Here is a 72089-nt window from a genome sequence, read left to right on the forward strand (position 1 = left end):
ATGAAAATGGAAGTGAAAATCATCAGGACATCAGGGACTATTTACTGCGGATACAGTAGAGAGAGAGGCGTACTCTGCGAAGATTGTGGTTAACGCTCTTTACCAGGAGTGCAGCAAAGGTGCAGCTCAGATTTGCAGTTTAACAATTGCTGTTAAGTAAGGTGGCACCCATTCGCCCAGGAACGTTCAGTCAATATCTGTGAACTTGCACCACTCCAAAGCTACAAATCATACCGAACCCCTGACTTTGTGATGTGACTGGGCTTTAACATCAGAAGCTGCTCCATTGACAGTGAATGGGGGCACTGGCTTTGTGGAGCCATAAGATGCTAAATTGGCTTTGAGTGATAGCACCAGAATAAAGTGCATATTACTGCTAACAGGCATTAACCAGAATTTAAACCTCATTTAGGTGCAAGAACTCAAAACAAGGGTAGGTCGGAACCTAGCATGGCCGGCACGATAAAGCGTTCACGAGCATCGGCACTCAAATCGGCACGCAAATTGGACTGGACAAAGCCAGATATACTGTAGGGCCCCGCTTGCGCTGGCCAAAAATCATATGGGTCAACAAAGTCACTGCCCTATTCACTGTCTATGGAGCAGAGCAGTGCCAGTAACATCACAAATTCAAAGGTTAGTTCTCCAGATTCTAGTCCTGGGGTAAAGGGAATGACATACAGTACGTGATTATTTATTTTTTGATGGGTGTCATTCCACTTTAACATGGCACACGATGCAGAAAGTGACTCAGTTTGATGCCAATCCATGTAACAAGCAGCAGCTCATCACATAGACCACAGCCTGTGGCGTGCAAAAACGTGCCTCGACGTGGTGTTATGGAACCTTGTCTGTGTGTGGGTTGAGTTACTGTGAAATGATGAGTCTCAAAGTCCAAATTTCAGTTGGGGAAATGAAATGCAAATAAGAGATCAGATAAGATGATAAGAGTCTCGGCAGGACTCGCTGTAAGAAGCAGTTTCCTTTGCAAAGGTGGTTGATGCTGGTTACAGATAAAGACATCCTGATTTGATGGTGGTTTACACACACACAAAAACAAAAAAAAATGCTGTAGAAAAGCAGTAACCTCGCTGCACAGCAGCGATGATGTTTCTGAAGTATTAATTAATGCATTTTTCAGTTTTCAAAGATATAAATAATTAGATTTAGACACAGTACTGTAATTGAGTAGCTTTGTGCCAGTAATTTTACTTTTACTCAAGTACGTTTTTACTGAAACATTGTACTGAACTATATTTAAAATCACAGCCATTATAAAGCACTTTTTTTTTTTAAAGCTCTGCATATATATAAGCATCGGAAACTGGACCATCGTAACGTCATAAATTGAGCCACTCGAGTAAAACAGTGCATTTTATTTTGGTCATTTCCAAATTTCCAAATTAAAAGAATCTAGTTTGAACTCTGTCCTCTGGTCCTTTACGAATTGAAAAGATCAGGTGTAACAATGTAATTTTTTCCTAAAAAGTAACTCGGTAACTTTTTTCAATTAGCTACTTTTTACTTTTACATGTACTAGTAGATTTTTACACCAGTATCTTTACTTCTACCTTAACCCATTGATAGCTGATGCAGCATTTGTGTGTGTATCCCTTTAAGACCGTGAACCGCGGTTCGCGGTCTTAAAGGGATACACACACAAATGAGGGATATACACGCAAATGCTGCATCAGGTATCAATGGGTTAAGTAAAATATCAGCAACGTAACAGTATTTTACTTGACTTGTGGGTGGTGGGCGTGGGCGTGGTCAGGTATGGGGCGGGGGCTAGGGGCCGTAGCTAGGGATAGACTGGTCGTAGAGAATCAGGATTCGAGGGGTGGTAGGGGGGATGGGCTGGGGGCTGTGTGGGTGTGTTAGGGGTGTTGAGGTACCCCCAAAACATTGTCCAAAGTGGCCAGACATCAGAATATACTCAAAATGACAGCTTGTGTCATTATTACATTTTTCTGTGCAGACCATGGTCCAGACCAGGTGGATATCTTCTACATCCCAGTCGGTGGCAGCGTGTTTCTGCCGTGCCCAAACCCGGAGAGGGCGGAAGACGTGACCTTTAAACTTTTCCTGGGCCAAGAAATGATCGCCGAACACAAGCTCAACACGACCACGACCAAGTTTGCAGAAAAGATCGAGCTGCACATTGACACCGAGGACAAATCGGTGAAGTTCGTCGTCACCGGAGTGAACGTCAGCAGCCTCCGAAACTACACCTGCAGGGCTGAAGTCAGCTACCCTCCGCCTGCCCGCTATGAAGTCAACACATCGCTGATCCTGGTGGTTTTACAAGGTACATGACAGCAGACATGCTGAGATTACATCGGTTTACATTTTTGGGGTAACACTATGCAGGACTGCTGTTTCTTGACTTAATCCAAGTCTGGTGGTGTAGAAAAGCGGTATTTCTTTTTATTCTGACCCCCCCCCTTTTTATTCTGACCCCCCAGAACCAGGGTCCCCCCGCCCGCCATGTCCAGTTCCCACGTTAACCCCTGCACATACGCCTCATCTCTGGATTTGGATCGGGGTGTCCGGCGCAGTCCTCAGCCTCTACGGAGTGACCGTCACCGTCATTTGCTGTCTCAACTGGGTAAGACAGACAGTGTGTGAGTATAGTTGGACACATAGAGAATACATGTGTGGGACTTGGCAGTAGGCCTAGTCTCAAGTATTAGTAGGAGAAACACACCACTGGATACTCGCATTGCCCCTGCTAGAAGGATTTCAATCCAAATAATCGTATTTAAATGCACACTCAGCACCTTTCAGACTGGTAGCAATTCACCGTTTTCTAAACCTATAGCCACTCTGACACACTGCCATTGATCCCCCGTGTGTCTTGCAGCTCACGCTGAGGAGGGCGGAGTCCCAGAATGAGTACATGAACACCAAACCCAGGAAGAAGAGAGGGGACCTTAACCCTGGGCCACGACACTGCTGACTCCCATTCCTTATCTTTTTGGAGCTCCGGCACACACCCCCCCCCCCCCCCCCCACGGGGCGTTTGGACTTGCCCTCCTAGATTCAAAGAATGGATATAAATAATAAAAAAAAGGGGGGGGGGGGGGATCCCTCTGAACGGAAAGAACAGTCGACTTTGAAAAGCAGCACATGTTCGGTTTGTGTATCAAAGGAGGGTTTGATTAGTTTTGTTCCCCCTTCAGCAGAATTAGCAGAGTTCCTCTTACAAGAATCATGGTTGTAAATAAATAATGGTAATAAAAAAAAAAAAGTCTTTGTTGACTCAACATCCTCTCTCTCTCGCTGTCTTCCTGTCTCACTCTCCCACCCACACGCTCACACTATAGAGAGCTGTAGATGGCACCCCTAGCTTTGTGGTCTCATCAGAAACACCCACAAGCGGTGTCTGCTTTCGGGGGGACTTAACCACACTCACAGCTGTGATTCATTCACCCTGTGTGAGTAAGTCTGACGTAATATGGCTCAAAGTGACCGGCCCGTTTTCAAAATGCTAAAACGTCACGTTGCCGTGACAGAATAGTGTCGTTTTATCCGCATTTTATTCTCCACATCACTTCGGCGACTCATCACAGCAGCGACGACGGCGTGGCATCTACTTTTCCAGTTTGCCCACGTATTTCGGAGGGGGAAAAAAAAAGCGACTTCGGCGCCACTTCTCAGGTTTATCGCCGAGACGCAGCGAGATGACGGCAAGCGCTTCAAACAATAACAAGCTGCACCGTTTCCTGTCGTGCTCCTTGAACTTGTTTTGTCCCCGTGCTTTTTTGCAGACGTGATCTGGATCCACCTTTACCTTTGCATAGAAAATGCTCACCTTGCAGTTTCTCTGCGGATATTGCGAGTGCACAGACAGAGGCTGGTTTTTATTGGTTTCACTCGGTAGCATGGTCTGACTCATCAACTACAGTATGGAGATTTATCTACCTTTTCTGTTTGTAGGTCAGGTATTATCAAACCGATCAAATAAATTGTCACTGACGAGAAATTCAAATTTAAAGGATGGGTTTTCCGTGGGGAATATGAATATATATTAAATCTCACGCCCCTAAGGTTTTCGAATCCGTTGAAATTTTTGAAATTGGATATTCACTGCCAGAGATATCAAGCATCTCTCACATATTTTTTGGGCCAGCCGACGCGTTTCGCGTCATCTGGCCTAAGTCCGCCTTGCGGAAGTCGTGCACCTATGAACTACAACTGTTGTTGGCCATGGTCCCGCCTCTAGAGGTCCTCCACGCCCCTTCAGAGGCCTTGACCAAAACAAAAACGCAGCCATCTTGTCAACCGCCTAGCCTGCTGTAGCTAATATTAGCTTCCCATAGTTCCTTGCAAAGAGACCATTATCTCGGGAACGGAAGCACTAATCGACACGGGACTGGCGGCATTGGAAAGCTCGTCAAATTTTACATCTAGTAGTAGGTGGGTTGAAGTAACGAAATCAACGCTGAGCAATGTACCCGTTTTTACACATTTTTACAGAAAATAGTTACAACATCAGATGCGCGTAACTCCTACGAAAATGCCTTAAAATGCATGAAATTTTTTTTATGAAGACATCTCCCGACATATATACTACCGTTTACATTTGGTGCAATTTGGAGGCAATTTTATTTTCGATTTATTTCTTGTTCTTTGTATATTTCATTGTCGAAGCCTTCTTCTTCTTCTTCTTTGAGTTTTATGGCGGTTGGCAAACATATATGTGCATTACCGCCACCTACTGGAGTTTGATATCAGCCAAATGCCTGAGGGGTGGGCATAAAAACGAAGGCCACGCGAGCCCAGTGCATTGTGGGAAATGTAGTATTTCGAGTCCCCGCACCCGCACCTCCCCCCCACCACCCCCCCCCACACACAGAGTGGATTTCGGTTGATATCTCTGTGAGTAAACCTCCAATTTCAAAAATTTCAACGGATTCGAAAACCTTAGGGGCGTGAGATTTAATATATATTCATATTCCCCACGGAAAACCCATCCTTTAAAGACCTTTTATTGTGACTAACTCACCACAGTTAAAAGGCCCACATCAAACATCTCCACTGCTCAATTCTCCACAAATAAACCACAGATTCAATTTAACATATTCTTACATTCAAGATATGAATGTACAAGCAGTGCATCTGTGTTCATCTGAACTTTTCTGTTGTATACAGATGAATGACATAGTTTTTAAGGACATAAGAATACGTCCCTATTTCAGGAGTACAACCTGGATTTTAAAAAGATTTCCAGAGGATCGTTCCAACTTCAGAAGTCTTAAAGTGGAAATCCTTAAAGCCCCCGTCCAGTCAGCGTTTCTACCGCTTTAACGGTTGCTGTTCTATTTCAAACGTTCTCAACGTTCTATGAGCGCCTGCTGTACAGACGCACGTCATCTGACTCTGTGCGAGACACCGAAGAGATACGGCCGGAAAAACAGCGCAAGTTACGCCAGAAACAGTATTCCTCCGTAGCTTCGCTGCAAGGAATAACCGAATCGTGCGTTCATGCGCTCCTCGGATATATCGTATTGACGAGTTGTGAGCACATGAACGGCCCTTCAATGTCGTATTTACCAGTGGGAATTTAGGAAATTTCAATGATATACGAGTTTCCGACGTTGTGACGTTGTGCATGAGGATTCGTGACTACAACAATGGCGGAAAGTATGGAGTCCGTGGCACCAATTAACTGTAAAAAGTGATATTTTTTTTTATTCTGTTCATAGTAGCTATCATTTATTTTTAGTAGTTGCACATTATTGCTTTTAGTAAGAAAACACCAAACGAGAAAACAAGCGTCCATGTTTCTTTCCAACCAAGAGCACTTGAATGGTGTCCTGTCGTAATTACGACTCTCTAACGGGTAAGTAGGAGCTTCCGAGGAGCACGTGAACGCAGCATAAGATATCAAACACCGGACAACGGATTTCAGCGCTGATGCCGATGGAAAGAGCGTGACTAGAGATGGTTTAACAAGTGACCAAATGTTTTGGTCACTCAGTGGTGTCAGCTCATCCTCAGTCAGAATCGAATTGTCATACAAACGAGTCCGACTATAGCGTTCCATTGAATCGTACGTCGTCTTCCCATTTTAGCAACAAAATTAAGTTATTTGTCCAAAAATATTTGGCAAACAGTGTGGCTAATCAACACTGTCAGTACATGACTCAGAAACACATGAAATATCTTAAAAACGACCAAATACACTGGAGAGAGGGGGGGGGGGGGGGGGGGCGCTAAGCAAAATGCCAGCACTGTGTGGTTCTGATCTCTGCACAGGCTGAGTGTGCTGGTCAGGTGTTAGTTCCTGACGTTCATTGAACACTCTGACCCCGTCCTCCAGATCGCGCTCAGTCCGTTTTAGGCTCTGCGTGCGCTCCCTGGTCGTCCGCTCCCTGGTCGTCCGCTCCCTGCTGTTCGGGAAAGATCCGCCTCCTGAGGGCCGCCGCCCTCTCCTCCTCGGACACGGACTGCAGCTCCTGCTCCGTTACCTGGGGAACAGAGTGAAGGATATGGAAGGCATAATCAATCAGTAGGTGTGCGTTACACGGTTTTTAAATGCACGACGTGGAAGCGAAGAACCACCCAACGCAAAGTGTATTATGCAGGGGTGCCAACTCACACGTGTCTGGCGGGTGACCCCCTCTTTCATCCTTCAATCTCACGCGCTCACTCTGTCTGCCCAGACAATTCTCATGCCAATTAACACACTGCAGTCGCCACATGTCCCGAGCTGCTCTCTCTCTCTCCCTCTTCATCTCGCATGCGCGCATATAAAGAACTAGCGAGTGCAGCGGAAAATGCCCCCACAATTTTGATGGCAGAAAAATCTTTTCAGGATACAGATCCATGTTTTACGTGCCCCCGTCCACGTCTTCCTGCACGCTGCGCATGGAGAGGAGAAACTGTTTGTCCTGTCCGCTGAGAGGTGGAACTGTCTGTCCTGTCCGCTGTTCATCAGTCTAACCCAGTGGTCCCCGAAACGGGGGGTACTTGGAGGTACTAAAGGGGGCACTTGAGCGAAAGGGGAAAATGGAAAAATGTAAGAATAAACCGTGAAAATTAATGAAATGTTCAAATAAATCTGCTCAGGAGCAGGGTTGGGAAGTAACAGAATACATGTTAGAGCTGTCACTTTTTATTCGAAATTCGAATTTAACTTCTAATGTGGAGGGGGGGGGGCATGTTCGAATGTAATTGACTTTTGTAAATTGATTATTATTTTTTCATATATATATATATATTTTTATTTAATTAACCAAAATTAACCAACTGCCATGTCAGAAAAAGTCTCCAGATTTGTCGCGTTAGTCTCTTCTGAGAAAGATTGTCTCCAGGAGGGTCTGAAAAGTTGTCTCGAGTTGGATGCAGCCAAGTTTGTGAGGCAGTGTTGTGACTGTGAGCATCCAAGCTAACACAGCAGCGGAGAGGAGCTGACTGACTGGACCATGAGGACAGCTGAGGATTTTTTTTTTATATTCTTTTAATATTTTATATTATATTATGTATATTTATACGATGTAACCCGGCAGGCGCGGACTGCATAATCAGGCACGTCGGGCCGATGCCCGGTGGCCTGGCCTGGCCTGCAAAAAAATTAAATAATTAATTAACCAAAAAACTTTGAATATATTCGAACATTTTGCAGGCAATTAAAGTTCGTTCAAACTTTATTTGGGGAAAAAGTGACAGCTCTAATACATGTATTCAGGATACAGTATTTAAAATGCTAAAGGTGGTATTCTGAATACAGTAACTTTCTTTAAAAATAGAATAATTGAAGGGAATACTTTTATTTGTTTGTTTTGTTTTATTTGCTCTAAAATTCACATGAAGCAAGTTGTGCGCACGCAGTGTACGTGCCTCCCGACAACCCTGCTGCTGGATTAAATTTTGTCTTTAAACAGTATCAGTTCCAGGACAAAACAGAACACATTTATTTTATATTTACATTTTAATATTTACATATTTGCATTAATTATTGGATATAGAATTACCCAGCTCAGAACTGCCTTTCAGAGAGATAAGATGTAGCCCATTTTAGTGCCTGTAATTCACATGAAAGCTCTACAACAATTAATTACATAATCAATTTCCAGAGAGATAGGACACAAGTTTTGGCAATCTTACTGTGAGATTTGGTGAGGCGGCTGCATCATAACTGTAGTTTTTTTTTAAGAGCTATGTCAGCTAGTCACGATCTGCTAGTGAATATAAAACTCCATACTACTAACTGTGAATGTTGGTGAGGAATATTATAGACAAATTAAGAGATGGTTTGACGTGAATCCCATTGAAAAGGCTGAGAAATGGTGGTTTATTTTGCTCATATTGCACTTTTATGACCTGGTGACCGCACTGCACTAACTAACAGGTGGTGGTTTTGACGTAGTCAAGATTGTGACACATTGGCTCCGACTTCCTCTCGCGCTTAAAAAAAAAAAGGCTATCTGATGAATATTTCCGAGCTAAATTCACACTTGTTATCACACTGGCTTCAGGGAAATGAGAAAGATAAAGTAGCTATTAAAAAATAAATAAGAAAAAAGGAGGGGAGGCATAATGGTACCAATAGTATCAGTTGCAGGACAAAACATATCGCATTTGTGTTTTACAAACTTGCATAACATTTCCTTTGAAGACAGTGACAAGATCATTCCTAACTAAGCAAGTGAGTGACCCACACAAAAATGGACTCAGCGAGACTATTTTGAAGGATTCCAAAAGTAATCCAAAGTATTTCGCAATAGGTTACTTAACTTGAGTATTGTAATGGAATACGTTACAAATGACATTTCAGGGCATGTATTCAGTATTCTGTAGTGGAATATACATTTTAAAAGTAACACTCCCAACACTGCTCAGGAGGCACTAATTGCAACTCTTTCACGTCAAATGTCTTATTTTGTAATGCTATTTTCCTCAAAAGGTGAGTTATTCATTCATTGCATCATATGCTATATTTTTCTATTGCAGTTTTCCAAGCAAAATGTTGTAGTCGGGTAAAGGGGGTACTTGGATTCAGAAATCAGGGAAAGGGGGTACTGAAGCCAAAAGAAGTTTGAGAACCACTGGTCTAACCAAACAAACCTGCCTGCCTGCCGCATCCCGATCTCTCTGCTCATCAAACTCCACTCCAACCATAAAAGCAGACACATGCATGCAGGAGGCGGAGGGGGCTCAAGCACCTGATAGGGGTGGGAATCGTGGAGTAACTCACGATACGGTCACGATACTTGGCCCTCGATAACGATATTATCACGATACAGCGATTCTGCGATAATCGATATATTGGAAGAAATTTAACCTACGATACATCACGATATCTGTGTAACTGAAGAGAAAAAAATACCCCTAAAAGGCAAGAAGCAGGTATTATTTATTAGCAGAATTGACATGAACTCTCTCAGAGTTCACTCACTCACTCATACCATTTTCGATACCATGGAGGAAAAGTTACACATTAAGTCTTTTTATTATTATTATTAAAACAAGAAAACCTATAGAACCTACCTACCTATATAATTTCTAAAAGTAGATATTAATGATCAAACATTTCCATTCATGTAGCCTACAGTATTTATGTTTTTGTTTCAACTACAAACATAAATAAACGTCAACTTGAAACTATATTTCAACTACCACACACAGCATAATATTTTAGCCTGTTTATTAACACGTTCACTGCCAATGACGAGTTGACTCGTCAAAAAAAATCCAACGGTTGACTGCCAATGACGAGTTGACTCGTCAAAAAAAAAAAAAAAAAAAATTGACGGTGGGACGTGGATCAACGCCCCCCACGTCTCCTATAAAAATATTGGAGCCACCGAACGTGTACAACCCATTCCACTGACCCACTAAGTGGCGACAGTGCTCTCCAGACTAGAAAAAGCAGAGCCAAAACTGCAGGGGAACGCGCGAGGAAACCATTCTCATACTGTAAAATGGATTGGCGAAAACGCTTTCGCTTTCGCGCATTATCGCGCTGGGAGCTGGCGGTGGGGGATTGCAAATTTGCATAATAGATTATGCGTGCAACACACTTTGAAACACGGCAGAAAGCCCACAATCGCACGCAGCTTCATTGCAGCTGAGCTCACAACCAAAACGACTCATGCAGACTCGCCCAAAGAGCAGCCGCCAGCAGCCAGGCAGCACAGACAGGCAGAGCCTCGCTTGTGACAGTGGGACGTGGATCAACGCCCCCCACGTCTCCTATAACAATATTGGAGCCACCGAACGTGTACAACCCATTCCACCGACCCACTAAGTGGCGACAGTGCTCTCGAGACTAGAAAAAGCCGAGCCAAAACTGCAGGGGAACGCGCGAGGAAACCATTCTCATGCTGTAAAATGGATTGGCGAAAACGCTTTCGCGCATTATCGCGCTGGGAGCTGGCGGTGGGGGATTGCAAATTTGCATAATAGATTATGCGTGCAACACACTTTGAAACACGGCAGAAAGCCCACAATCGCACGCAGCTTCATTGCAGCTGAGCTCACAACCGAAACGACTCATGCAGACTCGCCCAAAGAGCAGCCGCCAGCAGCCAGGCAGCACAGACAGGCAGAGCCTCGCTTGTGACAAACGCTGCAAAGCCACCAGAGACACACCCACGGAGGGAGGAGTTTGAAGGAGAGGGGGGTTTCCTGCTGCTATGGAGGAAATTACTGTTCAAAACTATTGTTTAGATGTCTGACGTCTTACGCCAAAAATAAATGGTTAAAGTGACTGTTCTATCGAATTTCACAAAAAGCCATTTATCTCAGAATAAATTTTCAGATGCTGAAACCATGCTGTATTCTACTGCTAATGCCTACATAACTACTAACTCTACAAACTAACTCTTTTAGACAGAGAAAGCACACATTCTATTAGTTCTTTTGAGATCATTTGTGTTCACAAAATCTTAGCAGAAAATAATCCTCGGCTCTTGAAAGATGAGCCAGAATCCTCAAAAAAAAACCTTGGCAGAACCTACCTACAGTATTGAAAAAACGGCTGGCAGTGAATGTGTTAAAAAAAAAAAAAAAAAAAAAAACACATATCGATACTTGGTGCCAGTGTATCGATAACGTATCGCAAGTGGAAATATCGCGATACCGTGAGTATCGATATTTTGTCCCACCCCTAGCACCTGACCCTTTGCCCCTTGATGTCCAAGTGGCCTTTTTGTCTGCAGCTAATTTGACTGTCTTTCAGAGGCTGTAGCAGGCTCATTTGACTGTCTTTCAGAGGCTGTAGCGGGCTCATTTGACTGTCTTTCAGAGGCTGTAGCAGGCTCATTTCTAAAGCTAGAGCAAAGCTACTGATATCATATGAAACTAGAAGACCCAAGGAATTCAGTGCTACCAGGCATTACATGCTAGCTTGTCGGAAAGGGGGGTAAATACCGCTCCAAAGTTAGACTACATTTTGGCAAGGGAAAAACGGGCATGGCCATATTCAAAGGGGTCCCTTGACCTCTCACCTCAATATATCTGAATGATAATGGGTCTCCCTTTACAGACATGCCCACTTTATGCTAATCAAAAAATGTTCCTTCCAAAAAAACATGCAGTTTTTTGCATGCATTATAAATGTGTTATTTTCGCCTATTTCTATCTGAATATTTCCGCATACTAGGGCCCATAAACAACATTGGAATTGCAGATATATGGCTATGACTGGAAAGCTGAGACTCTTGTGAATTAAATTAGTCCAATTGAATTCATGTGTGATGTATGACATGGGGATGGCCATCATATTTCCATCATCATGTTGTAAGCCCTTATTGTATATATATATATATATATATAGACGGTTTTCACGGAATGGTCAGTCCTGCACTTGAATGTTTTTTTTTCTTTTATGTCCATAGCAAACACTGCAACAGGAAGTGAGCGGGGGTTCAATTTAGAATGTTTTTGTTGTCAAGTTAAAACCGTCTATATATATATATATATATATATATATATATATATATATATATATACATTACATATATATATGTAATGTATACATATATATATATATACATTACAGATTTGCAACCTTGACACGCAGGTTTTTTTTGCTTTGAAAATGCTTTTCATTCCCGCTGACATTTTTGAGGGAAAATATATTGCTATTTACATAATGCTAAATTATTTATATTATGTAACAGCAAAAATAAAAAATATAAAAAAGGAGCTTGTTGGATATTAGGATCACGATTTAATGTAGAAGTAATGTACAAGTGTACTGAACAAGTTCACTAACAATGTACATCTTCAAACAAAATAGCACGGGCTATGAAGATGTACATTGTTAGTAAACTTGTTCAGTACACTTGTACATTACTATATGGTACACAGTATATATATATATATATATATATATATATATATATATATATATATATATATATATATAAATAAAATGGTATTCATTATTCTGTCAGATTTGAGAATTTCTCAAAATGACTCTGCATGCAGATTTGATCTTATTTTTCTAAGATAACAGACTGTTGCTTTACGGATGACTGTGCCCTTTAGGATCCGAGAATGAGAATGACATTTAAAGACATTGAAGAGCAACAGAAAAGAAGTGATTACTTTTTAGAAGACTAGTAGCTGCATGATCTTGACAAAAGAAAAGCCTACAGTAATGTGTGATGCTGGAGCGGCCCGAGTCTCACCAGGACAGGAGCGTATCCCAGGATCTTCAGATGCCGAATCTTGACAGCCAGCGGACCACGGGGATGGGACGTCCCGTAACAGAAAGCGGATTGAGGTACCCAGATTACTGCAATTCTAGGACATCAGAAAAAAGACAAAATGTTTTTCAGCATTAAAAGGTCAGCATTTGAATTTAGGCAAGACAGGATGAATCTAGAGATTTGCTGATCTGAAGCTTAAGCCTTAGTTGATATTGACTGGAAGAACAACAAAACTCAAATAGGTTGGCTTTGTTTTCACTGTGACTTGACTTGAAACTTGACTTATTCAAAACAACTCTACAATGAAACTATGCAGGGCGCTCTGTGTGTCTGTCTGTCTGTCTGTCTGTCTGTCTGTCTGTGTGTCTGTCTGCACACTCACTCACACTGAGTAAACTGTATTGTTGAATGTAAAAAAAGCACTTCATGTATATATATATATATATATATATATATATATATATATATTTTTTTTTTTTTGTCATTTGTGTCATAACGAATAATATTTACATGTCTGATGTCAATACAGTTCAAAATAAAAGAATTGAGAGCGAGTTCTGCCTGAGATTGTGTCTTTTACAAAAATGGCCTTTTCTCCTGTTTGTCTTCTCAGAGAGACCTTTTTGGTGAAAACAGGGTGTATATAAATGGCTATAAGTAGAGTACAGAACATGCTAAAAGCTCACTTTTTTTTCCTGGTGAACCCAGAGACGTACATCTTCATTTTGAGGTATTGCAAATCACTTTGGTGCTAATAGATAATTTACTGTGGGTCTTGAAAGATGACCAACAATTATGAAAATCTTTGGCCTGTGCTAAATATTGGCAGTCCTAAACTGGCCATGAATGAGTTAGTTTTGGCTTTCAATTTATACTTCAAGTTCAGTTTATTTATTTCTATACAAATGCTGAGTCTTAGTTCAGTTTTTTAGTTTCAGTTCTTGTTATTTTACTGGTCAGAAATGTTGTAATAACTTCCTGAAAAAAAGCTGATATATAATAGCCTGGCTCCAGACCTTCGAAGCCACACCCACTCCACAGTTGTGGATATCAGGCTAGATATATAACTGTTAATGTTTTTTTGTAATTGTAAATTATGTAATAATTTAATTATAATATAAAAAGTAATCATAAAATAATAATGAAAATAAAGAAAGAGTTCCTGATAATTTGTTTAGGACTTTTATAGAAAGAGCCATTAAATTATTTAGTAATTATAAAGGTGCATTTGATTACTTACTGTTAAGCTTTCGTGGAAAGATCTGCAAAATTATAAACTACTTATTGAAACAAAGAGAGAATAAGATAATTGAAACCATGAGAGAATAAGAGAGATGAATGTGTATATTTAGTATACTAGGGCCCCTCGGGCCCGAAACCCTAGGCTCGCCTGCTGCGCAGCCTCGACCGCAGCTCGGCTCCTGCGTGGCCTCGCCGGCCCTATTGGCATGCGCAGCGCACAATCCCATGCTTTATTGGGATGCGCAGCGCACAATTGCATCACTGATGACATCACTGTCACCGATGATGTCACAACGCCTATGACATGACTGATGCTGTCACAATGCCTATGACATCATCAGTACCATCATCAGACACCTATGATGTCCATCAGTGATGTCATAAGATGATTTTGGTCAATAATGATGTCACCGACGACATCGCTGATGATGTCATAGACATTGTGACATCATCAGTGGGACAAAAATGCAAACAGACAGCAGACAGACAGACACTGCCCACTTGCTCATTTTACATAAAGGAGGATGATATTATCATCCTGTAAACACAGTTGCCCTGAAATCTTCAAAGCCATTGATTTCGAACAGATTGAGGAAAAAGTGTGCATGTAAACAGAGCTAGAGTCTGCCAAAGACCTACATTGTTTTAAACAGAAAGAGTGACCCAACATCCACTGCACCAGCTTAGACAGCATCAAACTTCCCACTCCTGACTATAGAAAGAAATATGTGAAAAACATTGTGGTTAGTAGCTCTCTCCAATACGGATGTGTTGATGTTTTACCTTTGACTGCCCTCTGCTGGAGAACACGCTCCTCCTGCTGTGCTGCCTTTAGTCACTGGTTTGGTTATCACACCATCTGAGAGCACACACACACACACACACACACACACACACACACACACACACACAGACACACACAGACACACACACACACACACACACACACACACACACACACACACACACACACACACACACACACACACACACACACACACATCCGCTACATGTACCATCATATTCCCAAAACTAGCAGAAATTGTGACAAACAAAATCACTAAATAGTGTAGGATAAATGGTTTAGAGGAAAGGCAGAAAATGCAGACATAATTAGTCAATTGTAGTGTCCAAAATAAACCCTAAAAGCCTGTTTTCCTCTTCATTTTTGGCTTTTCTATATGATTAATCAACAGAATGAAGGCTTTTAACTTAAGTTAAATGAAGTTATCCTTTCTTATCCCTGTGGGGAAATTCATCGTCTGCATTTGACCCTTCCTCTACTACTAGGAACCTTCCTAGAACTATGAGCAGAGTTCTTCCTAGAACTTTCCCTGCTTTCGTCAGGGACACTGACAGGAGTGAGGAAACCCACACGAACACAGGGAGAACATGCAAACTCTACACAGAAAGGCCCTGGGATGGCCTGGGGTTCGAACCTGGGACCTTCTTGCTGTGTGAGGCAACAGCGCTAACCACTGAGCCACCATAAAGACTCTTAAAGCATATCTGCCTTATTCCACCGCACAGTTAAGACAGGTACAAATGGAGAAAGAGGGGAACAGAAGATGATCAAAGACTGATCACGTCCTCTCACAGATCGCCAGAATGTTGTGCCTTGGATTCCCTGCCTCCATGACCCGGTCTTTACCTGCGAGGTAGAAGTTCTCCACCATCACCGCTTCCTGCAGCGTCCCGTCTGCCCCGTCTCCCAGTGCGTCCCGCAGAGCCCGCGAGAGCCCGGGGTTGACGGTCAGGCTGTCGGGATCTCCCAGGACAGACGGGGGGACGGTCAGGGGCCGAGGGAGTGGAGGCCGGTCCAGACGGAGACACAGGTCCACTGTCTGAATCATTCTCTCCTTTGTTCCTGGAGAGAGATGGAAAAATATATATTAATTCAATGGGGAGTCTGCCAGCTGGGCAGTGTAGAGGTAATAGCACTCACTGACCACCGCGGAGACCCAGGTTCAATTCCCGGCATCGGTGCTTCCAGCTCGGTCAGACGTTCCCACAGACACAATTGGCCATGCCTGTGTGTGTTGAAGCCGGTGGGGTGTGAGTCTTGGTCGCTGCTCTGTGGGGAGGGGAACTGGAGGGAATAGCGTGATCCTGCCATGTTTTTTGGCAGAGCCAAACTGTACATCAGGTTAGGTCATGAGAAAGATGACGAAGATCCACTTCAGGATCAAAACGTTGTCTGTCTAAATAAATGCAATGTTTTGGGGGAGCAGAAAATTTAGTTGCAAGGGGGCAGAGCAACGATCAGGACAGCAGGGGGAATTGGCCAAGTACAGTTAGTGAGAGAAATCCGGGGGGGGGGGGGGGGGCTAAGGCGGAGTGATAAAATAAATAAATAAATAATAAATAATACAATATGAATTAGGTGTGTTTCCCTCAGCTGGGCTAAACATGTGTGTAGTGTGTGTGTATAGTGTCTGACTTGTAGGGCTGAGCTGCTCCAGTGCTCCACTCTGCAGGAGCTGCTCCAGTGGCGCAGCGGGGAAGTGGTCCAGCAGACACAGACAGTAAACCGCCTTCAGCAGCCCAGCAGTAGACATCTTGGACAGGTAGGAGTCCAGAGCCTTGCTGAGACCGTCCAGGAACCTGGACAAACGCAACAAATAATCACCCTTCATCTACATTTAATGGATTTATATGGTTGTTGTCTGCAAAGATATGCATATCTCTTTTTCATCTTCTTTGGGTGTCCATCCATATTTGAGCAGATTCTGATGATTCCCACTATTTGCCAAAGTCCAAAGCAGCAAGTACTGTCACACTGTAATACTGTGTCACACTGGCTAAGTTCAGCTCAGCTTAGATGCAGCTTTCCTTTTATTGTACAAATAATTAATGAAAGGATTATCTCAGTTGATTAATTAAAGGGACAGCTCACCCTAAAATCCAAAATACATATATTCCCTCTCACCTGCAGCGCTATTTATCCATCTATATCGTTTTGTGTTATTTGTCTGAGTTTTGGAGATATCGACTGCAGAGTTTGGGCTTCTCTCCAATACAATGGAACTGGATGGCACTCGGCTTGTGGTGCTCAAAATGCCAAAGAAATACTGTACATTTGATAAACTCAACAGCAATGTCTCTTTCCAGAAATCATGACCCGGTTACTCAAGATAATCCACAGACCTTGTTATCTCATTCATGGCCAGTTTAGGACTGCCAATATTTAGCACAGGCCAAAGATTTTCATAATTGTTGGTCATCTTTCAAGACCCACAGTAAATTATCTATTAGCACCAAAGTGATTTGCAATACCTCAAAATGAAGATGTACGTCTCTGGGTTCACCAGGAAAAAAAAAGTGAGCTTTTAGCATGTTCTGTACTCTACTTATAGCCATTTATATACACCCTGTTTTCACCAAAAAGGTCTCTCTGAGAAGACAAACAGGAGAACAGGCCATTTTTGTAAAATACACAATCTCAGGCAGAACTCGCTCTCAATTCTTTTATTTTGAACTGTATTGACATCAGACATGTAAATATTATTCGTTATGACACAAATGACAAAATATATATATATATATATATATATATATATATGAAGTGCTTTTTTTACATTCAACAATACAGTTTACTCAGTGTGAGTGAGTGTGCAGACAGACACACAGACAGACAGACAGACAGACAGACAGACACACACACACACACACACAGAGAGAGTTCTGTCCACAGCTGCTGCTGGATCGCACCTCTTCCCAGGGAACACTACTGATCGCCCCGCAAATTAGCATAGGAGGGACACCAAACTGGTCTGAGATCAGCGTCTAGCCTCCTCTGCCTCTGCATCGTTTTCCTCCTCTCGTTCGGGCTGGGACGAATGCTGCGACACAGGAACGGGGTCGGCTTGGCTTTGGGACCAGGCGCTGGAACCGGATCGATCATGTTGGTTTGACTTCCGCGAACAACTCAATCCAGGTTCGCCCTGCAGCAGAGGCGACCAGTGCAGCGCGCCGAGGGGTGTTTCAATGGCGTTTCTCCTCTATGCAACAGGCAGCGTTTCTCCGTTTTCTCCTCCTCTTCCATTTCAAAACAACAGCTGCGGTATGTGTTTGATAACGTGTTGTCGGCTTGTCTTTGAGGCTAGGGACCTGATAACATGTCACAGGCTGGGGAAGTCTTTGAACTACGCGCTGTACTAATAAAAACAAAAACACGTCAAACACGTCATTGGCCCTCTGGGCTATTCCTGATAACACGTCAAAGACGTCTTTGGCCATGAATGAGTTATGAGCAATTTCATGTAGGAACTATTTTCTTTTGACCGAACTACACCCACCAGCTGCTAGCTAGTTCCTACAAAAGAAAATAGTTCCTACATGAAACTGCTCACAACAAAGTCTGTGCATTATCTTGAGTTTCAGATCATTATCATGATTTCTGGAAAGAGACAATGCTGTTGAGTTTTTCAAATGTATTTTTGGGGTGCTTTGAGCACTACAAGCCGAGTGCCATCCAGTTCCATTGAATTGGAGAGAAGGCAGCCAACTCTACCTCTACGGCCGATATCTCCAAAACTCAGGCAACTATAACTACACAAAAAATAATATTCCCATTCAAACCGATTATTTTCAGACCATTACCAAAGTAAATCTGATTATTTATATTTGTCCTGTAATTTGTTATATATTTGATCTGTCATGTGAGCAATGTTGACTTTGACATATTTGGAAAGATATTTGTAAGATGGAAGCAGGCGTAAAGAGAGACTGGTAGCATCTCGAGTGAGTTAGCTGTACCCAACATGTATCTGCATTAGGGGTGTTACAAAGAATCGATTCTGAATCGATCCTCAACTTCCAAATATAGTACCGTAAATTCCGGACTATAAGCCGCGGCTTTTTTCCCGTTTTTTGGCCTTTTTTGGCCCCTGCGGCTTATATAACGGTGCGGCTTATCTATGGATTTTTTCCAAAAAAAAAAAAAAATCTCTCTTTTTTAGCACTCTTTCTAACTATAAATCCACTTCTGTTTTAATTTCCTCTCTTGCCCTCTTTTAACAACATAACATAACATAACATAACACAACACAGGTAAGCAGAAAGAAAAAGACGAAGAAATCACCGCCATGAATGAGGAAATGACTCACCTGCTGGAGGCTGGAGATACACGGCTTGGGCTAAACTTTTACTCCGTGAAACACTATCGATTAAGTCCGACATCGCTCAGAGGTTTGAGCAGCTTGAAAACAAGTTTGAAAACGTGCAGAAGTCCATCCACTCACTCACTAAAGAAAATAATGCAACCGTGAAGAGTTTCTAATGCGGAAAAGCGCATCAGCGCACTGGAGGACAAAAACAACACAGTGAGTCCGAAAGTGGATAAAATGCAAAAACATCGAAACGCTGCACACGCAGGTTGATGACTTAATCAGCAGGAGTAAAAGAAATAACATTCGCCTGATCAATGTAAAAGAGGGAGCTGAGATTGGTGACATGGACGCTTTCGTGGCAAAATCCTGTGTTACATCCTGGACCTGAAGGAAGGCGAGAAACCACCAGAGGTGGACAGGGCACACCGGGCGCCTCGGCCACGTCCAGACCCCGGCCTGCCACCGAGGGCCATCTTCATCTGCCTACTCCGCTGGCCCGACCGTCAACTCATCCTCCAGGCTGCGGGGAAGAAGCCCCTCACCTGGGAGGGTACGCGCTTTTTCGTCCGGCAGGACCTCTCCGCGTTGGTGCAACAGAAACGCGCAACATACAACAGCATCATCGAAAAGGTTAAAGTCAATTGATATCGCTTTGGCGTACTGTACCCAGCGAGACTCGTCATAACCATTGATGGACAGCGGCGGAACAAGAGCTCAAAGTGAAACTGCCGAATATCTTTTGAGTTGGACTGGTCAATAGTACTGTGAGTAACTAAAATAAAAAAATAAAAAACGGAATTCTCTCTTCTTTAGCACTCTTTCTAACTATAAATCCACTTCTGTTTTAATTTCCTCTCTTGCCCTCTTTTCACCACACCGCGGACACTGTGTGCACTGTAAAAAAAACAAAAAATACCATTAAAACACCCGCGGCTTATAGTCCGGTGCGGCTTATATAAGAAAAAAATAGTCACCTTTGAAGGTGCGGCTTATAGACCGGTGCGCCTTATAGTCCGGAATTTACGGTATATTTTTTCCTATCTAAGAGCCCTTTTTTAGGCTATTACTTTCACTTATTTTTCTTGAAGTCACTTCGAATCAAGAGTAGATTTTGAATCGAATCGTGACCCCAGGAATCGAATCGTGAGATACGCCAAGATTCACGTACTGCTCCCTGTTGGTTTGCAGGTCATAGTTGAGAAAGGAGTAGGCCTTGAGGACACACAGCACGTCCTGGAGCTTCAGAGCGTCTGGGTTGGCAATCACCCTCTCAGCAAAGGCCCCCATGAAGGGCGTGGGACAGAAGGCCAGCTGCTCAAACACAGAGAGGAAGAGGACCGCCTGAAACACACAGAAGAAAGAGTTAGCGGCGACGGTCCGGGTAGTGCAGCGATAGACTGTCGAAGGTTCGAGCGCCGGGCGTCCATACAGGCACAATTGGCCGTGTCTGCGGGTGGGAAGACAGATTAAAGGTATGTGTCCTGGTCGCTGCACTAGTGCAGGTCGGTGTTCGGGGCAGGAGGGGAACTGGATCGCGTGATCCTCCCACCTGCTGCGTCCTGCCGGCGAAACCCCTTGCCGTCAGGTGAAAAGAAGTGGCTGTATCGGAGGAGGCATGTGCTAGTCTATAACTCTCCCCAGATCGGCAGAGGGGGCGGAGCAACGGCCGGGACAGCAGAGGGAATTGGACAAGTACAATTTGGAGAAAACGGGGAATGGGGGACTCGATCAAAAGAAGAAGAAGAGCAAAGATATGAGCCGGGTTAAGGTCGAGGCTTTCAAACAGGACAGGTTATTATGAAGTGTGAGCATGCATGTGTTTATTGTTATTATTATGATGTATTTGTTATTTGCTTAAGCAGGTGTAGTTACAGTCAATTATATCGTATTATATTATATTGTATGTGTGTGCAGACAGCACCTGCTTGGTGCTCCATATGTCCATGGTGGAGGCAATGTTGTCTGAGATGGTTGTGAGTAGATCCACGTTTCTGTATTGCAGCTCCTTACATGCCTTCAGGACCATAAATATTTTGTTAAAGGGGATTCCATGGATATTCTCTACCAGGGAGGACAACATGTGGAGAATGGAAGAAAAGAGAGATGGGTTGATGAGAATTTTTAATTAAATGTATTTTTCTGACATTGGAGGTTTGTTGGAGACTAAATGCTGCCTTATACATTATGTATCAGGGTACATGTATATGCAGGAATCCTGAAGTTACATTTAATACCCTTTTTAAGAGCTTTTTTAAGACTTTTTCAACACCTCAATGCAACTTTCGTCACATCGGTGATAGGGGTGTAAATCACAAGTTTCATCACAATACGATATATAGATTCTGTGGACAACGATACGTATTTGCTGATATCACAGTCTGCCACAATACGATATCGATTCAATTCAGGGGTCTGCGATGGATATGGGACGATATCATATCATATCAGTCTTGTCTATACATTTCTTGTCTTGATTTATTCCTACACAGTACCTTAGATTCCGATGAGTGCCTGAACGTTAACTTTTGAGACGTATTACTGATGTATTTAAAATGCTAGGATTGTCTGTTGTATGTCTCTCTGTATGTTATTACTGTATGTTTGTGTTGTATGTCTCTCTGTATGTTATTACTGTATGTTTGTGTTGTATGTCTCTCTGTATGTTATGACTGTATGTTTGTGAGTAATTGGGCCCCCTCCTAAAAGCTTTAAATAGCTTCCTTGGGGCGACCCTATCGCACACACCCTGCCTCAGTACTGAAATGCCATGAATACTGTAATGTACTAAATGATGACGATGTGTGTGAATAAAATCAATCAATCAATCAATCAATCAATATGCCCATTTAACACAATCAGCACAATAGCTACATTTAATACCTCATCAAATGGAGAATCCGTATATTTAGAGAGAAAGGCAAAGTGACCGCCTACTTCCTGCTTCAGCTACGAACCAGACGCGATTTTTTTGTTTTTGTGGTGAACGGCGAAAGACGTTACTTTTTTTTTATCCCGTTTGAATTGTGCCATGAAGTCCACATGTAAACTTTGTCAATTTAAAAGATAACTTTGCATATGAAGAAAGTAGCAGTTTGTTGGAATTGGGGGGTTAGATCACCATATGATTCCCACTGCTGCTGCTCCCCGCTCCCCCAGGGGATGGGTCAGAACAAATTTCGCACACTCAGGTGTGTGACAATCAGTGGGACTTTACCTTTACCTTGTCGTAAAACTGAAACATAACGTTTAGTTTTGTACGAAACCGCTCCATCAACTACATCTCTCGTCTCGAACAATACGTCACACCAACAGCCAACATGGCCTGGCGGGAGAGACTTATGCAACTGATTGTGTGTAGTCTTTCTGATTCATAACTTATTATAGTGCAACAGTTTTCCGACAAACTGCGACTTTCTTGACTTGCAAATTGACAAACTTCCTATGTGTACCTCATGGCACAATTCAAACGGGATCAAATAAATTATTATCTCTCGCATTCACCACCATTCATATTTTTTCCGCTGCTGGTTCGCATAGGGCCCAATAACCATGTTCCCAGTGAGAAGGTTTTACCTATGATCTTCTTACTGCAGATGTCCAGCAGTGGCTTGGAGCGGAGGTCCATGGTGGCCATGGTGGAGATCATGTACTGGGAGTTGGGACGGCTGAACTGGTCCGTCATGGATAAAGCCTTTCTCTGAAGGTGGTGCACAAGTAGGATGTCAGTATGCAGTGAATGCAGCTACTGGCAAAAATGCAGGTCATTTTTGGGGAACAAACACGCAAACAATATTACTATTGGTCAGATTATATCAAGCAAAATAGACCTACGGCCAAGCGAGCACCACTGACTATTCTTTATTTTATTTTTTAGCAAAGGGGTTTTTAGTGTTTAATGGTAATAAACAATAGGAGAGCTGAGAGAGAAATACAGGGGAACTGCAACAGAAGCAAATAATGTATCATGTATGTATGTATGTATGTATGTATGTATGTATGTACAGTATGTGTATGTATGTATGTATTGGCACAGACAGGCACCAACCTCTAGTTTCTTTTTGAGGTCCAGTGGGGCGCCTTTGCCCACTAGACGCATCATGGTCTGCAAAGCCACGACATTCTTGATACTGGGAAGACGGGCTTCCACTATCAGCCTAGGATATAAGAACAATAAATGTCACGTTTGGGCTGGACTACACGACATGTGGATTGCTCTGAAATGTTTTTTTTTTGTTTTTTTTAGATAAATATTGTAACGTATCGGTGATACGCCAAAGAACGGAGAGTTGTAGTTGGTACAGGTTCTTTATTCACAGGCTTCTTTAGCTCCTAGCAGCTAGCTTCACACCGCTAGCTCTACACACAACAACCGGTCTCAGCTCGCTCCATAGCTAGACTCACCCCCGGCACCCCGGCCGTTGGTCCTATATACCCCGTTTCCCCTAGGAACACACCCACACACATTAGTTCCTAGCTACAATCCAGACACTTAGGTTGCACATCACATTACAGGTAATACTTGGATTACCTGAACACGTTACATACTCCTCACCCAACATTAGCTCAATGCCCACATTGACACCCACAACCCACACATATCCCCCTGTACCAAAACACACCACCCCACAACATTTTGTATTCCCCCAATTTGTCTCTTATTATTTCACTACTTCTTAATTTTCGTTCCACCACCACCATTTGCATTTCTTTTCATTCCTTCCTCTTTTCCCATTCCTCTAAATTCAACCCACATTTCAATTCTCTTTTTTTACACACATTTCAATTTACCAATAACCCCCACATTTACCTTATTTCGTTTTCCCTCTTTTCTTTACACTCATCTTCAATTCAACCCACATATAATTTCAGTTCGACAATAACCCCCAACATTTACATAATTCTTTTTCATTACCTTCATTTAAACCTTTTTTCTTACTCACATTATCCCACTTCAACCACTATTTCCATCCCCCCTTTTACAGCTTCTGTCCCCCCTGAAGTACATTACAGTCGACACAACTAAGGCAGTAGTCCTCTACGTCTCCCTTCATCTGTACCCAGTAGAAAACCCGACAAAGGCGGCTGAGTGTTTCTTCAGCCCCTCGATGCCCCTGACCCCTGCGGCCCCTGTGCGCCCCCCGTAGCGCCAGTCCCCGCAGGCAGCTGGGCACCACCACGACGCTGCCACTCTTCCCGCGCCCATCTAACCCCAGAATCCCCGACTCTCTCACCCTCAAGTCCGGAAACAACTCCCACAGTTCCTTCGTGGTACTTGAATACATGCATATCTCCTCCAGGCGAGGCCGGTATCCGGCCGCCACCCACCTGCGCACCGGTCCAACGCTAGCGTCCTCCGCCTGTCTGCGTATCCACTCCTCCAGATCGACATCCTCCATAGTCACATTCTCATCCTCCCGGTCTTGCACTCGCTCGTCCTCCCGTCCCGCTCCCCCAGGGGGCGGCGTGTTGAGGACAGCAGGGCGGACACCATCGGCGTCGATCTCCACCTCGACTTTCTGCAGTGCAGCCGTGGGGGTTGTGTAGCGGCATGGTTGGGCCGGCTCCTCCAGCGTTGACCCCTCTCGCTCCCCCGGGGACACGAGCGCCGCTCCCCCGACTGTAACAGCATTGCAGGTGATGTCGCTCACTTCCCTCTGGCTGTTCAAAACGATCCCCGCTCCAGAGCAGCTAGCCTGGGCCGGCTCAACAGTCACTCTCCTGCCCAGAACAATCGGCTCTGCACTGCTCCGCTGCTCCGCCGCTTGTTGCTCAGGCTGCTCCACCGGCTGTGTGTCTCTTCCAGCGTTCGCACTCTTAGTGCAGTCTCTAGCTAAATGTTCAGGCGACTGGCAAGCCCAACAAAGCCTCACCTGTCCGGCGCCTGCCCGTCTCTCCTCTCCCGCTGTTCTCCAATCTCCGACAGCTTCTTGACATTCTCTGGCTAAATGTCCGATCGCGCCGCATGCCCAGCAGGCTCCCTGCTGTCCATGTCGTTGTCCCGCATACCCGGTCCGTCTCCCGGGAGCGCCTCGGCACCACCTCGCCTCGTGGCCCGGTTCTCCACAGCTCCAACACAGTCTTTGCGGCTCCTCCGTCCGCTTCTCTCCGTGCTGCGCGACCTCTCGTAGCAGCTCCATAAGCCCCTCTGCCCAGGCCGGCGTCGCCTCCAATAGCCGTCTAATCTCCTGCATCAAGCGGGCTTCCATGCCCGCCAGCACCGAGCTGATCTCTGTCGTCAGCTCTTCTTTTCTCCCGTTCGCCGACAGGCATTCTTCTAATCGCACCATCACACGTGGCGCTCGTAGCAGCTAGCTCACACAGCTAGCTCGCTACTGCTAGGTCGCTCGAGCCTTTTGATCTCCAACTTTTTCTCCGCCGTTCCTCCTCACTCTCCCCCCTCTCGACCGAAATCAGGCGTTACCGCTTCACTTCTGACACCAATGTAACGTATCGGTGATACGCCAAAGAACGGAGAGTTGTAGTTGGTACAGGTTCTTTATTCACAGGCTTCTTTAGCTCCTAGCAGCTAGCTTCACACCGCTAGCTCTACACACAACAACCGGTCTCAGCTCGCTCCATAGCTAGACTCACCCCCGGCACCCCGGCCGTTGGTCCTATATACCCCGTTTCCCCTAGGAACACACCCACACACATTAGTTCCTAGCTACAATCCAGACACTTAGGTTGCACATCACATTACAGGTAATACTTGGATTACCTGAACACGTTACAATATAAATAGTCAAGTTGATGCCTATATATCATTCCAAAGCCAGCTACTTTAAAGATGCTAAAATATAAGATAGCTTTCTCATGTAAAATGTTTTTGGTCACTGCATAATTCAACGTATGTTATGTACGGTAATAGTTTTGGTGTCTTTACTAATTATTCAAAAATGTGGAACATAGTAAAAAAGAAAGAGAGAAAATAAATTGTGGTGTCAAACTTTTGATTTTTAGCAGCATACACAATACATACAGTATATGATGAGAGAGCCTGACTCTGGCTAAATCATACCGGCGGTACACACCATTTGATGAACCTCACCTCATGCCCTCCTTCAGTGCGTTGACGTTGGGGGACGTTGGGCCCATGTGGTCCAGAGTGGAGGCCAGGATGGACAGACACTTCTCATCAAACTCGTTCATTTTCTCCTGTACGTGGAAGAAAATACACATTTTTACACAAACAAGAGGCAGACACATACCACAAAGAGAACCTCTTTTTCCTGTAAACAGGAAATACAAACTTCTACAAGTCTGACAACGCACACCATTTGATTGGCCATCTACCCACTTGCCCTATGATTGCCTAACCTGGCAGGTTCGGAGGAAGGCCTGGACCACGAGGCTGCGTTGGGGCACACCCAGTTTGACCATGGCCAGGAGGGAGTAGGTCAGGTCCCTGGACTGCATGTGCCCCGCAGCCTTCATAGCCCTCTGCAGCAGCTCGTCAAACTTGGGGTGTTCGAACATCAGCTGCAGTTCATAGCGCAGCTGCTCCTCTGACATCGTCTTGGTGGTGATCCATATCTGCGTCAGGCAGCTGCTGACCTGACGATCTGTGGGCGAGTACTGAGCGGTCAAGTCCAACACATCGGTAGGGGAGCCACACGCCCCCAGCTTGTTATAGAAAGGTGCCAGTGTCTGCTCCGAGACGGGCTCTGGAGGCTGGAACTCGGTAGGGAGTGACAATTGATGCTCCTTCTCTTCCAGCCCCTCACTGTGAAGCTTACCCTGACAGTAGTATCTTACTGGACTCAAAAGATTCCCAGCCAGCAGGGTCTGGCTCTGTCTGGGGCTCCAAAACTGGGATAATGGCTGATCAGGGGAAGAAGAAGCGTCTCTGGCTGACGCCATGACCTGGAGACCACGCTGTTGCCATAGTGACCTGCGGCTGCAGAAGCGCAGGGCCCACCTCACGACCTCTTCTGTCACCCAGACAGACATGGTTCCCCGATCACTCAGAAGCTACTGAAAGAGAGGTGTCGCGACTGAAAAAATAGAAACGAGATATTAGGACTTTACTAGAACTAGTTCAACACTTTAGTCCTGTAGCAATAGGCTTTAGTCCCACTAGTGACAAAGACACACATTTGAAAAATGGTAGCGATGGAGCCAGTTAAAACTGTCACAACAAAGTAATACATTGAGCTAGCGTACAAGGTCAAAAAAACAGCACCTTCCTTCAAATCCAGCCGAACTGGCAAGCTAGCTAACGCTAGCTAAGATGCTACCTACCTTACGCGTTATTATGGAACCCATATATCATTCTCCCAGAGGAACACATGGCAGTTACTGGGTCGTGTCGTGTAAGATCTAGCAGAAAACGGCATTTAAGGACATACACTTTTTATTAGCATATTCCACGATTCCACGCCACTCGGTATGTGCGCTGCCATTATAGGTCCCCCTCGATACAACATGAGCTGTCAAGAACTGTAAAACCTTTCCCAAAGTATGTTTTTGTGAATACAAAATAGCATGAATATTATATTTATATTTACCGTTGGAAGCGTTACACTTTTCAACCATAGCTGTCATAGTTAATGTTATTATGTGTAAGTGTCGTTTCCCTGTCGGACAAGATTAAGCGTAACACCGCTGGTTTCATAGCAACCGACCGACGCTAACCCACTAAACCTCGCGTCACCAGGGGCTGTCTAGAAGAGAGAGATGGCCAAATATGTCCTCGCGGGTAAAGCTTCTTTTTAGTTTTGACAAGATGCGGTGATGTATTTAGTTAAATATCAAAATGAGGTAGGCCTATGTATGTTAATATGTTTACTCTAACTGCTTCAGGTAAAGCAGACTGCCCCTATTACGCCAAAGCAGAACTTCTAGCGGACCTCCTGCAAGGATCTCTGCCAAACTTCAGGATCCATAAGATCTCCATTCACCCGGATGAGTGGAAGGTAACAAACAGTCAAATCTAGTTCCTCTTTCAAAATGTATTTTATTTTTTGTATTTCATGTTGTTTTTATTTCCAGATTTCCTAACAAAGCAGCTGTGCATATTCTAATGTGCAGAAGTAGCCTATCAATAAATACCTTGTTATTCATTCATTCATTCACTTTGTCTTTTTTTTTTTTTTTTTTACAAATGAGTATGCCTGCCCAGGTGGAACTTTGTTCATGACAACATGTCAACATCTTCTCTCACTGGCCTCACAGGACTGGCTGGAGGCCACCTGCAAAACAAATGGATGGAAACACGAGCAGTCCCCCTTGATCTGGAGGGAGCTGGTAGACCGTGGGGGCAGAGGGGTGCTCTTAGGGGGCTTCAGTGACTTCCTGGAGCATTGCCAGGTAGACATGGATTAGGTTTCCTTAATTGAAATCGCTAGGAGGCTGAAATTTGGCATGGAGGTCAAGTGTGTGTGTGTGTGTGTGTGTGTGTGTGTGTGTGTGTGTGTGTGTGTGTGTGTGTGTGTGTGTGTGTGTGTGTGTGTGTGTGTGTGTGTGTGTGTGTGTGTGTGTGAAATGCAGGATGACAGAGGCAAAAGGCTGAAATTTAGCATGGAGTTCAAGTGTGTGAAGGTGTAGGCCTATGTTGTTTTCATGCCAATTGGCTAAAAGGGGGCATGGGTTTTTATGCAGGGTGGCAGAGGCAGAGTAGTGTGGGCTGCAAGTCTTAGTTCAACAAAAGTAGCAGGCGTGAAATTCATCGTCCAAACTTAGCAAATTCTTTCTGGTCAATGATGTCTGGTCAATGGCAGGACTACTACAGCATCACGTCAGACATGTCCACAGATCTGATGCTGAAGATTGCAGCAGAGAATTTGGAGACCAAGAAGAACCTGATGGCAGAGGAGCAGCATCAGCTCAACCTCATCCAGCCTCTTCATATATGGATCATCAGGTGGGAACACTTTTTCCACCACTAAGGAATTTATGGAAGTCTTTCAGTTTGTCATATTGCTCACAGATTGATGACTAGTCGAGTCGTGTCAATTTACAGAAAACACTTTAGTAAAGTAAGCAGATGCTCGATGTGAAACGCAGAACAATAAAAAGACATCTCAAATATTGCTGCCTTTGTGGTTTATTTTGTGCAGCGCTTCCACCATAACCAACTTTGTCATGCATGCATTCACTTTCACGGACTATTAATTTGCTCATGTGACACAGATGTGGGACCGTCCCTGGAATGCAAAGCCAACATACACATGATACAGTTGTAAATGCAATCTTCAGCAGTCATCAGTGCTCACGCATTCTGATTTGTGAGCGTTAAATGATATTCCCTCCTCTTCCATCTCCACTCCCAGCGCTCTCCAGCCCACCTGTCACATCCTGATCCCCAGCCTGCTCTCCTCTGAGCTGTTTCCCAAGGCCTCCAGCGTCAGCCTCCACCTTCTGGATCTGGACGGGGATGAGGACGGAATGCAGGGCCTGAGGATGGAGACACAGGACCTGGCTCTCCCTCTGCTCCATCAGGTACAGTATAGCATTTAGATTGTAGATTCAACTGTCCCTCTCCAACCCCTGTGGTGACTAACACACTTTGCTACAGTATATTGACTATATAGCGCAGACATGGGCAAAATACAGCCCCAAGGTCAAAACCGGCCTGTGGACCATCTCAATCCTGTCCACAACGTCCTCAAAGGAAAACAAAACAACCCCCCCAAAAATCAATAAAAGGCAGCATTATGTTAATAAATCTCAAGGCGAATGACTAAAATGAGTCTGCACTGATATTTTTCTATTACATTTTGATAATTGTAAAACAGACTGCCTTGAGTCTATATTTACAACATAATGCAATGTGTTCCATAAGTGACCTATGCAGTGGTGCACATCAGACAATTGGCAAGATGTACAGGTAGGGTAATTTAAAACTTGATACTGCATTTAAGTGGATTATTTTATAGGCCTAAGTACCGTAAATCTTTTCATTAACTTCAGAGTAGGCTACACAAGATTGACACATATGTATACAGCTGTAAAAAATAAAATAAAAAAATCAACCTTTCTAACAGAAAGTTATTGTTTTTTGAACCAAGGACCTTCTGGGCTGGCGAATAGCATGTTGTAAACCAAACCAAATTCAGTTTAACATATAACTCAGTACTATGTGTTTCATGTTTCACTTCAATTGTCAAATGCGTGGCCCTTCACTTACTAAAGTCAGTATGGCCCCCTAGGAAGAAAAAAAAATGTTGCCCGCCACTGATATAGAGCATAGACTTGGTAACATCACCCTAAAAATGCAGATATCTGACCATATCTATGGACAGGTAACCGTCCACACAGATCTGGAACGAGCCTTCCAGGAGGCGGACGTCATCGTGCTGCTGGATGAGCGCTGGGCTGATGACAGCAACAGGGAGAAGGAGGAAGAGGAGGAGGAGGAGAAGAAGAGGAAGGTAAGGAGTCTCTCAGCCCGGTACAGAGCTTACGGTCGACTGATCGACCAGAGGGCCCACAGAGAAGTCAAGCTGCTTGTGGCCGGAGACTCCTTTGTCACCCTGAGGTGCTCCCTGCTGCTGGACAACGCCCGCTCCATCGACACCCACCGCTTTGTCACCATGACAACCCAGCTGGAGTGTGAAGCCAGGGCCGTCATCGCCAACAAGCTGAAAGTGAGGACGTCAGGTAGGCATCTTCCTTACCAGACTCTTTATACCAAATGGGGCTGGAACTGACCAAATACCTCAATATCCATATTGTGACAATATTGTAGGGATGACTCTTGGTGGTTTCATAAAGAATTTACGCAAAGATTTTTGATACATAATCATCAGCATTGTGGATATAATGACTAAGTGGGTAAAGGCAAATAATAGAACAGTCTGGTAAGTACAGAAAAAAATGACATCACTTTACTGTAATGCAGCCTTTAAAACCAGGAAAAGACAACACTTATGCCATATCACGACAAATCATATTCCGATATCCAAAATCTAAGACGATATCTAGTCTCATATCATGATATCGATATATCGATATATGGCCCAGCCCTAATACCAAATTAATAATTTCTTCTTCTTCTCTAGATATTACAGATGTCATTGTGTGGGGGAACATCAGTGGTAGTTTCTATGTTGACCTGCAGAGGGCGAAGGTTTTCAACTATGATGGGGCAGTCAAGGGACCTCCCTCCTTTTCCCAACCAGTCCTAGAGATGCTTTACGACAGGTGATAAACTTGAATAAGTTGCTTTAATTTGGGGAGTTTTAAGTTCAGTTTGAAATACCAGATTGATGATTGATTTACCATACACTGAACAAAGCTACAAAGGTGTTATCCTATGGAACAACTATATCCACCTGATGGACAGCTCACCCTCCCTACCCGTCTACAAAAGAAAACTAAAAGAACATCTGTCCTCAATGGAATTGTGTTAATTTTTTTTCTGTTGCCATTGTAATTTTTATTTCTTTTGATGTATTGGTCAATTAAGTCTTGTTTATTTTGTTTTATTTTTTATTTTTTTGTACTATGTATTATTATCTGTACTATCTCCTTGGTTATAATATATATATCTTTTAGAAATATATATAAATAGATATTTTTTACATGGTGAGGTTCTCGATAAGCCCTTCTAGGGTTTCTTACCTCTCCAAGCACTGAAATGTATTGTATTTTATTAATTTCCCCTCCAGGTGTAATACGCTTGGCATGTATTGTCTTTACAGTGCAAAAATCAAAAAAAAAAAAAAAAAAAACAGAACAGTCCACTCAAATGAATGCAAGTTGTCTGTAACAGATAAGTATACTTTAATTACTTTGTAAACCTTACCACACTACCTGTTTCGCCCTCTATGGTAAACCCCACCCATCTGGCACCACCTAGTCAGGCTAAAACAAACAAAACAACATTAGGTCGTTTGGCACTGGTCTCCTGTCTGTGCCAATACGATTGCACAATCCCCACGCAGCTTATACCTCTCAGGTATAATCCTGAGTACGGATATATGGCCAAAAAGCCAAACTGTACAAAAGTAATGATCAAGTCTTCTCCTTCCTCCAAGGAAATGGCTGGAGAAAGACTTCCAAGACTTGGTAAGATGTCGGCGTGCGTCTGTGGCTTCCAAGACCGGCCGAGAAGCTGCCGCGTCGGCCGCCAACGGAATCCTCACCGTCCTGAAGGCTTGGAACGGCACCTCTGGTCCAGATGATGAGGTCCTCTCTCTGGGCGTACTATGCCCAGGTACTGTGAAGACACATGGAGGCATACTGAATAAATCAAGTGGTTCTCAAAGTGGCGTCCGGGGGGACCCCCAGGGGTCCTTGAGGGGATTCCAGGGGGTCCCCAGCAGCACTATAATACCATCCATAAGTGACACAATGACAGATTGTATGACCACTTTGGTCATGGGTTTCACACACTTTCTGTAATAAAACATCTAAAAGCAAACAGCTTATCAGATCGGGGACCCTGGGACAAATGTTTTTATCAAATGGGGGTCCGTGATCACATTTGTGTACGTTTAGAGGACCTGGACGTGAAAAAGTTTGAGAACCCCCTGGCATAAATAATACCAACCAGGAGGTGGGTTGTATGGACATGGCTGAAGTCTAGTCTTCAAGATACATATTTGATGAGAGGAAATGATTTAGAACAGCCTATTACCATATCAGTGAATTTCAATTTGATTGTCTTTACCAACAGTGAAGTATGCTTGTCTTTGTCTCTTTGCAGGCCAGTACAACCTCCCAGAAGGCACAGTCTTATCAATTCCAGTGACCTTCGAGGAAGGTAAATGGTCTGCGCTGTTAGATGTGACCATCGGAGACGAGCTGAGCGAGAGACTACAGCTTTCTGCAGGTGAACTCAGACAGGTATGTCCAGTCTAAAATGACAGGGTATACGTAGAACAACTTTTTTTAAGCTACCATGCCATTCCATTCCTACCTAGTCATATCATCATCATCATCATCATACATAATGGTGTTTTCTAAATGTCTCTGTCAGTGATATTGTTTTTCTTTTCCCAGGAAAAAGAACTTGGATCAGAGAGTTACATAGGTGCTATGGACCGAGAGGAGATTCGGTAGCTGTTCAAAAATATTGTGGCTTTGTTCATAATGTCATGAATCAAAATGGAAAAATGTCACTAGCAAGAGTGCCTCAATCACACCCTCCATAGAGGGGGAGGGGGGGGTGTCTCCCCACCCCCTTTTTTGTCTGAGAGAAATGTTCTATGGTCTCTTGTGTTTCTGAATATAGCTGAATCACTAGGTTTGACCAAGTAAAACTCCCTTTAGAAGGATTTTTCGAAGTCTATGGGGAAATGAAATCCCTTCAGTCCCATGCCGAACCAGGAAGAGGGCGTGACTTAGGCACTATGAGGGTAAGAAAGAAACAGGTTACAAAGGATAAAACAAATGAACCAGATGAACTTCAATGCCAGAATCGATCTTTGTTTCAGTTTGTTCTTTTATTATCTTTGACTTTTACAGTTTGAAACTTGCAATTTTGTTGAACCAGTTGAAATGACAATAAATCTATTCAGCTTTTGTGAAACTCGTCTCTCTGGCCGTTGGTATTATTTATTATAGATGTAAAAGATCAAACTGAGTACTTTCTGGAAAAAAGGAGAAATTAGAAAATAGATTCCTTTTTTTAATTTAAAATTGTACAGTTGTTGTTAAGTGCCTTTTTTTTTATATATAGTTCTAGGAAGCGATATTTTAAGCATAAAACAAACACACTACTACAATACACAAACTAGTCTGTTAAATATCCTTCTCTAGATCTGATGTCATGACTTGCTGCCTGTTGTCGTTTACATTGGAGTCGTCTTTAAAAAAATCAGGATCATACATCAAAACCTTTATTGCCCTCACCTCACCGACACTATTAAAGTCTAAAGTGAACAGCCTCAGTTAACATTCAAATTGCAAATTTGTCACAAATTGTGCAGTACTTTATCAATTGACAAGGAGAGCTTTGAGAGAGCGCTGTTTTTTTTACATGCAGAATATACACGTTCTGTAGCATTTTTCTACACTATACAAGTTGTACAACAAGGAGGCATTGTCCAAGAAAAGGAGAGGTTAGTACAAATACAGTGCACTACAAGTTGGGGAAATACACACACGTATTCTGCAATGTTATATTCGATTTGTACAACCCACCCCTGAGATTAAGATGCTGAGTGGTATACAAACGCAAAACCAGCCTCTTCATCTAAATTGAGCTTAGTGCTTGATTTCCTCGTCAGTTTTTGTCACGTCGAATTTGTCCACAATCCTCCGCAGCGCCCAGATACAGAATATGTAATTATATATATATATATTTTGTATATCCCTTCGAAAAAGAAAAATCTGCTTAAATAAAAAATAACATTCTTTAGAAGGTTGACCTCAAATATTGATCATGGTAAATACATGCGTGATGCATGGCATGCATGGACTCATCATGGCACAAACTACCGTAGATCCTTTTGTAAATATACATATCCCAGTGATGAATGCATGTACACACAGTTGCGACACATGGGTGGGTCTGTCTGCCAAGAAGCCTGCATTATTCAACAGAGTCGTAGATCAAGAACAAATACAGTTACTACGTCCATGAGGATGTCTTAAGATGGCAAAATGAAATCATAAATCACAAATACCAACACAAAGTAGGCCTCAATCACAAAGAAGAAATTCAGGAGCAATTATGGGTAAAGATTGATTACTTGCCAACATCCAAGAAGAACTTCCAGGCAACAAGTGAAAATGACCACTACTGTACCGACCGAGTGCTTTTAGTCAAAACAGTCATTTGGAAGTAAGGATAACGTTTAGGATAACACTATTGTTTTACTATTTATCAAACGTGGGTAAAGTGTGACTACATTTTGAACTTTGAACATTTTGAAACATGGCATCGTTAAAATGCATAATACAAATCAATATGGGTGACTGTAGTAGGGATCAAATCTATTACTTTGAAATTTTCCCTCAGCACAACGATAAAGTTCCAATAACTGAGCGTTAAATTAAATAATTTATATCATATATTAATAGCTATATAATCCAACATCTCGACTCTCTCAATAAGACCGTCTAAATAAACATCTGCTAGTGACTGGAAACAAGGTGGAAGGGTTCAGCTCTTCGTCCAGATGGAAAACGGAGGCATCATTATAGTGACAGGAGACTGAACTTGGTTCCTCGGAGTCTCTCGCCGGACGCTGAACGAGGTGTCACAAACTCAAGAGATGGATTCGCGCGAGATCGGGATCACCCGGCAAATCCATCTTGCCACGCTCCGATCTATTGGTTTGAATCCGAACCGCCGCCGGTGATTCGCGACAAATCGGCGTCCAGAGGCAGCTACAGGGCGGGATTTAGGCATGACGACAGCGAGAAGCGAGCCCCCATGATAGACAGGATGGTTCATCCAATCACCTGCCAGGTATTCTTTTTTTGAAAGCGCCTACCCCTTTTTAAACGGTTTCCCAAGCGAGTTCCCAGATCTCATGTGAAAGGAACCATCTGGCAGCGTCAGGCTAGGAACACGGTTGCCACCCGTGACAAGAATGACTCCTCTATACATTTTTAGCCGAAGCTGTAATTGTGCCCTGAACATGCCCTCATCTGACAACATGATACATAACCATCAGGCCAGCATGCAGCACGGCACAGCAACAAAAAACTCGTTGTGGATGCACAATTAATAGCATTGATGTTAAGTTTGTGTATTTCACATGTACAAAGATCAATGTTGTATCAATCTGAATGACACCTAAAGTCGCCTACAGACTGTGAGATTTTAGCAATCTGATCAGTTTATTGGAGGCCACACTGTGCGAGATTGGATCTAATAAACTTGGGTACGACGTCAGGTTTCGATGTGTGCAGACTGTACGATAACGATTACGACGCACGTCTCTCCGTCAATGCCTGTCAATCGGCAGTCAATACACACGCAAGAATCAAACGTCAGCAGCGCAGCTACGCATCAATGAATGTGCGCCACAGTTGTCTGTGGTAGAGATGTCAACAGTGCACTGACAAAGCTTAAGAATGGAGCCGTTGCAAAGTGCAGTTTATGTGTAGGCTATGGAAAAACATCCAAGGAGGAGGAGAACGTGGACCCGCTCGTGGCTAGGGAACAGAGGCCAACACGGGATGTCAATTTTGCGAGAGAGCTTGAGGTAACTATTTATTAGCCTCCTCTACTAGCATTAGCGTCTATATATTACTGATATGATCATGCAGCATTTCTATTGGGTGTTATCAGACATCGTCATAGCCGTCACCCTAAATTTCTGACACGTGTCAGAATTTGTCCCAGGCTATCTTTGGTCGCAAGACTGTGACAACGGCCGTCTTTGAACCTCTCTCACTGCACGACGTAAGACGAGCGTTTTTGTAGCCACGGTCCAAAGATATCTCCACGTTTCTTTCGCGGTGGCCATCTTTTGTCTGAGACAGCCCAAAATCGCTGTCAAAGGCTTAACAGGAGCTGAAGAGCCTTGATCTGGGCTGAGTTCAGCCCTGACAACGTGTAGCAAAATATGTATTTAAATGGAAAACGGTGGCGCGTCGAACACCCTGTTGCGTTATGCAAACGTTGCACTCATCTGTCGGATGAACTGGGCACTACCTCTTTAAACCGTGGGGTTGATATACACGTCGCTGCTGATTGGGTAACCCCCCCGACACACCCACCAAACGAGAGACAACGTACCACAAAGCCTGTTGCGCACCGTTTCGAGTAAACATGACGTTCAAGCCGGAAACCGTAGCAAAACGGTGCACACCGTTTTCAGATTGAACACACCCCTGATGTTTGTCTGTTTCCTGGAGTAGAAACATCACGACTCAAATGCCAAGGCCGAACGCACCCATTTGCCACACGAACACCACCCGACGGTCACTCCAGCCAAGACCCTCCCATAAATGTATATAGCAGTAGGTATGATGTAGTTTTAACATGTACAAATCAAAACAAAACAGTTGGAGGTGGGGGGGGGGGTGGGGGGCGGCGGGAGGCGGAAGGGAAGCTAGGACTGCGGTTGATGCTGGGGAGACGGAGGCGTGTCTGGAGCTCCTGAGGCTCCGCCCAGCACCTGTCTGTCAGAGCTGAAGCCCAGCCCCTCGTCCATCTGCTCCAGTTCGCTTTGGTCCAGGAGCTCAAAGTCCTCTTCCTCCGTCGGCACTAGCGTGTCGTCGGGCATCTCCTCGCTGGCGCCACTTTCCGTTGCGACCGCCTTGTCCGGGTCCTCGTCCGGCGCCGTCGTAGGTGTGGGGTGGGCAGGGGTCTCCGGAGCACTGGGGGGGGTTTCGGCGGCGTGGGTGGAGGTCTCCAGGGCGCTAGGGGCTGTTTCGCTGGGGTGGGTGGAGGTCTCCAGGGCACTAGGCGGGGTTTGGGTGGGGTGGGTGGAGGTCTCCAGGGCACTAGGCGGGGTTTCGGTGGGGTGGGTGGAGGTCTCCAGGTCACTAGGCGGGGTTTCGGTGGGGTGGGTGGAGGTCTCCAGGTCACTAGGCGGGGTTTCGGTGGGGTGGGTGGAGGTCTCCAGGTCACTAGGCGGGGTTTCGGTGGGGTGGGTGGAGGTCTCCAGGTCACTAGGCGGGGTTTCGGTTGGGTCGGTGGAGGTCTCCAGGGCGCTAGGCGGGGTTTCGGTGGGGAGGAACTCGTCCAGGGAGTGCTCCTCGCTGGAGTGCAGCAGGGCGGACAGAGTGTTCTGCACCACGGTGGAGATAGCCGTGCTCACTATCTCCTTGCTCAAGGCCTCCAGGGAGGCATGGGCTGCCGCACTTTCCTTCTCCTCTCCTCCCCCGCTCCCCGCTTCCTCCTCTCCTCCCCCGGCCACCGGCGCCCCTGCTGCCTCCACTCCCGGGGGTCGTCCGTGTCCGTTGAAGTGCGTGTTCACAAAGTGGAGCGGGGACGCCAGGTGCTGGATGAGGAGGCTGGCGGGGCTCAAAAGTTCCCCCTCCAATGGCCCCCCGCCATGGGCTCCGTCGCCCGGGCCGGGGACCCGCAAGTGGAGGAGGCTGTGCTCGATGGACGGCAACTCCTCGACGGAGGGGAAGTCGGGCAGATCCCGCAGGTAGGCTTCTTCTGGGTCGCTGTGCCCGCTCTGCTGGTCCAGGTCTGGAGGAGAGGAGGCGCAAGAGCAAAGTCAAATTCATGAAATCCATTTCTATTTATTTTGTGCAATTTACAAAACAAATGAATCACAAAGAGCTTTCCAGAGCAACCAAAAGAAATAATGCAAAAATGAATAAAAAAAAACAAAAACAAGATGAACACATATTTAACAGACAACATGAAACAGATCTCAGAGAGGGTCGGTGACGCGTCAGACTGAAAACAATATTGCCTGAGATGAAAGCGGGTTGAGAGGCGGGCCCATAGCGTGTCGTCGATGATTTGATTTGACAGTTCTAGGGACTGGAGTTGGCGTTGGCCAATCCTGGCGCTTGTATGGCGTGTTCTGTCCCCAAATCCAGTGGGATTCAGCGTGTTCTGGTGCTACACACAGAGAACCGAGGAACTGGCTGCCTACGCGCGTACTGCTGTTTCAAAGCCGGGGCAAATGTGCTGCCTGCCGGCTGGGAATGTCCGGGGTAAGACCCGCAGACGTTAACGTTATTCAGGGAATGCAAGTTTAACTGGCTCGTTAGCTGTAACTGAGTTACACGTCTTTGCATTCTACATTAAATGAAGACATTACCGTTTGTTTTATTTTGTATGTTACATAATTATTGGCCAAATATATTAACATTCATGGTCTAGAAAAGTCTGCCCATGTAGGTACTAGGCAGCCCTTTCGCCTGCTCCGAATTTTCTTCTCGCAATGAAGATTGATTGACAGCTGTCATGTCGTGATATGATTGGTTGAAATGGTGTAGAAATTTGATAGTGCAGGCTGACGTCAGCATACTATAGTGTAGATTACAGTTATGAATAAAATTCTGAATAATGAACTTTTGATGTGAAAAAATGTGAAAAACTAAAGAAATCAGATTTTTTGTTTTGCATACATTATTAAATAGGTGTGCTGAATACCCAGGGATGTGATCTAAAATAGGGGAAAAAAATCATTTTTAATTTCAGCTCGACTTTAAGATACAAAATGGACTGTAGTCTTGAGTGGAAAACCACCGTGCTTATCCGATCAGAAGAAGACAAATTAGGTGCCGAAGCAGTAGCGCATAGCAAATAAGAAAAATAGTCATGCTTCATTTCAATATTTCTTTGAAATCCGGCAGGCAGGCCTGAACCACCATTTTCTGCTAGCTGACCATTTTCCTTCTTTGATTGCTGTGAGTGACTGTAGTCTAGTCTTGCATACAGACGCACAAAAATATGATGCAGCACCATTTGACAACGTGAACGTAGTCCAACAGTTGCCTCAAAAACTGCAGCTTTTCGCCAAACACACTACACAGAGGATTTGCCAATGGAGGAGCAACAAAGTTTGTCATTAACCTGAGCGATATCTACCTTCCGAGAGGTCAGTGAGTTGAGGAGTGGTGGCTCTGGACACGGAGAACCCGCCGCTCTCCAAGATGGACACCTCCTCGTCCGACAGCTCCGAGTCTGTGATGGCCATGGCCAGGGCCGTGGTCTTCGCGTCCACCTGAAACCACCACAACACAGCACTCGGTCACATCACTGCACAGCCTCACAAGACCTGCCTCTCCGCAGGGACTCTCAAAAGGTGTTGTAAAGTATGATTTATGGAATTGGTCAAATGATCAATTATAATATTCATAAACAACTTTCTGAGCTCTGTCATAAAATACCTTTCTCCTTGAGTGCCCTGGTGGCTCAGTGGTCTGTCCACTGGTATAATGTGACACCATGAGTTCATGTGGCTCATGTCATTCCCCTCTCTCCACACAAGCTCTCCTGTCTCCCTCTACTTTGAACTGTCTGATAAAGGCTAAAGGCTAAAATGCCACAAAAATAAATAAATGCCTCGATCTTGAGATTATGTGGAATACGTGATTACTAAAAATCCTTTGGCATCAGATTTCAACCTACTGTGCATTCACACCTGCAAAAAGGAGTCACACCTAGGCTGAGAACCGCTGCAGTAAACCATACAGACCAATGATAGTCTGTTCAATTTATATTGTAAAGATTATACCAGTCTATGAGTCTTAAATTATATGTATAAAAAAAATAAGAAAACAAATCTTGTATTTGATCATATTAAACAGTCTAATTGAATACCTTAACTCATTGAGTGCCAGCCATTTCTGGAAAACGGATGCTCCCAGTGCCAGCCCTTTCAGAGCGTTTTCAGTGATTTCTCAAGACCCACAGAATATTGTGTGATATTACTATGTAAACACCGAACACGCCCAAAGAACGATGAGACTCTCTTGTATCATCAGCAAAAAAAAGTTTATTGATATCATTTTCCGTTCTTTAGTTCTCAGCAGTAGAAGATAGGTTGATTTCACCAAAAACAGACGTTTCAAACTAGAAGCTGAGATAATGAGCCTTTTGTGAAATGAAGCATTTCAAGCACATCACTGACTCTGAAGCTAATATTTTCTGATGAAGTGACGTGGGGTAGTTGTGTGGTGCCCTGCGTGCCCCACCCCCCTCAACTGCAAACTCCTCCTCCGTGGGAGTGTCTCTGGTGGCTCTGCTCGAATCTCTGCTACCTGCGTCAGGCGACGAATCTCTGCATGGAGCTGGGATAAACTCATCCCCACACTAACACACAGCTTGCATGCTGGAGCTGGGAGAAACTCACCCCCACACTAACACACAGCCTGCATGCCGGCGGAGCTGGGAGAAACTCATCCCCACACTAACACACAGACTAACGCACCCAGCGTCTATTTTCGGAGCGCTCCGCCGTTTTTGTGTGCCGGCTCCCAGCGCGACACCGAAAAGCCAAACCGGACTGCTGAGAATGGTTTGGCTTTTCGGTGTCGGGTGCTGCTTTTCTGGCGGCTAATCGTGTGGAGAAACTATGCAGCAGAGACAGAGGGGCTCAGTTGTGGGAGCGGATTGGCTGCTGTTCGCAGCTAACGTTAGCTCCAGCCAGAGCAATCTATACGGCTCTGGCTCCAGCATGCATCGGTTTCCGTTTCATCACGGGGCTTCTTCTGCTGTTTTTCCTCACCTTTCTCTAATCTGGAGAGCACTGTCGCCACCTAATGGGTCCGTAAAATAGCTTATACACCTTCAACATCCACCATATTTTTACAGGAGATGCATCAGGCTTTGATCCACGTCCCACCAATTAACTCATTGGCACTCAATGAGTTAATTGTGGATAGGTGCTTGAACTGATAAACGTGCCTTTGCTTTCCGGAAACATACTGTAGCCAACTTTGTGAATAATTGAATGGAAGTATTTAGCAGCTTTATGGGAGCTGTACACACCCTAGACGTGTCAAAATGAATCGTTTAATCGATGCATCACAATGCATCACATCGAATCATTGACAGATAATCGCTGAATCGTTTATGTTTAAATTCATGTCGACATTCAGATTTTAAAGCACTTTCTAAGTAAAAAAGGGAGTTCATATCTGACTGCTTGTATTAATTGATGAAAAAGTAGCCATGTGCAGTAATAATATAGAAAATTGAGGATGTGATACTTGGAGCTGCGATACTTTGAGCCGTATCGAGATGCATCGTGGAATCAAATAGAATCGAATCGTTGACAGATGAATCGTAATCGAATCGAATCGTGAGGCCAGTGAAGATTCACAGCCCTAACACCCACTCTATATGAGGGTGTGACGCGGGGTGTTTCCGGGCGTGTGACGCGGGGTGTTTCTGGGCGTGTGTCCTTACCGTCGGTGCGAAGCAGGAGAGCTCCTCCTCGCTCTCGCTCTCCGTCTCCGCCCTGGGCTCGTCCCCCTCCTCCATCTCCTTCTTCACCTCTGTTACAAACACACCGTTTGAAAATGCTCAGTCACCCTCCACTTCCTTTTCACCTCCGTTAACTTACAAACACAGTTTGAAAATGCTCCTCAGCCTCCACTGAAGGGGGGAGGAAGGCATGTGAACTTCAGTTCAGATAGCACACCAGCATGAAAAGTGATGGGTGCAATAGTCAGGGTTCCCACACCTTCTTATACATGAAATTCAAGGACTTTCCAGTCTCAATTCCCTCAAATTCAAGGAGCCAACATGGCCTAGTTTGAGACAGATCAAGGTTCATTACTGTTACAACACTGAGCGTTTTCATAATGAGAACTAGCAGCTTTACAGAATATCACAGACAATAATTAACTAGAACGACTGCAACGCGGACTTATGCCTCCGCCATTAGATCATTCTGGAGTCCAAATCGCCATTTGAGGCAAATTGGAAGAGATTCCGTCAAGGCGCTCCTGTGATGTTGCGTTACAGAGCTTGGAAATTGGGTGTGTGAGAGGTCACAGTGACCTTGAACTTTGACCACCAAAATGTAATCAGTTCATCCTTGAGTCCAAGTCGATGTTTGAGACAAGTTTGATTAAATTCCGTCAAGGCATTCCTGAGATATCGCGTTAACAAGCTTGAAAATGGCGTTCGAGTTCTCACCTTGACCTTTGACCACCAAAATCTAATCAGATCATCCTTGAGTCTAAGGCGATGTTTGAGGCAAATTTGATGAAATTCCGTCAAGGCATTCGTGAGATATCGCGTTAACAAGCTGGAAAATGTCGTTTGAGAGGTCACAGTGACCTTGACCTTTGACCAGCAAAATCTAATCAGTTCATCCTTGAGTCCAAGTCGATGTTTGAGACAAGTTTGATTAAATTCCGTCAAGGCATTCCTGAGATATCACGTTAACAAGCTGGAAAATGGCGTTTGAGAGGTCACAGTGACCTTGACCTTTGACTTTTGACCACCAAAATGTAATCAGTTCATCCTTGAGTCCAAGTCGATGTTTGAGACAAGTTTGATTAAATTCCGTCAAGGCATTCCTGAGATATCGCGTTAACAAGCTTGAAAATGGCGTTCGAGAGGTCACAGTGACCTTGACCTTTCACCACCAAAATCTAATCAGTTCATCCTTGAGTCCAAGTCGATGTTTGAGACAAGTTTGATTAAATTCCGTCAAGGCATTCCTGAGATATCGCGTTAACAAGCTTGAAAATGGCGTTCGAGAGGTCACAGTGACCTTGACCTTTGACCTTTGACCACCAAAATCTAATCAGACCATCCTTGAGTCTAAGTCGATGTTTGAGGCAAATTTGATGAAATTCCGTCCAGGCGTTCCTCAGATATCGCGTTAAACATCGTACGTACGGACGGACGGACGTACGTACGTACGGACGGACAACCCGGATCCATAATGCCTCCGGCCTGGCTATCGCCGGCGGAGGCATAAAAATAGAGAGGCTTAAATGTGTGAACATTTCTCAACTGTGCTGCGTTACACCTATTGACTAGCATTAAGTAAAAAAAAATCTATTATTGCACAGAATATATAAATTCAAGCACTTTCAATGACCCCATGGCCATGTCTATTTACTATGTATGTCTATTTTCAAAAGCTTTCATGGCCTTGATCCCCCATCAACGTTGCAAACTTTCGAGGATTTCAAGGACACATGGGAACCTAACCAGAGCAACTTCTAATCACATTAAGGACCCATGAGAACATAACCAGAGGAACTTACAGTAGAGGAACTTCTAATCACATTAGGGACCCATGAGAACATAACCAGAGAAACTTACAGTAGAGGAACTTCTAATCACATTAAGGACCCATGGGAACCTAACCAGAGGAACTTCTAATCACATTAAGGACCTGATGAACTTCTAATCAAATAGGACCCATGAGAACATAACCAGAGAAACTTACAGTAGAGGAACTTCTAATCACATTAAGGACCCATGGGAACCTAACCAGAGGAACTTCTAATCACATTAAGGACCTGATGAACTTCTAATCAAATAGGACCCATGGGAACATAACCAGAGCAACTTCTAATCACATTGTTGATATACTGCGCGGTTCCACTTAAAGGTTGACTCTAATATGTATTGTCAGATTGTGTAACACACGGTGTTACAATAGTGCTCATTCTTCTGTCTGTGTTTGCAATAGTTGGGCTAATGACATCACGATTGCTCGAGTGACGTCACCGAGATGACATCACTTCCATCACAAATCGTGATGATGGCAGCTAATCTAACCAGCTCAGGCGTTGCTAAAAAGCCTTGTATCAATGTGACCAGCACAAGCGGTGGTGTGGGCGGTGTGTGTCAGGGTGGCACTCACTCCTCTTGTCGTGCTTGCGGGTCTCTGTGTGGCCCTTCATGCTGTAGTCCAGTTTCATCATGATGGGCTCCAGGCCGGTGTACATCCTCTGGATCAGCTCATGGTACACCACCAGCGGCCACAGCAGCACGCTGAGGACTGCACAGGGGCCACACACAACACACTGACAATCCCATTGACTGTCCTTGTTCACGACAAGTCTCAAAGCACCATACTAGGGTCGCAAAGGGGCGGGACATTTTCCATGGGAAGTTTCCATGTGGATTTCTTTTTCTTTTTGCGTGTTCCCAACATTCAAAGTTTAACGGGAATGTGATGGGAATTAACGGGTATTAACCGAACACTTGACTTTTTTGTGAGTGGGACTTTAAAGGACTCTTTCATTGAACAACAAAAACATGAATTTTGAATAAAATAAATGTATTCCCTGTGACCCCCCCCCCCCCCAAAAAGGACCACTTTTTGTACCACTTTTTTTTACATTTCTGGTGCTTGCGTTTTGCATCTGAAGCCTTTCAGGGCTGTGCATGTGATGGGAGATTGTCCACTAGGGGTGGGGAAAAAAATCGATACACCACAGTATGGCGATATTTTGCCTGACGATATTGTATCGATATTTGGACGCCAAGTATCGATATTGCAATTTTTTTTTTTTTTTTTTTTCAGGCCATGCCAGGCCACCGGGCTACTATAAACTTTAGTTCCAAGGCCAGCAGTAAACAAACGGTAGCATATTTTCATTTTGTTTTAACAGTAACAGTTTTGTCATAACAGTAATTTACAAATTCCCCAGTTACTGAATGGACTGCACAAGATGTTTTGTGTAAGTGAAGTGAAGTTGCAAAAACTACCTAAGTACAGTAGTCCACACACACATCCAGTGGACTGTAAGTAGACTGTAACAAACAGTTCAGTTTGTCAGGTGCATGCAACTATGACATGACTTTATGAAAGTTGTTGGTCTGTCTACTTGACAATGTTGCTGCAATAAAATGGTTGAAGTCAGATGTACAGACTGAAAAATTGTTCTTATATAAACCAGATGTTGACAAAGTTTTCCTTTGGGGACATCATTTGCAGTTGAAAAAGTAAGAAATCGCAATATATCGAAATATCGCAATATTCAATATATCGCAATATCGATATATCGCAATATCGAAAATATCGCAGTATCGCAATACTATCGTATCGTGACTCAAGTATCGTTTCAGTATCGTATCTTGGGCATCTGGTGATTCCCACCCCTATTGTCCACTGCATGCAGAGGATGTGACCTCAATAGCCATCCAGTAGTGTGCAGGGTGCTGGGAATTATCTGTGCTTGTGATGGAGGAAATGGAACATTTTTGTTGTTGTTCAATGAAAGAATACATTAAAGTTCTACTCACAACTTTAGAAGAAAGAAAATTACGTTTTTTTTTATTTGTATTAGAAATGTTTGCATGCATGTCTGCTTACGACAAAACAAAAATGTTTATATTTATGTGTACACTGTATATGACAAGGGAAATACAGCTAGTATAAATTAAGTGGATACTTTGTGTGCAAAAAAAGGCATAATTTGGCATTGATGATCCAGCTACTCGATGGAGTACGAAGAGATACTATATTTAACAAGTGGGTGTGAAAAAAGACATGCACTTCGTACGAAACACACAAGAGAGAAGTATTAAGACAAACATGATTCTGCACAAACAAGATTCCTGAGATCAGTTCTAGCAAAGTCATGAACAAAGAATGCAAAGCCATCTACAATATGTGATTAACTCTATTCTGTAGCAACACTATTGTTACCAATAACCACACCCACTGGTGGCGTTGAGAGCCAAGGAATGCAATAGAGAGACGGGGCTTGGCATGCGAAAGCGTTTGTGATGCTATTGAGGTTGGCGATGGCTCACCTATGATATAGGAGATCATGATTCCTGGTACATAGTGTCCGACCACAGCTAGCACGACGCAGCCACTGCACGTCATCATGCAGAACTGGGAAACAGAGAGGGGAAACTTGGTTACTACACCTTTAAAACAGGGTTCTCACTCATTTGTAATGATACATTTCAACGACTTTTCGTGCACTTTTTCAAGGACAAATTATTAAAGCGGCAAGTCACGATTATCGGTTCAATCTTCGCACCTTCGTGCACGTCGGGATGTGTCGCAGCCGCGGTGGAGAGCTATCGAGGCATCTAGCCACACCCAAACCCCATATCAGATAGAAAGTCTTCACCCCTTCTGATGCGTGTGCCAAGTTTCTTGAGTTTTCAAGCATCCCTAGCACCTCAAAAATAGCTTCCTGTTTCATGGCGAATAATGCGTCGCCATGGCAACGGCGTTTGATGAAAACCCACAAGCTTCACTATTGAGCATCGTTAAGGTCTTGAGACTTTAAACAATCTAAACAATGCTAAACTAGGCAAGCAGCTGCATATCTGAGCTAATAACAGCTACGAGAGAGCACAACAACCAATGACACAGTGCAGCGATCAGCAAATCACTAGGCTTGTAGCCTACGCCAAGAGTGATACTGTAGATACTCAAGAGAGTGTATCAAGCTTGGCCCAACACTCCAGGGCCCAGTTGCACAAAGCACCTTAAGTTAAGATTTCCCTTGTGAGAGTCAGAGTTAAAGTGTCCATAAAATAGAATTGGCTGCACAAAATAGCCTTAAATCTTGTGCTTATGTTTTCTTTAAAATGTTTAACCTTAAGGAGAAGATTTAAGGGTGTTTTGTGCAGCCGATTCTATTATATGGACACCTTAACTCTGACCCTAAGGGAAATCTTAACCTAAGGTGCTTTGTGCAACTGGGCCAGCCCCAGATGTACTGTATAATAAAAATGGTATCCTAAGCACATTTTGAGATGACGGCGCTCACAAGGATCAAACTCAAGAGATTCCAAAATCCAAACACTTTCAAGGACCTCTTTATAAATCCAAGCATTTTCAAGGTATTGCTTTTTTTAAATCCAAGCATTTTCCAAGTACTTTACAGACCCACGGCAACCCTGAGTGGGTACAGAGGAAGTGAAAAATGCGCATCTCTGCAGGTGTGTGTATGAAACAGGAGACTGTCTGAATGTGCTCTCACAACTGCAGCGCCTGCAGAGAGATCAGTTTGTGTGAATGCGCTTGGCAGCAGGGATGCTATATATAACATCAAACGAAAAAAGACAGGGGCGGGGGGAACTTGCGAGATACACCCTGATCCCTGTCTTGTAGAGATTTTATCCCAACCACAGATTTAGATTGTTGGTGAACTAAATTGTAACATCTACTTGTTGTCAGCCTGCCAGTGTTTGCAGTGTTAACTTTTACATGTCTGGCTGCTGTCAACAAACTGCAAAATGATAATGAAAAAAACAAACATTGTAGAGAGTAGCATCACTAGTGAGTTAGGTGTACCCCACAAATCCCCAGATGGTCTGTATAGACAGACATTCACTCAGAATAAACCTACCTATATAAACCTGTATACCTTATAAAGCTAAACCCAAGATGGTGAGGGACAAGATATCCCACTTCAGGACTCGCAAGCTAGGCAGTAGGGTTGGGCCGGGCGATATGATAAAATTGCTCAGTGGTTAGCACTGTTGCCTCACAGCAAGAAGGTTGTGGGTTCGAAACCTGGTCCATCCTAGGTCCCCCATGTTTGTCTGGGTTTCCACCGGGTGGCGCTCCAGTTTCGTCCACCATCAAGGACATGTATGTTAGGGTTAATACTCCAGTCAGTGGCCCTGACCAAGGCACTGGCAATTGAACTGGAGTTGGTCCACGTGGCGCTGCACTGTGCCTGCCCACTGCTCCTAGGTTCTAGCTAGGTACTTAGTATAGGATGGACTGCACTGTGGCTGCCCACTGCTCATAGGTTCTAGCTAGGTACTTAGTATAGGATGGACTGCACTGTGGCTGCCCACTGCTCCTAGGTTCTAGCTAGGTACTTAGTATAGCATGGACTGCACTGTGGCTGCCCACTGCTCCTAGGTTCTAGCTAGGTACTTAGTATAGGATGGACTGCACTGTGCCTGCCCACTGCTCCTAGCTTCTAGCTAGGTACTTAGTATAGGATGGACTGCACTGTGGCTGGCTGCCCACTGCTCCTAGGTTCTAGCTAGGTACTTAGTATAGCATGGACTGCACTGTGGCTGGCTGCCCACTGCTCCTAGGTTCTAGCTAGGTACTTAGTATAGGATGGACTGCACTGTGGCTGCCCACTGCTCCTAGGTTCTAGCTAGGTACTTAGTATAGGATGGACTGCACTGTGGCTGCCCATTGCTCCTAGGTTCTAGCTAGGTACTTAGTATAGGATGGACTGCACTGTGGCTGCCCACTGCTCCTAGGTTCTAGCTAGGTACTTAGTATAGGATGGACTGCACTGTGGCTGCCCACTGCTCCTAGGTTCTAGCTAGGTACTTAGTATAGACTGGACTGCACTGTGGCTGCCCACTGCTCCTAGGTTCTAGCTAGGTACTTAGTATAGGATGGGTTAAATGCAGATAATGGCATACAAATACAAATACCGGCCACTGTCAGCCCTTCAACCGGCGATTGCCATTATATTCGCACAGGTGTATGCGGTGGATGCAAGGGGGCGGGGGAGTCCCCCACTTCCCATCTGTGAAAATCTCATTTCACTGAAACATGACAGCCTATAGGCTCCTCTTCTTAAACTAAATACATCACCTTGAGATCTTTGCTAAGCAATTAGCTATAAAGAGAGGCTGAACAGCTGTCCGAGTCAGACGGCCCCAGAAGAAGGACGTCTCCGCTTGCAGCCTCCAAATGAACAAACAGGTGGGGATATTATGTTATTAAATGATCAGGGTGCACAACAGCTTCTAACCTACAGCTTTTGGTCTAGTTCTCAAATATGATTTATGAATTGACGTTGCGTTTCAGCACCAATCGATAGGACAGCAACCACTAAAGACGGGTTAATAGAGGTCTGCAACCCGACCCCGAAACAGAAGCAACCTGAGACTGTGTAGGCTATCGGGTAGGCCTACTGGCCGGGTTGGGCTTGGTTTTTAAATAAATCATTCGTAAATGTTTTATGCTCCTCGCCTTCTCCTGAAGTTCTGTGTGAAGGCTGTGCTGACCGGTTTCGGACTAGAGTATCTGTCAAACCCTACTGTAGGCTTACTGGCAGTGAGAAAACACTGTCGACGTGCTTTTGTAACTAACGTTAAATGCCGACAGGGTACAGCCATCGGCTCTTCACAGCAGTAACGCTATGAACATGTAACTGAAGTTGGCCGCAATGTAGCTTCTGAATGTTGCCAAACTTCATTCATAGTGACGTTTTGTTTTGAAATTGGCCGCCAACACCAACTAGCGCTGAACCGGAAGAACAAATACAATTGCGTCTAACATGGAAGAGAGAAAAAGTGGGCGTGGTGAATAAGGTGAATAGGCAAACTAGGCAATTGCCTAGAGCAGCACTTTGGCGACGCGGCAAAATGTGCGCTCTTCACCAGCAGTGCACTGCCGCCCACCCTACTATGCCTCTGATTGGCTTACCCTGATATTCTTACCCTAACCAATCAATCACCACTCCTCATGCACAACTACATTCCAATCAGAGGCAGAGTAGATGGCTTTGCCATCCTAGCTCTCAAGATGAGTAAGAGGAAGCAGCACGTCTAATCTAAACAAAATGACACAAAAAGTAGCCCAATTTACACCAGATTTCCATCATTGACTTGCTGTAAAAGGTAGCTCAGGCCCGAGGCCATGTGCTCATATGTGTGTAGCAGTGTAATCAGTAAATTAGCAGAGTGATATTCTAACACTGTTTGGGACTGCAGATTGGTTGGCCTGTGCGCACTTGGCTGCGCCCGTCAAAGCATGGATTGTTTATTCCCAAGCGAGAGGACAAGCTACAGCTACAAAGCCTCGGCCACGATCATCTAAAGTGTGGGAGTATTTTAGAGCGAGATCAAACAATGTGCTGCTCTGTCACGTTAAACGCTGCAAATTGGAAATGACGTAACCGCAACGATATGTACACGCGGGGCGCATCTTGGTGGGCAGCAGACATCACCAAGTCAGTCCTGTTTAACAGTCCGGTTTCCTCCCACCATCAAGGACATAATATATGTTAGGGTTAATACTCCTGTCAGTGCCCCTGACCAAGGCACTGGCAACTGACCGCCACACATTATTATATCAACACATTGTGTTTGTTAGTAGTAGTAACATTAGTCACTTCCAGGGATGCAAGCCAGTCACCTTTTTCATCCTAAAATAGGAGGATTTCTGAGTGGTTTTATGTGTCCCCTGGTACTCGTCACCTTTTTCACTACCCACGATTTTGCATCCCTGCATTTAAATGAATGCAAATTAAATCATTTCAATTACTTTCCTAGCCCCACACCAATGAAAACATGTATTTAAATTGCCAGTGATTATCTTAACTGCACATTACTCTAGTTTAAACATGAATCTGTCCGCAATCCTTTTGAATTTGAGGTTCAGTATATTTCTAAAAAAAATAATCGTTCGATTAATCGACTAATCGGAAAAAATAGTCGTGATGCTGGTATGGTACGTTGCAAACAAGAGGGCGGCATCATTTTTCTGGCCTAGAGCAGCAGAAGGGCACGTGCCGGCCCTGTGTACCTACCTTGCCGTGGTTCTGCTGCTTGTACTGCAGCATCTCCTGCAGGTAGAGCCAGCAGGTCAGACAGCTCTCTGCCAGGTGGTGGCTGAGCTCCGGAATACTGAGCAGACGCTGCTCCGTGCTCACGGTTTCTCTGCATGTGGAGAGAGAGAAAACACACACACACACGTGCACACACACGTGCACACACACGTACACACGCACACACGTGCACACACACAGGAACTGAGTGACAAAATCAACACTTGCAAGGGACAAAAACCTGTACTTAACACGCTTCAGGCTATACTTGATGTTTCAGCGAGAGGTCGTGTAGGACTCCATGTTTAAGTCATGAGAAGGGAGGAAGGGAGAGAGATGAACACAAAACAAGACAGACCAAACTAGACCGGTAGTCTAACATTAGTTATGATGATAGGGAGGGTGGGAAATGTGAGGAAATGTCAAAATCATACCAGAGGGACATTGATGGCCTTTACTGTATCAAGTACTGTACTCGGGGCCTAGAATTCGGCACGAGATTGTGGGTTTCGTGTGTATTTTCGCCAATTCCCGGAGATTTGGAATTTCTAATGCGAGACAAGTCCCGCCAATTGTTTGCGCGCCGATGTCTATATACTGTATGGTTAAGCAGACGGTGCGGAACGAACGTTGCTGAATACAGACAACTGTTAGCGAACGTTAGCTGAGGCAGCGGTGTTTATAGCCTCCCCGCTCGGCAAGTGTGACCAAACATCCCCGCATTCAAAGCACTTCATACTCCCAGAGCTGAATACATATAAAAAACCCTCATGCTTTAGCCGAAATGAAACGTCCACGGTTTGTGTCGGTCGGTGGCTCAAAAAACAACTGGCCGATGTTATGGCGGAGCTATCGTTAAATTGCGGGCAGGGTAAGTCCCTCTATAAACCATAACATCTGTCTCGTTTCACCTTTGATTGAAAAATGCTTCCACCTGATTAAAGAAAACATGAATGTGATATTGACTGATGCCCTGTTCCATCATGTATCACGGTGTAGTTAGCTAATCTAGCTCTATTTTGGTCCCTATTTTGGTCCAAACAGGGACTTGACTTGAGCTATAGGGGAGCTAGCTGCTAGACAGCCATGATCTGTTTGGAGACCACAATAATAAGGAAAACAAACGCGCACATTACATTACATAAAAACATCGGTCAACATCAGATAATGTAAGGAGAAGCAGATATGTCGGTTATCGAATCGGCTGAAAAAATCCCCCCAAAGTGTACAAATCCCCCCTATCTGAAGAACGTAAGGGGGGAATCCCTCCCAGTTTGAAAAGTGAATTTTAGGCCCTGTGTACTTGAATGTCATGCAAGGGATTTAGCAATCTGGGCACCCAGAGTCTATCAGTCTGGCGACTAATAAGACTGGGACAGACGCACGGTTATTCAGAGTTTCCGGTGTAGAGCCGATGTCCGCGCCACCAATCCCACATCCACGGTCATTGTTTACAGTCCGATTGGCGCGAGAATACGAGTTGGTTGGTTGGTTTTGCAGGTGTTTTAGCTGCAGACGTTGGTTGGTTTTGCAGGTGTTTTAGCTGCAGACGTTGGTTGGTTTTGCAGGTGTTTTAGCTGCAGACGTTGGTTGGTTTTGCAGGTGTTTTAGCTGCAGACGGCATTTCGGCTAATCTCTATAAACACATGAGACGTCGTCGGACTGTAAACAACGACGGAAGCGGAAGTCTTGGCGCGGACATTTGCTCTACACTGGAAACCCTGGAATATAAAGCCGTCTGCCACAGAGTCTTATTACAGGCACTCTGTTTAGCATTTGGACACTACACACCTTTGCACTGGGTGGGTCTCTACATGTTGAACTGCAGAAGAGGAAGGGAAAAAAAACATGATTAGCAGAAGATCATGTACACATTTTAAAAACGGAAATGACCTGAAAGACCAGTATTTCAAGAAGATTATGGACCCTTGGGGTGAATATACACTCAGTGTTTCGTTTCCCCTACAATTGTACAGGCCTGGCGGGCCCGCTAGGGATGCTGATGACTAGTCGGTAAACGCCACTCCCTCACTAGCTGGCATGAGAAATACTAGTCGGTTAAACAAATAATTAAATGATCATAATAATAAACACTGCGGGCGGGAGCTGTTGCGTCTTTACCAGCCAACAGCCACTACTGTAGCCCCTCCTCTAATGCCCGGATGTAAACAAACCAGGCATGTGGTTAGTGGGAGTGGAGCATTGGGTGTAACGTAAGGGAGATGGCATCTCATAAAACCAGCGCAGTTTGGCAGTGTTTTGATCCAGTAAATGAAAATATGGTTGTATGTAGGCTGTGTCAGATAAAACTGGCATATAATGTTAACCACTCGACTGACATTCAGCACAGGCATGTGGACACAAGGACATGTGGAAGAAACTATGGCATTGCTAATGCGTTAGCCAGACAAGCTAACCGGTTAGTCACACAACAAGATAACGCAGCTCGGCTATCGCAATGAATGACTGCACAAGATGCTTCCACTCACGCAAAGGCTTCCCGAAAGTTAAATGGACTATATTTCGCCTGAATACATGGCGCTGGGGTGAGTTTTCTCATGTACAATGTTCATAAACAGCGCAAAATGTGGTGAATATTGACGATTATGACGAACGTAATTAACGGTTTCAAATGGCTCTTAAATACACGCACAATTTTTTCTGACGTTTTAACCTTATAGATAACTTTTGAATGTTTTCTGAGTGTTTTCTTACTTACCCATGAAAATTTACATTTAAACGTCGGGAAAATTAGTCGCCACTGGCATCCCTAATAATGACATCATCACAACAGTCTAATCCTAATGTGAATATTCTCCAAATCTGGCTTGAAACATCCCCCCCCCCCCCCCCCCCCCCCCCGCGGTCGGTTTAGGTTTTGAAGTCCCCCCAGGACATATTTTCTTAAGCATGTAAACACATAACAGAAGTGCTGGTCTTACCAGTGATCAGAGGCAACTTATGCTTCCATCTCTCCAGCAGCACGAGTCCCAGCAGGGACACGCTGAGTAGGAACAGGGGTCGCAGAGAGGTGGAGGACAGGAGCCTGGTAAACACATCCATACAGTTTGGCTTATGTCCAACAGCAACACAAACGGCATGTAAAGACATTCCACATTACACCTAATAAATACAACTACAATACTTCTCAATGCGGGGCCTGGGGACCACCAGGGGTTCTTGAGGGCATTCCAACCCCCCCCCCCCCCCTGGAAATTGATTAATAGTTCAGCTTCATTAACCTGTCATTTTATAATGCCTATATTGCTTGTAGTTTCACCATTATCTCACTATCTACAGTACAGATAGTCATGATCATGGAATTATGGACAAAATCATATGATTAATCTATCTGACAATAAAATATATTCTCAGATTTGGGTCCAAGAGACAAAATCTCATCAAATGTGGGTCCATGGCCCTCATGTGGAGTAAATTAAGGGTCCTTGATATGAAAACGGTTGAGAAATGTTACTAGTTAGTAGTTACTTACTACATAGCACCAGTTGATCTGGCAGACTATTAGACAACTGGTGACTGACAGCTGGTAAGAAGGCCTGGACATGACATAAGGGTTTGCTAGGACTGAACTGTACAAAACTTAACAGGGGTAAACAGTTCAAAATAACTTTGGCTCCCTATTTTGTCAGTGTCATACAATATCCACAGATGCTGTTCAATCAATGCATGTCGCCGAATTAGCCAGGCTGGAAATTTAGTTTAAATTGGCTTGCAAGCTACGTTAGCAATAGGCTAAAGACGTGGGGATTAGCTAATTTATCTTGACATACACTGCCTCGCTAACGTTAGCCAGCTAGCTAACGACCCACTTCATGGGCCTTTTTCACAGTAGCCATTTCTGTATCTAGAAGGCAGGGGGTAAACACAGGTGCACCGAAAACATTCATGAGGGCCCCAGCACTGGCACACCTACGATTGGAAGTTGGAAAACCTTCATGAATGTTTTGGTTGCGCCTGTGTTTACCCTGCCTTTTAGACACAAAATGGCTGTTAAAAAGTCCTATTTGCAACGTTATCAAGGTGTGGGTGTCAGCTGGGTGCTAAACGACAGTTACCAGAACAAGGTGTTGAGCGTCAGTGGGACAAAGATGCTATGCAGCGGCCTCTCCCATACGAGCAGCCTCTGCACCCAGAGCAGCAGCCGCTCGTACTGCGACAGCCAGCCCTGGAGACGCTCCCGCAGGCGGACCAGCTCCGGGTCCCCGTCGCTCGCGGCCTGGTCCGAGGCCCCGGGAGGGAACAGGGCCTCCAGGCCGACCGAAGAGGAGGGAAGCGAGGGGTGTCTTGTGGCCTCCTCTCCGCTCGCCATGTTTTCTCTCTCCCACTTTGTTATGTGTTGTTTTGGAGATCACGGGGTATATGGAATGACCAGCATCAAGACAGCCACAATACAAAACGGGGGTTTTTTCCCCCGGTTATTGCTTTCGAAATAAAGGCACAATAATAATAATGAAGCTATGTTTACTGACTCAAATGTCACATGCATACTAGACTATTTTAAAGCAAAAGTTGTATATCCAAGCTAATGATTGCATGATTTTTTTTTTTATTCAAAGGTAAAGTTGCTAAAAAAAAAGATATCCCCACGTTTACTTTGAAAGCAATATTGCTCATTTCCGGCTGCGTTGGAGTAATTTCGGGCGCCTTGAGGTCTCTATGGATGGGCGGATAGATCTGACTAGTGGATCTGACCAGAGCCGTCTGACGTCGAGAGACCTGACGAGGAGCCCGTCACGGATTATATATTTTTTGTCACGTGTTTCCTTGTTTACAGAGCATAGGCATATTTGTCTATGGTTAAGATCGGGGTGGGGGGGGGGGGGGGGGGGGGGGGCATGGTTGAAGCTCATGTAGCCTACTACCACCCTGTGGTGTACAGATGCTGCTACACGAATGTTATAAGGCAGAATGTACATACAGCTGCTTCTCTGCATGTTTGTTGCTGTAGGCTAACTGTTGCATTTATTATAGTATTTTCTCACAGCTAATTTGTGTATCATATATATATATATATATATATATATACACACACACACACACACACACACACACACACACACACACACACACACACACACACACACACACACATATAAACACTGACCATGCGGGGCCACTTGAAGGGATATTCAATTAGGCTAGACTTTGAACTATTTGGTCTGTCACTTGTAATACTCTACCAACAATAGATGCAGGGATGCAATGAAATGACAGGAGAGGCCTGGACTGGAAGTTGGAAACCCTAATTAATGTTTTGGTTCACCTGTGTGCTGTGTTTATCCTGTCCTTTGATACACAAAATGGCCACCGTGAAAATGGTCTATTGGTGCAGCCACAATACAGTGTGAATGCAGTCTTTGATACATTATGTTCATAATTTCATGAGGGCTTTTTCTCCGCCTCTCTCCTATATAGGTTAACCTGTGCTATGCTATCTGTGTGACTGTGTCAGACCTGTAGCCTACATACCTCCTCCATAGCAAGAAGATGCTCCATCACTACCTCCAGGTCAGAAACAAACGTTGAACGTCATATGCTTTGACATTATCATGGTAAATGGTAAATGGACTGCATTTATATAGCGCTTTTATCCAAAGCGCTTTACAATGTGCCTACATTCACCCATTCACACACCGAGGGCGGCCAGCTGTCACGCAGGGTGCTGGCACAGCCATCGGGAGCAATTTGGGGTTCAGTGTCTTGCCCAAGGACACTTCGACATGCGGATTGGAGGAGCCGGGGATCGAACCACCGACCTTCTGATTAGTGGATGACCTGCTCTACCTCCTGAGTCACAGCCGCCCCAGGTGCTGTATCAGGTGCTGTAATCAAGTAGTCCCCTCGCATTTAGAATAATATTGATGTTGTATTTTACGTTTTAGAAGCCCCTAGATTTGACTATTATTCTTGTGATGATGATCCTCCTTCCCTCTGTTCCTCTCCCTACATCTTCTTGTTTTTACATTTTCTAGTAGATTCTTTTGTTAAACTCTTGTTTCCATCTCCTCTCTCCATCCCTCTCTCTGTCTGCAGCCAGATGTAGGCTCTCTAGGTACACAGCCTGGTCCTCAGTCAGCACTCTGGTCCAGAAGAATCTGGTCCTGAAGACACACAGCCCCGCAAGGTACACACAGTAAACACACGCACCTGCACGGAAGTTATCTCCAAAAATACACTGGTGACATTTGTTCTAGCTACTGTAGATTCACACTGCAGGCCTTCATGCTCAAGTCTGAGTTGCTGCTCGGGCTGGGTGATATGGACCAAAAGTCATATCTGTATTTTTAGGCTGAATGGCGATACACAATATATATGTCAGTATTTTCTACGGAGTGGGCTGAATGTTCAGCTCACTGAGCTGTAACAGGAAGTGGGCCTGGAAAGTCCTTGAATTTGATATTTAAGAAAGTGTGTGAACTCTGGCTTTCAGTCGAAGTAACACACCCCCTGGCGGCCATATTGAAGGACCTCGGCTCAAAGTTGGACAACAATAACTATGAATAGCCGGTTGAGTTTCTAAACATAGGATGACTCTGTTGAATCTCTCCCTTTCTCTTTCTCTCTCTCTCTCTCTCATTCTCTGTGTCTCTCTTTGTTATTCTCTGACAGAAGAAGGGCTTGCTTTGGCAGAGCGGCTGGACTCAGGAGAACAAGGAGCAAACAGAGAACCACAGGGAGGAGGACGGGGAAAGAGGGAGTTCAGGAGTTGCGGACCCTACTGCCAGTGAGGCGGAAGAAGAGGAGGAGAGGATACAGTGAGTGCTCACCAAACGGTTAAAGATGGATGGGTGTGTAGGGCGTCTAGGCAGTGTAGAGGAGAAAGCATTCATTTGCGTACGCTATCATCTGATCGTAGAGTTCAGGAGGAGCCCCCCAACACTACCCCCCCCCCCCCCCCCCCCCTCCTTCCCCAGCTGTGTCTACAGTGGAGACCTACAAAGTCCTGGGATCCAGGACCTAATGGGAGTCCAGTGTAGTCACAATTGTCAAAAAGGCACAGCAGAGGATGTACTTTCTACGCCAGCTCAGGAAGTACAAACTGCCTCAGGAGCTGCTGATCCAGTTCTGCACCACCATCATCCAGTCCATTCACTGAAACTCCATCACTGTCAGAATCAAAAAACCGGCAGGAAAAATCATCACAGACCCATCTCACTCTGGACATGACCTGTGTGAACTCCTCCCCTCTGGTAGGCGGTACAGGCTACTGGCTACCGTACACCAAAACACCCAGACATAAGAACAGTTTCTTCCCACAGGCCATCACTCGGATGAACACTTAATCCAGTCACTTGATCACTTTACCTGTTGCACCTACCTCACGCCAGAGATGGGGACTTGGACTTGGGACTTGGACTTGAGTCGCACTTAAGTCTCACTCACAGTGACTTGAGACTTGACTTGAGACTCGTCCTCAAAGACTTGAGACTTGACTTGGACTTGAGGTTTGGGACTTGTGAACAATCTTTATTTTTTACATTATTTTTTTGGTGCGATAACATTAAGGAAATCTATCCATAAGATACTTGAGACTTGACTTGGAACCAAAGACCTGAGACTTGACTTGGACTTGTGACCAAAGACTTGAGACTTGACTTGGACTTGAGCTCAAAGACTTGAAACTTGACTTAGACTTGCAAAAAATGACTTGTGAGCATCTCTGCCTCACGCATATAATCCCCCAACACACACACACCTTTTCTGACAGATTTGCCATTTGATGTTTATTTCATGTAAACTGATGATCTCCATCTTCCAACCATCCTGAGCAGCCTCCACTTTCCCTCAATCTCAAGGAGCTTCATGAGGCATCGATGCCTGATGCAACTTTTCTATAACAATAAATGACAATGACAGTACTTTTTAAGACCATTTCAATATATTTTAAGACCTCATCGCCACTTTGGTCACATCAGCGATAGGGGTTTAAATCACAATTCTCATCACGATACGATTGGAATCAATTCAGGGGTCTGCGATCGATATGAGACAATATCATTATGCCCATTTTAACACAATCAGAACAATAGCTACATAATTGAATACCTCATGAAATGGTGATTTAAGACTTTTTAGGTTTCCCTAAATGGATTTATCACCTTTTAATACTTTTCAAGACCCCGCGGCCCGCGGATAGGATACCCCGTCTCAATTAACAGTGGAAATAAGAAACAAACATGTTATTTTCAAATAATATTCCGTCGTTTGTTTCATCTCATTTTGAGACACTATTGATTTGCATTTTATCATTCATTTAGAACAGAATTGTTATGAAAATCACTCGATCAATGATCTCACATTATGTTTGCATTGAGAGGCTTGAGTATATTGAAATATTGTCCTGCCCAATATTAAGTCAACTCTGCTCTGTGGGCTCTCATGTGTCTTTTCAAGTGTGGTTTCTGACCAAAACATTTCCCACAGACTGAGCATTTATGGTTTATCTCCTGTGTGGACTCTCATATGTCTTGTCAAGTTTCCTTTATCACAAAAACTTTTACCACAGACTGAACATTTAAATAGCTTCTCTCCTGTGTGGACTATCATGTGTTTTTTCAAGTTTGGTTTCTGACCAAAACATTTCCCACAGACTGAGCATTTCAATGGTTTATCTCCTGTATGGACACTCATGTGTCTTGTCAAGTTTCCTTTATGACAAAAACTTTTACCACAGACTGAACATGTAAATAGCTTCTCTCCTGTGTGGACTATCATGTGTTTTTTCAAGTGTGGTTTCTGACCAAAACATTCCCCACAGACTGAACATGTAAATAGCTTCTCTCCTGTGTGGACTATCATGTGTTTTTTCAAGTGTGGTTTCTGACCAAAACATTTCCCACAGACTGAGCATTTCAATGGTTTATCTCCTGTGTGGACTCTCATATGTCTTGTCAAGTTTCCGTGTTTAGCAAATCTTTTACCACAGACAAAGCATTTAAATGGTTTAACTCCTGTGTGGACTATCATGTGTGTTTTCAAGTTAACTTTCCGCCCAAATATTTTACCACAGATGAAGCATTTAAATGGTTTATCTCCTGTGTGGACAGTACTCTTGTGTCTGTTCAAGGTTCCTTTATGATCAAATCTTTTACCACAGACTGAGCATTTAAAAGCCTTCTCTCCTGTGTGGACTCTCTTGTGTCTGTTCAAGTTTCCGTTGTTAACAAATATTTTACCACAAACTGAACAACTAAAGGGTATATTCCCAAGAACTTCACAGTTTTTCTGTAAGTCTAAACCTGACTGAGGTTCAATCGTTTCCGTCCAATCATCACTGTCTTCAGTCTCAGAAGAGTCTGCAGTCTTACCAGCACTGGTTGGTTCTGATGCTCCACAATCCTCTCCATGAGCTTCTGTTTTCATCTGTTCAGTTGAGCTGCTGGCTAGAGGCTCTTCCTCTCTGTTCTCCTCGGTTTGACTTTGATGAAGCTGAGAGGACTGAGGTTTCTCATCATCTTCATTCTTCACAGGAAAAGGAGTGAATTGGAACTTGGTGATATCAGCCTCTGGGACTTGAAGCTGCTCTCCATGATATTGAAAGTTGCAGTGTGGGGAAGGAACAGCTCAGGTGTTTGCATTGTGAGGGGAATCATGATGCAGGGTCTGTGGATTGTCCACGAAGAAAGAAGGAAAGGGAGGTAAACAAAATCAGAGAAGAACGGGGGACGTCATATGCTGAGGCTGTTAAAAGGTGGAAAGGGGAAAGAAATGAGGGCAGGGTGATTGTACAAAGGGAGCCGGAAAAGGAAAGAGCAAGTCACAGTAATATCTGTATGGACAAGAAGCGATTCCTGGCATTCATCGCCATGGTGATAAACTGTGCTGCTAGTATGACTGGGAAGACAGAGAGGACTGAAATGGTGGTTGACGCTGCAAAGAGATTTCTGGATGTGGTTGATGTATCTGGAGCAGAGATAGATACAATACTGAGAGATGCATTTGTGCAAACTCAGGCGTCTGCATCTGGAAAGTAATTATGATTCTGAGTACTTTGGGTGGATATGGATATGGGGTTATTTTGTTTATTTTAGTTCAATTAAGATCAGTTTAGGTTTAGTTCAGTAGATGGCGGTAATGCAACATTTTGGATGCCAACCGCCGTAAAACCAAACAGAAGAAGAAGAAGAAGAAGAAGAAGCTGCTCTCCATCCTGACTGATCCAAAGTTCCTCTTGTTCATCTTTAATGTGTGGGGGCTCTGGGTCCTCCTGGAGCTGCTCTCCCTCCTGACTGGACCAGAGTTCCTCCTGTTCTTCTTTAATGTGTGGGGGCTCTGGGTCCTCTTGGTTTAGACTGGGGCTCCACTCCTGCAGATCAGAGGGAACTTCTTTAATGGTCAATAGCTGCTGGAAGTCTGGAGGTATGGCTACTCTGTGTAACCGCACTACAGGATTTAAAACAGTGTCCAGCAGCTTTCGTTGTTGCTCGTTCTTTTTGGAACAAGAACATTCTAGCCTGATATCAGACTGAATGGTTACCTCGTTACACTCCATTTCCTTCTTCAGGAGAAGCAGTCAACTCAGTGGAGTGGGAAGATCTGAAGGGAGTGCTCAGGCAAATAAGCTTCCTCCTCAAGGCTACTCTACTCTGCTATCTTCTTTCAAACAGCCCAAATCTCTTCAACGGCCGCGTCAGGTTTTGGACATTAGATAGGCTATTTCCATACAGTGCCACAGCAACTTTTCCTCCTGAACGTTTTACTGACAAATGTTCTTCAAAGCTCCAATAAACGTTAGCTCCATTAGCTTCACAGCTAACTAAACAATTCATCCGAGTCCATTAGAGAGAGGAGCATATTCCTCTCTCAGTGCTAAACGTCTCCAGTTTATATATTCGTGCACAATATCATCCAGAGTCTTCTGTTGGCCAGTTTAGTTGTCAACTATACTAATAAAAGGGAACAAATCTGTAAGGTAGACCCATGGGTAGACCATGGGGTAGGCGATATTTTTTTTGGGATGATGGCAAAGGCATAACCCGCCCCTCTCTGCCTCTGATTGGCCTAGCGTCAAACCTCCATCCAAACACATTCGCTTGGCTATCCTGCATTACATGTCTTTCTACACTGTGACCGTCAGACAGCAGTTAACGCTGTCTACAATGCAGGATAGCCAAGCGAATGTGTTTGGATGGAAGTTTGACGCTAGGCCAATCAGAGGCAGAGAGGGGCGGGTTATGCCTTCGCATAGCCTTCGCCATCATCCAAAAAAAATATCGCATGGGGTAGAGTCTTTATTTTAGCTCAATGGGGTAGACCCATGGGGGTAGACCATTTATTATACTACAGTCTATATCAAAGAGCATGGAAGGAAAGAGACGAGACTCCGGCCATTTTTTGAAACAGAATGCGCCTCGCAGTGGTCAGCTGCGGTAGCGCGGGCCCCTATAATCAGCCTATCTAAACAGTAACTCAACGGGAGAACACTCTAAATTTCGTGGATTCACATCTTTTCTGGGCGTACTGTAAATCTTGATTGAAGTGGTGTAGTGCAGGGATGTAAAACAACAACCATATTGTGGAAACTAAGCAAAATTTTTCGTTTTTTTCTTTTAGTTTTTTCAAGATAAATAGTAAATGCAAAGGACCCGAGGTTAAAACCACGGCAACGCACTTCTGACGGAGTGGACGACAGCCGCATTAGCTCTTTATCTTGAAAAAACTAAACAAAGAAAACGAAAGATTTTGCTTAGTTTCCACAATATGGTTGTTGTTTTACATCCCTGCACTACACCACTTCAATCAAGATTTGCAGTACGCCCAGAAAAGATGTGAATCCACGAAATTTAGAGTGTTCTCCCGTTGAGTTACTGTTTAGAGAGGCTGATTATAGGGGCCAGCGCTACCGCAGCTGACCACTGCGAGCCTGTGCGAGGTTCTTTTGGCGCTGTCACGCTTCCAAAAATAAAAAATGGCGGAGGCTGCTGGGCGCTGATGTTGCAATGGGGCAATATGGAGCTGTCAGTTCTTTCCATAAAAGTTCTTTGACTACACACAGTGTCGCATAGGCTTCCCCGTCACGTCAGCACTCAGCCAGTGTTGTTGATGTGTGCACTGCTGTGCAGTAACTGCCATTACCCATCGTGCACTGCGCGAGAGTTTAGCCTACTGTAGTAGATTATATATATATTGTAAATCTATCGTGATATATCGTGATGGTCCTAAATGGTAGAAACAGCAATACGTGTTGAACCAAATAATAAAATAAAGACACAACAAAGCACCAGTTTAGTGCACCGTCAATGGGAATAGTTACGCTGGGGACATACCAGAGGCGAAAATTGCGCGCATGCGCCGCGCAGCGCACCTCCGCGCAGAAGTCGCTTAAAGTGTCCACACAGAGAGCGCAGCTCTCTTTGCGCGCTCTGCTAGTCCACTATATATTTTGCCCCAGATCTCCTGTCTTCCTTATCATGGCCAAGTAAATGATGACATAAATATCTAAAGTAATATGTTTGGGATAACAGTTAATGGCTACCTTCATTATAAAATGCAATTGCATCATTTGTCTGTTCTCCTCCCGTTTTCCCAGTGCCTGCTGTTGTAGAGAGAAGGCGAGTCCTAGCTCTCTACTTGTTGCTCCGCAGGCAATGAGCCCCTAGAAGCCGCTCCCCCTCTCCCACTGCTCTTTCTCTCTTTTCACACTTCCAAAGGGGCAATCAACAACGTAAATAAACATTATTTCACTTTGAAATTGGTTTTATTTGACGAATGTCCGGTTTCGGAGTTCCTGTCTGCCCTTATCTGATCTGTTCAACTTGACAGAGTCGCTCACAGGCGCAGACGGCCGCAAATAGAACTCCAGGCTGAGCTGAGCGGCCCTGAGCGTCCGCGGAGCTGAGCTGAGCGGCGCGCTGCGCGCTGCGCGCAATTCAGTGTGGACTGACAGATCTGTTAACATGGTGTCCTAATGAAAACTGGCTGCGCACAAGGTCGCAAATGGTCGCGCAGCGCAGCTTACGTGCAGGAGACGCGTGCAGTGTGTTTTCACCCGGTGCATGACTCCTTCCGTGGTGTCGCTTGTTCTATTCTCTAGATTACGCGCGTCTCACGCTCGCAAGACACGCGCCTGACGGCCCGGCCACATCTACGCGTCGTTTGACGCGGGCTGATGCTGCTGCCCATCCACTTTGTATTGGAACATGCTGCTCGCGTCGCTTGGTCTCCCAGCATGCTTTGCGAGGCGTCGAGCAGCATGTTCCAATACAAAGTGGATGGGCAGCAGCGTCAGCCCCGCGTCAAACGACGCGTAGATGTGGCCGGGCCGTGAGACGCGCGTCTGATGCCGGTGGTGTGGCTGCTGTAACCTGTTAACATGGGAACCGAAATGAAAACGCCACGCAGACGCCACGCAGACGCACAGCACACGCAAGATGTGTGTTCCGGCCGTATTTTTTCAGCTTTCCGCGCGCGTGTCTCTAGCGTCTCTACAGAAATCCACATTAAAAATGACCTATTTCTGTTCATAATCATATCATACAAGCACTATTTTCAAAGCAGACATAATAACTGTTAGCAGAGTGGGTTAATGCAGCAGTTCTCGCGTGCACTCCCAGAGCAGCAGCAAGAAGTGGTTCTTCTCCCATGGAGCTGTTTATTGACACTGACACTGGGTCAGAGACACACACACACATACGTTTTCCGTGCATGTCATTGGCTGTAACCACCTGTGTTGCGTTCAGGTAACATCCTAAATTACAATGTTATACAATTGAGAGCATATTCTCTTTTATATCAACAATAAAATTCTCACAACACTTCCGTGTTTATTTCTCTGGGCGAATTTGCGGCATATTTTTTTTGACTCTGGTTGCCAATCAAGGCTCGTTTTGATTTGAGACGAGAGGATGAGCTGAGCTCACAGCTACAGTTCTCCTGCCCTCTGAAAAACCAGATAGGCTACAACGTGGCTTCGTTCCTCCCCTCCCCACCACACACACACACACACACACAAATCATACTGCCTCGATTCTGAAGTGAGCCCAAGCGATCTTCAGTTAAAATCATCATTGTATTGTTTATAGCAAATTTAATAAATGGTAAACTCTATAGGAAGATAGTTGGGAGACAGGCAGCAGCGCAGCAGCTGCTGCCGCCCCAGCCACGCTGCCTGTGTGGATGCCACGGGCGTGCCAGCCGCAGCAAGCACGCACACGCCACGCAGACGCCACGCACACGCAAGATGTGTGTTCCGGCCATTAACTCGCGAACGGCAGGCTTGCTGTGGCGAGTATAGCGACAATTTTTAACAATTTTTGGATAGCCTCCCGTAGGGGGGCTAACCTCACTGTTAAACTGCAAAACGTTATTTAGACGGCATCAGAAACTAGGTCAAGTAGTAGGAACACTCCGCCCATTTTCAACCAGCTTTGTATCATTAGAACATCAGTATATCAGAAAATTGTAAACTGTTTTGAAGTCTCTCATTTAATTTGACAGTTATAAAGTGTGGACCAGTGACATCATCTTACCATTAGTTACCATCACCCTACCCTATAACAAATAGATAGCTAATTTGGTAGAGACTAATAATCTTGCGTTCTTGGGGCCAAGGGTTCAAACCTCACCTGGAACAACTCTTGTATTTATTTGTTATAGGTAGGGTGATGGTAACTAATGGTAGGATAATCATGAAGTAATGATGCATTCCCTAGTAACAACTAAGTATATGAAGCCCTGCTTTACTTGAGGGGGCACACACATGGTAACTAATCATGAACTAATGATGAATTCCCTAGTAACCTATGTGGGATTCGAAATAACGAAGGTTATGCCAAACCCCACATAGGTTGCGCTAAAACCACCACCGCAAAGCGTCCTCCTGTACTTGGTCAGTCGGCAGGAAAGTATCGCGGGACTTCACGAGACTTGGTGACCGAGATCACGTTTGAGGTAATTTGATCCCTGTGGGACTCCAGGAAACAGCCTTTGGCAAAATATCACTGTGGTGCTTCTTGAGGGATCAGATTCTGACGATATTTGGCGAAAACGGGAATAAAAATAGCTATTTAGATGCAGGAAAGACAGGCTCACACTTGGCCCCAAGTCAGCTCCATTTTACAACTGACTTGGACGCTATTGATGTCAAAACAACGCTAGGACGGCCAGAAACGCCGCGGAGATCGCCTGGTGAGTGGCCAAATCATAATTAATGCCAGGAGATGGATCCAGGTTAAAAAAAACCGAAATTCTCCTTTAAGGAACTACCTATTAACTATTCATGAACTAATCATAAACTAATGGTTCGTTCCTGACTCGTTCCTTAGTAACTACCCAATTTTTGTGTTACAGTGTAAAGTGTTACCCCAAACCAGGGGCGTATGCAGAAATTGAATTATAGGTGGGCCTGGATCAAATTGGGTGGGCCTGGATAGGAAGGGGTGCAGATGCCCGGCCGAAGGCCGTGTTATTTTACTAAAAATAATGCATTTGACCATCATTTCAAGTAGAATGATACCACCCAAGCAAGAATATTTCAAGTGTTTCAAGTGCTTTACTGAAATATTTGGACCATATAATGATAATACAATTATCTCAACCTTAAAAGGTTACATATAGGTGCCAAATGTTGCATACATGAATGCTTATACCGTACTTGTGTGTATACTGTTACTTTATACAGAAATTAGAACCACTGATCCATATACTGCTGTGAGTTTAAAAAATAACAACACTGAGGCTGCTTCAAGTTTGAACAAGACGCCCTCTGGTTTATTTATCCACAGAGAGAACAAAATTCCTAGATGTCATGAAGTTGTCATGCATTAGACTCTGGAGATGATGGGCCCTATTCTCCCACAGGCCTTCGGCGCTAAAACGGGCCTTAAACGCAAAAAAACGTGCCTTGCGCCTGTTTTGGGACGATATCAATATGGCTTTACGCTGCCAAATGCGCTTTAGGCCGAATGGGCGTGGCGCAGTCCCAGAATGGGCCAAAGTGGGCGTGTCGGCCTTAAATCTCGGCGTACTGCTATCTTCGCACCTGCCGTAAATTTAGCGCTTTGCGCCTTTGAAAACCAGGCCTATTCAGTGCGCCAGTGCTCTTCTGCTGCCTCTCCCCTGTCACCCTTCTCTGTCTCTCTCTGAAACCAGGCCTATTCAGTGCGCCAGTGCTCTTCTGCCGCTTCTCTGTCACCCTTCTCTCTCTCTCTCACTCCATCGCTCAGACAGACACAACACATAGCAGCACCCAGCTTCCCATAGGAAATAGCAGTTGTAAGTTTACTGCCTGTGAATGTCCCTGTCCCAGCATGCAATTGGGTCCTCCATTTCGCTACTAAATAGCAACCAAATGAGCCGAAATAGATATAAAAGGTAGATCTAAAATAATGTGTAATGGTAAGACAACCTGCAATTGTACAACATTTCAATATTGGACCAAATAAAACATCGAAATGAAACACCACCCTATGTGAAACATATATGTCCTCTTGAGCCTATATATACCCTGTGTGGATTTAACGTGATTTAGATAAGTGACAGCGGAACGCGCTTCGGAAGCTTCTACTGTCATCTGCTATACTGTGATGTCCGCTCCAATAACTTGGCCCTACTCCACATTTAGTTTTACAATAAAAACACATTTATGCAATGACTTTACATAATGTAGGCTATATTTATGTGCATCATCCTTCCTGCAGCAGGCGAGAGAAAATGATATCTTTCTGGACAAACTTTCACCAATCTAATAGGCTATATTTTTCTAGCTGATGCGTTTAGAACATTATTTTCACTTTGATCTTGCTATAGTGTAGCGTATTTACATGCTTGCAGTATTGAAACTGCAGTTAGATTGGTTTGAGAAGCATAATAATATGGAATAATAGCCTATAATGCAGACAGACCGACTGGATGAAGGGAGGGGGGGGGGGGGCAGAGCGTTTGGCTTTCGTCTGGTTTTGCGGGATCACTGGAATTGGAGCTAAAAAGGCAAGCGTGCGATTCGTTTATTGCAGTTATCCAATGAGCATGACGGTGCATAATATTACGCTTAAAAGGCGTGGTTGTAATGGTTGAGGCTGTGTCTAGCGCCAGCACGACGATATCAAGTGCGCTGGTCCACGCCCACTGATTTGAGCTGCGCCAGGCGTTCGGCCTAGAAACAGCGCCGATGCAACGATAGGGACCGATGTGCCCTGCGTTTTTACAAAAGTAACAAAACCATTGGCTAGCAATGCAGCAGCAAGTTTGCCTCTAGAAAACAACCAATTAATTTTTTTTTTTTTTTTTTTTTTTTTGGGTGGGCCAGGGCAAGAAGTGGGTGGGCCTGTGCCTACCCAGGCCCACCCGTAGATACGCCCCTGCCCCAAACAGATCATGGCACTGTCCAGCAGCAGCTGCTTGTTATAGCTCAACTCCAGCCCCCCAAGATACAGCTAGAAGAGCTCACTACATCACGATACATGACCAAACAGAGCAAAGTTGTGATCTGGATTATGTAGGAGTAGTCTATAAGAAGAGGGGGAAAATACAGCTAATGAATTCAAACCAAAAATGATCCAAGTCATGGAATATTTTATAAATAGCAGATCAAGTTGCATAGTCTCTTCATAAATAATGTTTCTTTGAGAAGAACCTACCATGGGAAATGTATACACTGTAGCGAACCAGAAACTGTTGAACATATACTTTTACACTGTAGGAAATACGAAACAGAAAGGAATACTATGTTTCAGGCATTGAGAATGGCAAAACATCAAGATTTTTCATTGCCAGGTTTATTAGGGAAAACAGCAGGTAGCATTTATATGCATGTTATTAAGTTTCTTAAAGAAATTGGGGTAGACACAAGAATTTAAGAGTAGTTGTTTTGTTTTTGTTTGTTTTGTTTTGTTTTGAATCCCCTGTTCCACAATCCAGTCCAGTTGGTGGCGGTAATGCACCTTTAAGTTGGTTGCCAACCGCCATAAAACACTAATATAAAGAAGAAGAAGAAGAAGAACCTACCACAAAGAGCGTGGAAGGAAAGAGACGACACTCCGGCCATTTTTGGAAACAGAATGCGCCTCGCAGTGGCCAGCTGCGGTAGCGCTAGCCCCTATAATCAGTAACTCAACGGGAGTTGAACCTCGGGTCCTTTTCATTAGGTATTTACCTTGAAAAAACTAAACAAAGAAAACGAAAAATTTTGCTTAGTTTCCATGAGTGCACTGGCTGTCTACTGCGCCACAGCGCCTCTATAGCGGTTGGGAGTGTATTGCACATTGGTTATATACACCTCCCAACCGCTATAGAGGCGCTGTGGCGCAGTAGAAGCCGGTGCACTCATTCATTGCGGGACAAAGAAGAAGTGAGGAGAAAAAGTCGGACATCTGGGATAAAATGCACGTTTATTGAACAATAAGGAATATACAAAGACCCGGCGACGCTCCCGTAGAGCTTCCTAACATCTGTGGCTTTGAGGGTGAGTACATTACATGTTGGATTTGAACGTTTATGGACACGTAAATCAGGGAAAACCAAAACCGCCGACCGGAAAAGGGGACAAGTGTCCAAGACGCTGATGCAATGTAATGCAGTGTAATGTAATCAGCGTCTTGGTACAAGGCTAACTTTGACCCTGCTAGAAGAGCCTGGTGACGCGAGGTCACTGCTATACTGGTGATGATGACACAAGTAATTGGCCTACGATGCATGCTGTCAGGTATGAATTTATCTGCGTGTGGCTCATTTATTAGCATTGCTGATGGCTATTCAGTGTGTTGACGTTGATGCATAAAGCAAAGTTTTTCTGATGTAGTTGGGCAAGACGCACACCATATCAATACAAAGGCAACCTGTTGAATACTGTTGTTCATCAGAGTTGAGCAAAAAATACTGCTGTGTGTAGTTCTGCTTTAATAGACGATGGTTCAAATCCCTTGTAATTGTAATTTAATTAATTCCTTTACATTTATCAGCAGGCACATTTTCTATTTTCTTTCTCCTTTACTTTCCAATTCCTTCACTCTCTTTTTCAGTTGATGGCGCCCATGTCTGTAGGCTACCTTGACTGTGTCTTAGATCCATGATGGCCACCTTGTCACGTTACTTCATCCTCCTCAAAGGGTGGAGAAGGTGGGTGTATGTGTGTTTGGGCATTAGATGGAGAGGCAGTTAGTTAAAGGATTTCCTGAATGTTGCAGTCAGACCATCGCCCTATTTCACATCAGCTCTCTTGTTGCTCTCCTCCTGGTTAGCTACAGCTCCTGGCATCCTGTCCCTCTGTCCCTGATCCTGGAGAGTGTCCTGCAAGCTGACCAGCAGCTGATGGAGAGGACCAAGGCCAAGATCTTCTCTGCACTAATATCTGTGCTGCAGATACAGAGGCTCAATGGTGAGTGTCATGTGTGTCTTTGCATGTGTCTGGGTCTGTTATGGAGGTAGACATGTTTGCATGTGTGACATACAGACGTGTTCAGTATATGCTTTTATAAATGTATTCTGAAATTCTTGGCTCACTAGGTGGGGAGATTTCCCAGCTGCCTCGGTTCCTGCTGTCTGTGTGTGAGACGGTGAAAGATACGGCGCCGCCCTGATCCACATGAGCCAGATGGCAGATGCGGCAGAAGACGAGGACAGCATGGAGACAGAGTCCCCGCAGCCTTCAAAAGGACCAGAGAGATTGGGTGCAGCAGATACAGTGTGAGTGCTAAAGATGGATGGTAGGGCGTCTAGGTAGTGTACAGTGGTGTAGTCTACTTAATTCCAGTGGTTATACTGTACGTTTCAGCTTGGAGCGAGATTTGTATGTGGGGCTTCCTGGGGCTCCCCCAGCAAATTGATCAATGGTTGTTGTTATTATCCATGAATTCAATAGCCAGTATCTTTCCATTTACATGAAGTTAACACAATTAGAGAATAATAGAAGAATGGCTGTTCTGATGGTGTCTCTGTTATCTCTCTATTACCTACAATATAGACAGGCATGGAACTCAAAATCACACTATTAGAAATATTCTAAGATTTGGGTCTGAGAGACAAAATCTCCTCAAATAGGGGTCTGTTGCCCTGATGTGGACTAAATTAGAGGTCCTTGATTATATTAAAAACGTTTGAGGATCACTGGACTAGTAGACCTAGATCGTTCTCTCCCTCTCTCTCTGTTCAAATGATGACATACATGTGGCCTATAGGCCTAAAACTGTCACAAAACTATACTGTTACGTATGTTTGCCCAATTGTAAGTGGGTATACTCAGATCCCTGAGCTTTCCTACTGGGTATACTGCATATACCTGCGTATCACATAGACTACACCACTGGTAGTGTAGAAGTAAAAGCATTTGCTGGTTTCAATTCCCGGCAGCGGTACTTCGGTTTCAATTCCCAGCAGCGGTACTTCTGGCTTGGTCAGACGTTCCTACAGGCACAACTGGCCGTGTCTGCGGGTGGGAAGCCATTGGGGGGTATGAGTTCTGGTCCCTGCATCAGCGCCTCCTCTGGTCAGTCGGGATGCCTGTGGGGGGAGTGGAACCATGGAGAATATGGTGATCCTCCCACACACTACATCCTGCCGGTGAAACGAAGCGTCATCATGGCGACTGCACATCTATCGGAGGAAGCGTGTGCTAGTCTACGGCTCTCCCCAGATCGGCAGAGGGGGTGGAGCAATGACCGGGACAGCAGGGGGAACTGGCCAAGTACATTTGGGGAGAAAAAGGAGGGTGTTGGGGAGTGAGTCACAGAAAAAATAGATACAAAATAAAGAAATAAAAAGATGGATGGGTCTGGGAAAACACCTCTACCTCTAAGTTGCAGGCTGTATTCTAAAGTATTACCTTTCTTGGTATTTCTCAAAGTGCTGTACAGAGACCAGGAAGTAAATCAGAGGGAATACAACCAGACAGAAAAAAGCAGAAATGAATGAGAAGAAAACTGATACAAGTCGGTAGTTTGTCAAATCATTTGCTGTAGACCTCCTGGAACCCCCTCAAGGACCCTTTGTGGTCCCTGGACCCCATGTTGAGAACCACTGCAGTAGAATACAAATTTTAATTTGTACGTTGCCAAAGAAACAAACAGCACCATCTGCTGGTCACCAAATCAGAAAGCAGCATAGCATTTCCTGCCAAAGGTGAAAGTGAAAGTAGATTTTGACATTGAACAACAGAGTGGAGACCCTTTATACAGTCTATGGAGGAGACCCCATTACAGGGTGTGGCTGGAAAAACACGTTTGGAGGATTGTAAGCAGCAAGTTGTGAAGGTCATTTGGTGTGTCTTGCTATTGAAAGATAATTTGAATACCAGAGCAAATGGCTGGGAAACTTGATCTTG

The 72089-nt window shown here is 44.5% G+C and overlaps 4 protein-coding genes across 5 annotated transcripts in view; 2 read left to right on the forward strand and 2 right to left on the reverse strand.

Moving 5' to 3' along the window:
• LOC310773661 (T-cell-specific surface glycoprotein CD28) overlaps positions 1-3230 on the forward strand; it is a 3735-nt gene extending 505 nt beyond the window's left edge. The window contains exons 2-4 of the mRNA XM_083633586.1: positions 1979-2308; positions 2466-2608; positions 2864-3230. Coding sequence (XP_083489712.1) covers positions 1979-2308; positions 2466-2608; positions 2864-2959 — 569 coding nt within the window. The 3' untranslated portion in view covers positions 2960-3230. The remainder of the gene's footprint in view (positions 1-1978; positions 2309-2465; positions 2609-2863) is intronic.
• Positions 3231-4984: 1754 nt separating this feature from the next.
• Positions 4985-27401, reverse strand: fastkd2 (FAST kinase domains 2). Its single transcript, XM_083633894.1, has 12 exons — positions 27260-27401; positions 26336-27012; positions 26067-26173; positions 23064-23172; positions 22592-22715; positions 20940-21079; positions 20187-20359; positions 16348-16511; positions 15559-15774; positions 14691-14766; positions 12645-12759; positions 4985-6473 (listed from the first exon to the last, which is right to left on the reverse strand). The coding sequence occupies exons 2-12, from the start codon at positions 26966-26968 to the stop codon at positions 6333-6335; spliced, it is 1998 nt and encodes a 665-aa protein (XP_083490020.1). The 5' UTR covers positions 26969-27012; positions 27260-27401; the 3' UTR covers positions 4985-6332.
• Positions 27402-27798: 397 nt separating this feature from the next.
• On the forward strand, positions 27799-32824 carry mdh1b (malate dehydrogenase 1B, NAD (soluble); the record flags this gene model as incomplete). Its single annotated transcript, XM_083632935.1, has 8 exons — positions 27799-27933; positions 28193-28327; positions 28738-28880; positions 29290-29458; positions 30262-30619; positions 31021-31162; positions 31999-32177; positions 32670-32824. The coding sequence occupies 8 exons, from the start codon at positions 27799-27801 to the stop codon at positions 32822-32824; spliced, it is 1416 nt and encodes a 471-aa protein (XP_083489061.1).
• A 587-nt stretch (positions 32825-33411) lies between these two features.
• On the reverse strand, positions 33412-55145 carry retreg2 (reticulophagy regulator family member 2; the record flags this gene model as incomplete). Of its 2 annotated transcripts, none has more annotated exons than XM_083634074.1 (9): positions 33412-38066; positions 39423-39558; positions 41748-41836; positions 44173-44310; positions 46074-46158; positions 50798-50927; positions 52607-52637; positions 53758-53861; positions 54892-55145. In XM_083634074.1, the coding sequence occupies 9 exons, from the start codon at positions 55143-55145 to the stop codon at positions 36976-36978; spliced, it is 2058 nt and encodes a 685-aa protein (XP_083490200.1). In that variant the 3' UTR covers positions 33412-36975. The 2 variants fall into 2 exon arrangements, with proteins under 2 accessions (XP_083490200.1, XP_083490199.1); XM_083634073.1 differs by having other exon boundaries at positions 39408-39558.
• Between the last annotated feature and the right edge of the window lie 16944 nt (positions 55146-72089).

Source organism: Poromitra crassiceps (genome assembly GCF_964638095.1).
Source record: "Poromitra crassiceps genome assembly, chromosome: 3".
NCBI lineage: Eukaryota > Metazoa > Chordata > Actinopteri > Beryciformes > Melamphaidae > Poromitra > Poromitra crassiceps.

Excerpts from the sequence above, each read along its gene's own strand:
- fastkd2 (XM_083633894.1), bottom strand. The coding sequence starts at position 26,968 with ATGTCTGTCTGGGTGACAGAAGAGGTCGTGAGGTGGGCCCTGCGCTTC. Across the intron at positions 23,173-26,066 it reads GCACTGAAGGAGGGCATGAG|GCTGATAGTGGAAGCCCGTC; the intron begins GTGAGGTTCATC and ends CTTATATCCTAG. Across the intron at positions 14,767-15,558 it reads GGAGAACTTCTACCTCGCAG|ATGGTGTGATAACCAAACCA; the intron begins GTAAAGACCGGG and ends GTGTGCTCTCAG.